Source organism: Lepidochelys kempii, chromosome 5 (genome assembly GCF_965140265.1).
Source record: "Lepidochelys kempii isolate rLepKem1 chromosome 5, rLepKem1.hap2, whole genome shotgun sequence".
In the NCBI taxonomy this organism is placed as follows: Eukaryota; Metazoa; Chordata; order Testudines; family Cheloniidae; genus Lepidochelys; species Lepidochelys kempii.
The window spans coordinates 55,660,768-55,732,856 of NC_133260.1; the positions used below are offsets into that span (position 1 = coordinate 55,660,768).

Sequence of the window (72,089 nt, forward strand, 5' to 3'; positions counted from 1 at the left end):
AAATGGACCATTGTTCTAACTCAGTTTGGCCATTCTTATGTTCTTAGGCTTTACATTAATAAGGTCTCCTCCCGAGACCTGCATACAACACTACATAAACATTTGCATTTGCAATACAATGAACTCCTAAAATACTTAAGTTTAATTAAGTAAATTTTGCATAAGACATTGCAGGCTATTGCCATATTGTCACAATTATAAACAAGATCAGAATTAAGATGTAATTTTATTGTCTAAGTAAATATAAATAGTAGTAATGAGACAGAAAACATACATTTAGAGTTTGGGGAATCAGGGCTAGAGTTTCGTTTCAAGATTCCATAATATTGAGATTAACTGGTTTCATGAAATTTTAACCTCCAAAATAGCACAGTTCCTCAAAGTTGTTCTCACGAGATTACAAACACATTGCTTGGGCTGGAATATTATGAGAATAGTTCACATACATTTTCAGTCATAGTCAAAATAGAAGTGGAAAATAGATGACTTCTAGTTTAGAGACCACCTAGAAACAAAACCATAAAACCATATACACATTAACACCAACATCAACCTCTTAGATTGTTTCTTGTTCTGATTATAGTCCCTTTCTCTATAATTCAAGATGGAACTTCTCAAGTATATTTGAGACACTGACAGACCAGGTGAAGCTCATGCCAAGGTTCACTCAATTGATCACGGACAAACATACATCCAGAATCAGTCTGCTTACCTGTGTGTTAGTATTATTAAAACAGGTATTAAAATAATAAGAATGTGCTCAATGTTTAGACTTCGAGTGTTTGAGAGTTGCTGCATGCATTAATCTTGCTTAATACATTTGTTTCCCACATTGCAAGGTAATATTTCAGCAGCTGTACTGGGAACCTGACTGTAAATCCACAGACAGGAGAGAGAAATTAATTCGCGTGAAGGTCTGATCTTCCACAGAAGATGTTACACCCTTCCCAATAGGAAAGGTCCATCAATGCCAGATGGATTATTGTGGGAAATGGCAACTGGAATTTCCCTATATATCATCACGAGGATAAAAGACTTTCTTTGTTCTGCTCTCCCCTCTGTGAATATGAGTCATGGAAGTAAACTCCTCCCATCAGCTGATTTTGCAACTCAGATCACATGGCAGGAGGGGGATAAAAATATGAAACAAAAGGAATTTGCTGTCTCTATGCTGCATTAACTTGGGTGGGAGGAAAGGGTTTCTAGGCATAAGTGAGAGATTCATAGCTGCTTAGGCTGGGTTAGCCCTAAAGGACATATAAAGCTTGCTGGTCATAGAAGGTTTAATTATAATTGAAATATACAAATAAGTTACACACACATATCTATGTTTGCACGCTTTAATCTTGCCAATAACTCTGGTTTTCTATTTCTATTTAATAAATCTTTATATAGTGTATTATAGGATTGGCTACAAGCATTGTCTTTGGTGTGAGATGTAATGTGCAACTGACCTGGGGTAAGTGGCTGGTCCTTGGGACTGGAAGTAACTTAAATATTGCTTTGATTCTTGATGTAAGGAAACATTGATCACAAAGGTATGCTCACCTGGGTGGTGAGATAGATGGTTACTTTGGGCTACTCCAATCTGTGACTCCATGTTAATGTTGTTATAGTTCCTGAAGAAGTTAAATTCACCAACCAACCATGAAGTGTAACTATGGAACTCACAACAAATTTGGGTTTTGTGCCCTGGTTCCCAAAAGTCCTGAGTCACTGTAGGCAACATTACAGTATTCTGTTATGGACTCCCCATCTTGGCTAAACCTGGCATTACAATCTTGCCATCTCACTCTCTTCCACAGCACTCCTCTGGTCTGCGGTAACACAGCTCCTTAATCCAAGTTCAAAACCAGAACCAAAACCAAAGAATCTTCAACCCAGCTGAACTTAGCCTTTAGCCACCTTCCTTGCAGGCAGGTCCAACAGCAGCAGCCTGTCTTACTGACTAATTGCTGGCTCCTGGGCTCAAATAAATTGGACAATCCAGGCCAGGTATGCCCTCCAACCAAGGGCCTCTAGTAGGCTATAGACTTCAGACAGTTCCTAGCCCGAGCCAAGCTTCTTCCCCCACATATGAGCAGATCATCAGCTCTCCTTCTCAGACAATTCCAAATTGCTGGGCTTTCTTCCTCTTAAGTCCAACAGACTTTGTGGGGTAGAACTGAATGAATGGGGCTGGCAATCCTGGTGGCCTTTAAGCACATCCTTTATTCAATATTATTGACCAAGTCATTTCCATGAATAATTTAGCCTGTAGCTGTTTTTGTTTAAAAACGTGGGTTATATACTCTTTCAAGATTGGTGACAATAAATCTTAAAATTGAATTTGTGGTGCAAATACTTGTGTTTATAAATTCAAAATTCACTTGTAGAAACTTTCTGCAATAGTTGCTTAACATTTTCTCTTTTAGTGAGCATTCCTCATAACTGTTTTATTAGGTTAATTGCAAAAGTGAGCATAAAAGAGGCAAAAATCAGTTGAAGTAAATGTATTTACAGTAATGTACATTCACATTATAGCCTGATCTTGCAATCTGACCAATATGGGCTGACCCTTGCACTTACTCATCCAGAGCCACATTGAATTCAGTGGGACTCTGTACATGGAAGGGATGTCTCACATAGACCAGACAGAGTGGGATGGAAGTATTGCACGGGACAGCAGATTCTTGTAACAGACCAAATAATTTCAAAAAATTAACAAGAAAAATATGTGATATCACAGTTCATTTAAGTCTGATGCTCAATAAGGAAAATATTTCTAGAATTAATTGTCCTGAATTACACAGCTGTAAAGATTTTAGTAGAAAAACTGATTTTTTTAAGGATTTCTCCACAATAAGTCTCAGAATATTGTGTTTCACCCATTTTAATAAAGACTTTGCTATTGCCTTTGTGTTTGTGTGCTTTCTAAGTCTCTGAATGAAATTAAAAATGTAGCTCATTTGTGTTTCCAAATATGAAGCAAATCTAAATAAATAAATCTAATTACTATTGTAAAATCCTTGTAGTAGGAATCTGTCTTTCTGAATTATTGGTAAAGCACCAATGAATACCTTTGGACTATTTAAAATTAATACTAAACCTTTTCTAGAATAAAGTATATTGTGCCTGTGTTCAGTGAGCATCAGGATTATCCTCAGATCAGCAGCTGCTCATAGCCCCAAAAACTAAGTGGTCCCAATCTCTAATGTCCCAACCTTTGGCTCATCTCACTAATGCATCCCTTAAGAGTGCTTAAACAGTTTAGTTTAATTCTCTTCTACTTGTAGTGGAGGAGGAAAGAAGTTGCACTAGTTCCTCTTCTTCCATTGGTGAGTGTGTCACACAGGATGGGGAAAAATGGACAGAGCAGAAATATGTGATAGATGTGAAGCTAATGGAACAAAACAGAGCTTGTTCACATGTAGCCTACAACTAGATGCAAGAACAAAGACACAAATTAAATCATATCAGAACCAGTTATACCACAACAGTGGCTATGGCAGTTAGAACCCATTTCCCCCTCTAATTCAACACATTAATAGTATAATTTATGGCTATTTTTAACAAAAGAACTACGGTCCAAAATATTGTTACTGTTGATGACGGTGAACTCTAGTGTAAGCTGGAAATGAATGAAAATGTTTTGGTGAATAGTATTTTTGTTTCAGAGTAACAGCCGTGTTAGTCTGTATTCGCAAAAAGAAAAGGAGGACTTGTGGCACCTTAGAGTCTAACAAATTTATTTGAGTATAAGCTTTCGTGATCCGATGAAGTGAGCTGTAGCTTACGAAAGCTTATGCTCAAATAAATTGGTTAGTCTCTAAGGTGCCACAAGTACTCCTTTTCTTTTTGAGTATTTTTGTTGAAAACAATATCTTTCAGAACTCAAATTATTCTTGAATTTAGGTCAAATTAAAATAGGTTTAGCCCCCCCCCCATCAAAACATTTCATTTCAACTAGTTTGAAATATCTTATTTTGACTTTTCATTTCAAAAGATTTTATTTTTTAAACTGTGAAACACTTATTTTGAAATGACATTATGTTTTGAGTTTGGCCAATGTAAAAAAAAACTCCTGGTGCACCACTGATAGCAACTTTATGTTGGATAGTTGACAGCATTGTTGAATAATTGTCAAGATGAATGGTGAAATGCAAACAAGATGACTGTTTTGTAGATAATTCAAAGCAGCAGTTATTTAACAAGTTGAATAAAAAACTAATTTTTTGAGGTAGAAGAAGTGTAGTATGGAATGGTTCTACACATAGGCACTGACTCTTGAATGAGCTGGAGGATGCTCCCTCTGGCTCTACCCCAGGTCCTGCCCCACTCCACTCCTTCTCCCATGGCCCCATGGGGACCCTTTCCTGTCCCCAAGCACAGCCCACCCTTGCTCCTCTCCCCAAGCGCCTCCTGTACGCTGAAGAATAGCTGATTGCAGCAGCTGCGAGGTGCTGTGGGGTGGAGGGGATGAGGAGGGGGAGGTGCTGATTGGCAGGGCTGCCAGCAGTCATTAATAGGGAGCTGCCGGTGGATGCTAAGCACCTACCATTTTTTCCCTATGGGTGCTCTAGCCCTGGAGCACCCATGGAGTCAGCATCTTTGTTTCTACATCTTAATGCAAGTACTAAGTTAATGATGTCATAGTGGACCATGTGTCCATTAACAGTGCACCAGTTAGTGAGTGAACTAAACCTGTACAGACAATAGAAAGATATCAGTTTTAAAGGGACCCCTTAATATGCTTTGCAAAAGTTTCCTAACAATAACCATGCTATGTTCCCACCAACACAAACGTAAAGTTCAGTTCTATTGTAAAAATGACATTGTGGGATTCTGTGTTTATTTTTTCTTACTGACTTTATATCAGATTTCCTCCATTTAGATGTAACAAGATGAAGGCCTACATTTTCTGGTAGCATAATCCCATCATCTCCCCTGGAGTTACACCATCAGAAAATATGCCCAGGTTTCCTACCTACCTGTCCTGAAAATTCAACTTAAATTCTGAAAATCCTGTTGGGATCTTTCCATTTCACCTCTGACCAATAATTAGAGCTAGTTAAAAACAAGGAAAAAGTCTGCAAAAAACGCCAGCATGTTCCATCAAATCTCAATACTGTTTACATTTTCTTATCGGCTGTGAGCCTGGTCTAGAGATTACTGTCAGGAGCCAACCAGAATCAAGCCAAGTTGGAATTCCAGGCGATCACAACTGAGAGACAAACCAGAGCACAGGGACAAAGAGTCAGTTGCTAAGAACCAGGCCAAGTCAAAATATCAGGATCAGAAGTCAGGAACAGGTAAACACCAGAGCAGCAGTCCATGGCAGAGTGAAACCTCATTATAAAGATAGTTTCCTGTTTCCTCCTCTAGTTTAAATAGGATCTGTGGCCCAATCAAGATCCTTGGAGCTTTCCCAATCAGAGCTTAGGGGTAGGGCTTGTACCTCAGTTGAGCTTCATGGACCACAGTCCCAGCTGCTGCCTATGAACTTCGGGATGCAGGAGTGGAGTATAAGAATCTCCATGACGATGGGTTTGAGACCCACAGGGCATGACATCAGCTCATTAATAATGTAGATGTGGTAGGCCAAATTAGGCCTTTAATTCAACCTGTACAACTTCCATCATCTTCAAATTATGCCCTCAGTTACACTTGGGCAATCTCCTGACAGTTCAAAAGGGTTGCAGAATCATTATTATTGGTGATGTATGAGAAAGAAGGAACCCAGCCTGTGGTTCAAAGCCCACATTAAGTTTGCAGGGATAACGATTAGAAAAAACAACATTTTTAACTTGACACTGTGCAACTTTGATACCTAATCAGTGAAATAATAAATGTGGAACATTATGATACCATTTTTATAGTCATTTGCATAGCAGAAACCATTAATCTTTTAAGTGCTGTACAGGATATAAATAGTGTAGAGAGCTATGAAAGTATAGCATATGACTGGTAAAGCTGTGAAGGTTAGTTCCTTGGAAATTTGTAAAGAACTAAAAAAGAATATAACAATCATAGGGGCTTTGCTCTACTGTGCTCCACTGGCAGGAACTTTGCAAATATTCTGTCACATTGCTCAAAACACCACCAGGAGCAAGCAGATTGCATGCCAGACTAATCAGTTGTACATCAAATCTTTTCCCTATAATAGTTACTGAAAGAACTCGTCAGGTTCCACATCATAGCATAGTTCTGCTTCATTAATTGTAAACCTTTCTTTGATTCTGCTGACCATGACAGTTTCTAGAGGATCATTGAAATGATTGAATATCCTGATCAAAATGTTTTAACTGCTTTACAGTAAAAAAGAAAGCCATGAATCCATCAATCATGTGTATATATATATATATATATATATATATATATATATATATACACACACACACACACACACACACACATACACACACACACACACACACACTTACTATTCAGAATGGTCTTCAGTGCGTATCAGGCTGTGTAGTAATTCTGGAACCTTCCACCATGGAACTGCATTATCTGCAGGACGCATATTCAGCTCATCATTTATGATAGTAAGTTCTTGAAAGCAGAAATATTTTATTGTACCAGCATCAATCTGTCCTTATTTCAAGAGCAGCTAATAAGAAACTCACAGTGCTGAGAGTCTGGAGGTTTCTGTTGGAGTGGGACTACTAATTAATTGGCACTACATAAAGGTTGTTAAGATAATACTAGAAGCAGGGAAAATCAACTACATATGTGGAGTACATTTTATTTGCAAATGTCATCTGTTGTCAAATGTGATAGTGGCTAGAAGCTTTTAATTGGAAAGACTCACTTAAGCGATTGTTCTGCTATGATGCATCTTCTAGGTTTATATATAGACTACAAGCTACAGCTCAGTCACCTTGTGGAGCAATATAAGTGTACATAATATTAATGACATCTCATGTCTGCTACTTTGTATGAGTTCAGTTCTGAAATCCTTTCTCAGACAAAATCCCCATTGAAGTAAATATTTTTTTCTGCCTAAGGACTGAGGGCTCAATCTGCAGAAGTAGCTAGAATGTGGCTCAAGTTAAGTAGCTTCCAAGTACGCTGAGCACACATCTAACAAGCTAGAGTAAAAATAATCCAGTTTACTCCATAATTATGCAGATCTCTAACTTTTGGTAGCTCCATAAAGTTGCAGAAAGCCTAACTCATAAGAACATAAGAACGGCCCTACTTAGTCAGACCAAAGGTCCATCTAGCCCAGTAACCTGTCTTCAAACAGTGGCCAGTGCCAGGTGCCCCAGAGGGAATGAACAGAACAGGTAATCATCAAGTGATCCATTCCCTGTCATTCATTCCCAGCTTCTGGCAAACAGAGGCTAGGGACACCATCCCTGCCCATCCTGGCTAATAGCCTTTAATGGACCCATCCTCCATGAATTTATCTAGTTCTTTCTTGAACCCTGTTATGGTCTTGGCCTTCACAACTCAAGGGAACTTGTGACCTCTGTGTCACCTACAAATTACTACAAGATTTTATTAGACAGAAATACTGCTCCTCATTGTTCTACCTTTCACAGAGTGTGGTCAAAATTTTCAAAGATTCAAAATGTTGATTTGCATTTTTTACTTGTATTCTGTCCCACTTTTAGGTTTTAGTTATTAGTTTAGATAAACTTCCTTTTTCCATTTCATGTTTTCTGTCCCTTTCCCCCATTTCTGAATGCATAAGGCAAATTGTACTGTTTTGAATTTAGATCTCAGTAAATTTATGAAACTAATGATAAAAGACAGACCCCCAAGGTCAGTTTTTAAAAATAAGTAATCTTTTTCTAGCCCAGTCCCATTATTTCTATTGTTCTATTCCCTGAAACTTGATGAGAAAAACTACTGAATAGATACTGTGAAAAAGCTGTCCATTTTTTTTTATTTTGAATTTCTTAACAATGTTTTGTCACAAGACATTACTTTGGAATCATGATTAAAATCAGTATATTTTATTCTTCTAATTCCATATTATGCAGCAGGTGTCTGTGATGGAGAGAAACATGAACAGGCATGATATGTCCTATGAAATGTGCTGTGATATTTTGCACATTTATGAAATTAATTGACATGATTTCCCACAAGAATATGTAACCCAATTTAGGCAAATATTTTAATGGTATTTGTTTACCACTTTGGCACAGATGTTATGCACAAATCAGTACAGGTGTGTGGGGTTGAGTCTTTATTTTTCTACTTTAGGCAACCAACCTACATCTGCTGTTTGTTTAACAGTATTTTAGAAACTGATCGCCATTGTGCATCAAACAGCATATTAGGTAAAAACTGGGCAGCAGAACAGGTTTGACAACTGATTCAGCCTTGAAGCAGAAACTGCTTATGATCAGTTCCAATCATTAACTCTCTGACATTTCTAACATAAGTTATCTGGGGATGACATCCAGCAACATCAAAGTAGCATCTAAAATATAGCAAACAATGTAGCTGTACTTCAGAGAGAAGTAGAAGGCAGAGGGTAAACTTAACTGGTGCCAAAAAGCCATAGTAAAACCATTTGCTATAGGTCCCTGTGTATCTGGAGAAAATAGATTATGTTTGTTACACAACACTAACATTATCAACAGAGGCAAGCAATTATCCCCACACTGCAAAAAAGCAGAAGAAGGAGGAGGAGGAAGAGACAGAGCTACATGCTTCTGTGAATCAGAATTTCAGATTCACTGACAAAGAGGGCTCTTGGAAACCATTGGACTGCACTGAGTTGCAAAACAAAGAAGATGTGCCAGACCAGTTGTGATGGTCATTGAGGCCAGGTGGCAGCAGACCAGTTGTGATGGTCATTGAGGCCAGGTGGCAGCAGGTAATTATGGAGCATGCTATTTTTTCCCTTAAGAACTTCAATTCTTATTAAACCTAATTGTCCCCAGAGAAATGAGAGCTGAATCCAGTAAATCCAGTAAAGGATCCTGTGATCACTAACTCTAGAAAAAAAATATCAGAAAGTTGAGAGTGGAGGCAAGGGCTCTTTCTGCATTTGAGATTTACCTGATTCATTTAAGTGGGATTAATGTTCTGAATGGTGACAGGCTATCTTCCTGTAAGAGGTCACTTTTCAAGGACAAGTAAGATTAATGAATAATGGTTTATTGCCTTTATTCTCAGACCAACTGAGTGCACTGGGAGATAAAGTCTTCATGTCTAAAAATATACATGACCTTGAAATAGTTTACATATTGTCTATATAATGGTCTCTCTGTTTGTATTGTACGTGGTCTAGGCTTTGACTATAATCATTGTTCCATATGAGTACATCTGTGTAAACCCATCCCAGCAAAATGAGGCTTTTCCTGGGTTTAAAAGAATGAAAATGCTGCTTCTCCACTAGTGCAGTTCAGCTTGTTTTCACCATATCAGAAACACAATTTCTCAGCAGCTAATTAATGTTTTACAATTAATAATATTTTGTGTTGATCTATTATGGACAATATAGAATGACAAAAAAAAACAACAGTGAGTAATGCTGGACTTTATGTTAACCTAGACTTCACCCAAAGGAAGTTTCATTAACCTTTTTCAAGTTGTTTCGTACATTCAAGTCTCAAAGGGTAAGTTATTATTAACAATATTGCCAGACAACTAGTACTGATGCATGGACAGAGCCACTGTAAACATGTCAGACTTCAGAGGAAGTATATAGACAGTATCATATTATTATGTTGACCCACATTTCATCTTTAAATGCTAAAGGTGAGATGCAGCAATAGAATGATAAATGATTGATAATTTACAAGCATTATGTCAACATATTATTCAGCAATGAGTTTTATCACAGGTCTTTATGCTAGGAGGATACCAGAAAAAGAACTGACAAATATGTAGTTAGGGATAGGAATGGTTGCTTGGGCTAGAAAGTGGTCCTTTTTCTGCTATGTAGAAAACAAATCCAGGAGCATCTAAGTTCAAGATAAAGTTTTGAACAAGTATTGCTTAAGTGGGTTGCAAATGAAGCAACTTGAAGTTTTCTCATCTCCAGTTGGATAATCACCTAAAGATTGAATGATTATTCAAACTGAAACCCACAACTATTAAACTTCACAGATTCTTAGCAAAATGAAGTTGTCGGCATGTTGTTCCTCATATATAAATTTCCCTATTCTAATGACTTAAAGAGTGCTGAGGATTGTTTGATCTTCCAGAGAATTCATAGGGTTTTTTACAGGTATTGTCTCAAAATCATCATGGCAGAACTTTCTTTGATTAATTATGTTTTAAACTTTCTCTTATAAATAATTGTAAAATAATCAATAAAAGCAGAAATATTTTGATGAGTAATGCTAGATCAATCCATGTGAATAATGCACTGTGATACAGCAGACCACAGTGGTTGGTATTTAAGTGATGTGGAACACTGACACTTCAGTATAGCTGAATAAAGTACATGAAACTACACTACAGGTCTAAGTTTGATCACTGCATTTGGTACATTAGGCGTCAGTGAAACAGTTCCTGTTTCCTATATGAAAATGTAACATGGTAGCTAAATTGCAACCCAATCTAGTATCTCGCTCACACAGAGGATAAATGCTTACTGATTTGACCAACTAATGGATTTAATTCTTTAGCTCAAGTTCAGGGTGTTGCAGAGAGATCTGAACTTCTGTGGACCTCTAAAACCTAGAACTACATCATATATAAATATGATGACAAAGTCTATGGTTCCCCTCTAGTGGCAAGTCCATCTAGAGGATAAGAGCCTATTACTTCTGCCACTGAGCAGAGTTTGGATACAGGTTTATGCTTTGGTACTGAACAACTTGAGTTCATGTCTGCAGAGGACATGCTGAGGAAATGTTATAAAAACAAATGGTTAATGACAGCATTAGTTCTAAAGGCTTTTACAAGCAACTGTGTCCTTTTGGGACTTTACAGCTTTAAAAATGCTTTAGTTACAATTTAAAATAAATAATCTTTCATTAGGAAAGAAATTATAACAAGCGCCCGTCCCTTGTCCTGAGTGATTTTCACAATGACGGAAAATGCACAGTATCAGAAAAACATGCAGCTATAAATTTCCTGTGCTTTAGTGGTAGCTGGCTCAGATGTTCTGTTTTGGCCCATTTCTATTCAGACTACAGCAAATCTGATAGCTGCATATAGTGGGCCAGTTTCTCTACTGGGTCCATGAACTAAAGCCAGAACTAATCTGGGCTGAAGACCCCAGGCAGAAGAAAACCCACCTGAAAGGGGCTGTGACAATGCAAGAGGCCCTCAACCTAGACTCTTTTGAGTCAGTCACAGCCAACCAGTTCTGACCGGTGATGGCTAGAAATAGGCCTGGCCATGACCGCCCAAGTGTATACTCAATTCTGTGCATCATCTTTGCAGGCACTGTCAGAACTACTCTTATGGTGGTCTCCAGCTAAAGCAGCCATCAAAAGAAGTGTCCAGAAAGGATGATCAGAGAAACACCATCCAAATCTTGCTAGAGCAGAGAGGTGTATTTAGCATCTGGAATAAACACTAGTGAATCTTATGCCATGCATTTAAGCGTGTGGATAGATAGATAGATATAGATAATATCGATGATAGTGTGATTGGGCAAGGCCAGATGGCTATAGAAAAGTAGTGGGAGATAGATATATTAGCTCCAGGCTAAAGAAATCCCTGGTACCAGGATAAGTTAAATGGCAGCTGCTCCAGGTCAGTTAAGACACCTGAGGCCAATTAAGAACTTTCCAGAAGGCAGGGATAACGCTAGGTTGATTGGGACACCTGAAGCCAATCAGGGACTGGCTGAAACTAGTTGAAAGCCTCCCAGTTAGTCAGGTGGGTGTAGATGTCAGGAGCTATGGGAGGAAGTTGTGCTGTTGGAGAGACTGAGCAGGACACACCATATCAGGCACAAGGAAGGGGGCCCTGAGGTAAGGGTAAAGTGGAACTTGAGGAAGTGGGGGCTGCTGTGGGGAAGTGGCCCAGGGAATTGTATGTGTCATGTTTCTAAAAGGTCAGCTACCATAGCTGATACTATTAGGGTCCCTGGGCTGGAGCCTGGAGTAGAGGGTGGGCCCTGGCTCTCCCCTTTTGCCCCCTCCGATTAATCACTGAGACTGGGAGACAACAGAGACTGTGCAAGGGAGGATAGCTTCTCCTCACCTCTCTTGCTGGCTTATGATGAAAATGGCTCAGTAGACTGTGACCCTTGTCTCTAGAGGGTCACAGTGAGCATCTGAGGCTAGTGAAATCTGCCAGGAAACGTGCGACCCACAGAGACAAGGATAGAGCTTTGTCACAATAGATAGATAGTTAATTCTATATCTATCTATCTAAGTGCGCTTAAAAAAATATAAACCTTGTAAAACCAGGTTAACAGTACAGGAAAAATCTTAGTCTCAGCTTGACCTGTGAAAGCCAATTAACTACAATAGAATATAATCTGTTATAATATGAAATTATTACATCAGCATGTTAGTAATTACTTAAAATGCCTTTCATTTTTTATTACTTTTTGTAAATCTAAGGTTCTGAAATAATTTAGTGTTCCATCTTGCAATAACAATTGTCTCACACACTGTAGTAATTAGAGAAATACAATAGATTTCCAAACAGAACCATATGATTGAAAGCGGTACAACAGCACTGAACCTATAATGTAACTGTAGAACTGCAATATTAGTAAAAGGGTCTAATAGTAGCTTTGGACCAGATGGTGCTGTGATGGGTTTGGCCACAGAGACCCCCTTAGGACTGTCACCTGATGTGCTAAGATTGCCTCTGGGCCCGTTTTCCCTGACAGTTTGGGATTCCAGAACCCTGCCTTGTGGAGCCAGACAAGCTAGGCTGCTGAAACACAGATGCAGGTCTGGTCCATGCCCCCAAAACTGCAGACTTTAACCAAAAACTGCTCAGCAGGTCACCTATTTCCAACACCCAGACATCCAGCTCCCAATGGGATCTAAACCCCAAATGGGTCTGTTTTACTCTATATCAAGCTTACACAGTGTAAACTCATAAATTGTCTGCCCTCTATAACACTGATCGAGAAATATGCACAGCTGTTTAGTCCCCCAGGTATTAATCACTTACTCTGGGTTTACTAATAAACAGAAGTATAAAAAGTAGGATTTAAGTGGTTTCAAGTAATAACATACAGAACAAAGTAAGTCACCAAGCAAAATAAAACAAAACACGCAAGTCTAAACCTAATACATTAAGAAACTGTTTGCAGGCAAGTCTCACCGTCAGAGATGTTCCAATAAGCTTCTTTCACAGACTAGACTCCTTTCTAGTCTGGGCCCAATCCTTTACCCTGGTAAAAGTCCTTGTTAGTTCCAGCTCAGGTGGTAACTAGGGGATTTCTCATGAATGTCAACCTCCTTTGTTCTCTCCAACCCCCTTTTATAGCTTTGGCACAAGGCGGGAATCTTTTGTCTCTCTGGATCTTCACCCCTCCTTTTAAATGGAAAAGCACCAGGTTTAAGATGGATTCCACCATTATTCCTGGGCTGGCTTACACAAACACAAGAAGGCTTGCAAGTAAACAAACCCATTCACAGTTCATTGATTCTGAAGCACCCTTCCAAAGCACCCTTCCACTTAATGTATTTACATCAGTAATACAAGTTTATAATCTTATTTTCCGAACTCCAGACATAGAAATAATACATGGAAACAAATAGGATGAACACACTCATTAGATTATAACCTTTGTAATGGTACCTTACAAGAGACCTTTTGCATAAAGCACATTATATTCACACTGAAAGCATATTTTCATAAGATGTTATGGAGTGCAACATCACAGGCTCCATGAAGGCACAGGTCCATGTTGTGGTGGTGCAGAACAAGGGGGAAAACAGTAGAAAAAATTGTTCTGGGCTATAAAATGATGGAGGAGAAGAGCTTCCTAAAGGAGATGCAGAAGACATTAGATAGGCTGCTGAAGGGACACTGCGAAGGTCCGAAAGTTCTTCTACAGTAACCTTGAACAGTTTAGTGACATGAGGCATCCAGGTTCAAGATATTTGTTTAACAAGACAAAAATACTACTCTGTTGTTTAGAGAGAGAGATAAGAAAATAATAGCTGTTCAAAGACCGACAACAATTTGTGCTTTGCACTTGTCCCAGCATTTAGAGTGCTTGTGAATTCATAGATTCATAGATATTTAGGTCAGAAGGGACCATTATGATAGTCTTGTCTGACCTCCTGCACAACGCAGGCCACAGAATTTCATCCACCACTCCTACAAAAAAAACCTCACACCTATATCTGTGCTATTGAAGTCCTCAAATCGTAGTTTAAAGACTTCAAGGAGCAAAGAATCCTCCAGCAAGTGACCCATGCCCCATGCTACAGAGGAAGGCGAAAAACCTCCAGTGCCTCTTCCAATCTGCCCTGGAGGAAAATTCCTTCCCGACCCCAAATATGGCGATCAGCTAAACCCTGAGCATATGGGCAAGATTCATCAGCCAGATACTACAAAAAATTCTTTCCTGGGTAACTCGGATCTCACCCCATCTAATAGCCCATCACAGGCCATTGGGCCTATTTACCATGAATATTTAATTACCAAAACCATGTTATCCCATCATACCATCTCCTCCATAAACTTATTGAGTTTAATCTTAACAGACCCCCTTCCCAGAATTGTGTTGAGATCATTAAAAATAGTCAGTGACACTGATGAAAACAAGGAAAAAAACCAAAAAGCAATGTGGAGAATAGAAATCAATGTTCAGAAGAGGAAAAGAACAAAGTTGTCAAGGAAAGTCGTCTTTTTTCTTTTCTTAGCAGTTATTGAACATGGAAAATAAACAAATCCTATAAAAAAGTAAATTTATAATGAACATGGTTTGTCAGAGAGAAAGCAAGAATTGAAGACTCTGTACGAAGTTTTAGTTATAGTTTTATTTTTATTGACGTTCTTGAAGAATAAAAATAGGTGATAGAAATACATTGGGAAAAAATCCTCTGGGTCTAGCAGTTATTGTTACATACACTTATTTAATTCCAAGTAAAACAGTCTCCCACTGAGTCATACAATGGTAAAGATCTAATTTTATTACAATACTCCCTGTCATCCCAATTCTACAAGGAGCTCGTGTGGAGTTTATTGCAAGATGAGGAATTAGGCCACAATGGTCACTGGCAAATGCAAAGTCAAACAACATAGTTCCATACATTTTCTACTGCTCTTCTAACATATTTTCAGTGTGTCATACATCAGTATATTTTGGGTAGGTTGGAAATGTGGTTATTTAAAGGGAGAAAGTACATTCTGTGTTTGGTCTTTTATGTGGCACTGCTTTTATGTGATTTGATACTTTTCAATTTATCTTCTCATTGCTCACTTTTTTTTTAATTTCACTCTCTCCCACTATCCCTTCATCCTGTGGCAAGGTCTACACTAGAAAATTAGGTCAGTTTAACTACACCACTCAGGGGTGTGAAAAATCCTCGTAGTGGCATACTTAAAGTGACTTAAGTCCCCAGTGTAGACAGTGCTAGCTTGACAGAAGTATTCTTGCATCAACCTAGCTACTGCCTCTCAGGGAAGTGGATGACCTACCATGAAGGAAGAAGCACTCCCAGCAGGGTAGGAAGTGTCTACAAAAATTGAAGCAACTGTGCTGCTGTAGCGTTTCAAGTGTAGACAAGCTGTAAATGGTGATAAGACATAGTATCATCCAAGCACTGAGGTTTGGATAATAAGTTTTAGACGTGCCAGTGTTATACTAATGAGCATCCCAGGTGAGAGACAAAACTAAAGAAAATGTTTTGGTACTCGCAATCAATAGAGTATTTTATTTTTATTCTATTTCTTCCATGAGAAAATATTATGGACTTGGTTTTTAAAGAAGATGGATACATGCAACTCCCAGTGACTTCATCTGGAGTTGAGGTACTGCTCAGCATCTCTGAAAATCAACCCCTACCTGGCATGTGTTTTGATTTCATAGTCCCTAATTCTGTATTTCTTACTCTGCATGTTACCGTGTATAAATGATATACCTGCCAGCAAAAGGCAGAAGTACTTCTGACCTGGATTATATGCTAATTACAATTTATGTGATGCTTTTTGTTGCTATGAACGGCAGAGATATTGCCTAGCATTAGCTTTGATGTAGGCCCTGATTCATCCATCTGATAATCAGGCTTAAAAGAAGGTTCAGTTTTAGGTAGCAGTTATTATTTATATCACACTATTTATTTCATGGGAAGCATGAACTGTAGAGACTACAAGCCTTACAATTTCCTGGCTGAAATAGGTTACATCTGTATAATGTAGTAATGACAATTACTAGATAAACATGTTCTGTTGTTATAATAATTATTTCACTTAGAAATATACCCACATAATTAAAACTTGCTTTCTGTATGGAATGTAACTGTGATGGCTTTAGCATAGCTGGCAGTGGTGAATAAATAGCCAATTATCATTATTGTCATACTTTTTATAAGAAAGTTCTGGGTTCACTGAAAGGCTTCTATGACACTCCTTATTTATTACTGATGAATAGCATCCATGCTTATTTTAAGGTTTCTTCTTTCTATTTATAAGCTACTTATATTTTTTCTTCTCGGCAAGGACATTTCCCCCCTCTATTATCTTAAACTGGTAAAGAAATATATAGGACTTGACTAACATATTCACACTAAGGACACAAACAGAAATGTACTGCTAATGATAAGATTTCCATTGCTGAGAAAAGAAATTTACTGAATGCTAATTGTTAGTGGAATAAAGATACTTTGTAAGACAAAATATAGTAAATTGGCATTATTGTGTTAATTTCTGAGCTAAAAGTGGTCCTATGGGCTCTCTTGAGGTTAATGATAGGAGTTATAATTAATTCAGCCAGTTAGAAATATACTAGTTTGACTCTAGAATATTTTTATACAGCCTTTCAATGTGAATGCCTATTAATTTTTCATAGATTTGCCTTGATGGCTTTCTAGTTCCCCTCATTTTTGTGACATAGTTAAATGACAATTTAATTAAATAAAGCATTAAACCAGACTCCATACTCCCTAGCTAAATCTATTAATTTGCCTAGCTAAATCAGACTCTTTAGGCTAGCTATTGTTATTGATGTTACCTGGTTTGTATTTTTATTATTTTTTTAAATACAGAATTATGTGGTTCTTTTACCTGTTTTATTAGACACTTTTATGGCCCCAGTGCAAATTTTCTGGAGAGAAGAGAGGAGCAAATGCCTAACAAATCCAATTCAACAGTTATTCCAATAAAGGGCCAGGCTTTCACCTGAAATGGGATTTTCAACGAGGTTTAAAAGGGGTAGGTACCCAACCTTCAATGGAAATCAGTGGAAGTTGGTCACATAATTCCTTTAGAATCCCTTGACAATTTCAGCTCCACCCTATGAAAGTGAGATCCCTTGGCATGTCAAGACAGCCAAACAATGAGACATTCAAAAACCTCTGGCCACTTTTGAAAATGTCCTCCTTAATGAATTCCAAGGATCATACTCTGTCAACTCATGTGCAAAATTTCCAAGGAAGGCAATGGAAGTTTTGCATACATTTCAATGGCAGGATATTTCCCTAAAGGCAAAATAAATTATGTTTTTGGGGAAGGGATTACACTATAGGAAAAACCCAAATCCTGAATTGGATATTGAAGGGAAAGAGTGGAGTGATGTAGTTTCATTTCACTCCAGAGTAGATCTAGAAATCCATCTTGAAAGAAAACTAGTTTGTTTGTTTCCTGCAGTCCAGAAATGATGATGGTGATGTTGGTGTTTTGTTTTAAATTATTGTCAATGTGGGTTTTGGGTTGTTTTTGTTTGTTTGTTTGTATGTTTTGCAGAGCTATAATGTTGCTTTGATATGTAGCTTTTTAATTGAGCTGATTTAAATGCTTTTAGTTTTATTTCTTGTGGTAAATCAAATCCAATAAGTTATTTTTAACAACAATAGGCAGCACCTAAAAATATCAGATTTAGTTAAAAGTTTCATCCACAGGGAAAAGTCAACATCTTGCTCTAAATTGTGACTAAGGCATGGAAAAATCATTTGATGCAGAGGAGCACATAAAAACATTAAAGATTTTGAATTGAATCATCTGTAGGTGTTCTCCATGAAGGTTTATTAAATGCAGTCACATTAGATTAGATCTCTTATCGCATATTAAGAACTGGCATTATAGATCAATAATAAAATAGGATGTTTGTGACAACCAGAGAAGGACAAACCAGTTTGGATGAAAAGCAGTAAAGACAATGTTCTCCACAGGTTGGAATCTAATCTGAACTGAATTGTAGAAGTTAGGAAAAAATTAGATCGTTTCACCTCTTTTTAAAGACCTTGCCTCTTCATACTTGATTTTGGCCTGGGTGGGAAGTACCAAAATACTACCAGTGTAAGCGCTCCTAAGAGAGATGCTGTTAAGTATTACCATGTGTGCTTATGCTGCAAGATGCTGCCGCAAGAATTTCAAGATACCATTAGAGATGTGGCTTATACACACATCTTTGGAGAATCAGCTCCTCTCTTTCAAAGCTGCAACTCCTTTTTGCTCCCTACTTCTGCCCATTTGATGGGCTCCGTTGGCAGCAATCTGTCCCTTTCTTCTTCCTTACTCCTATTTTCTTCACACATGATTAGGGTTCTGAGGGATACACAGACAAATAAAGAGCAGACATTAGCCCTGATTATGCATGGTCTTCCACCTGGGTGGACCACTGCATTGAAGTCAGTGGGGCTCAATATTCAGGGGTCCAGCACTGTAAAGGGCAGCTCAGGATTGAGGCTTAAGAGGCCAGATGTGGAACCCTTACACTGGTGAGCACTTACTTGTATGAAGCCAGTAGAACTAACTTGAATGAGTAAGGTTTGTACAATTTGGTACTTATCCTTTAGCTCTCATTCAGGATTCCAACAGAAGAACAGTACTTTTGCATATGTGCATTGTTAAGTCATGTAAATTAAATCTCCAAAACAAGCTGCAGGAGAACAGTAAGTTAATTAAATTTCATATTTTCCCAAATTACAACAGTCTCTCAAAATAAAGGGTTGCATGTAATGTTTAATTCATAAGACTACAGAAATGTATTTTGTATTATCTCAACTAAACTTTGATCTTAAACCAGTTTTATATCTTCTTATCTCAAGTAAACTTCAATTCCTAAAGCTCCTATTCCTAAGCATGTGAGAATTATATATCTGTACATCAATATTTTCTAATCTTCTTTCTTTTACATGTTTGTATTAGTCCTTGTCCTGGAACTTACTTTTAAGTAAGCTTCACAATGTATTATTTATGATGTGTTCCAATACCAAATATTCTCGTGACCATTTCTACCACAGCAGATACTGCAAAGGCACTTTCAAATTGGTAGAAATCTTCTGTGGTGTCTATATGTATAGTCCTTTTATATATATTTCACAAACACCCATATAATGTCAATAGTTTATCAATGGCACCAGGATATCACCCCCAGATATTAAAATTAGTGGAAATTGGACAGGTTTAGAAATCTCAGCCTACATTATCTACTATAAATTAGGTGTTTAGCAAACAAATTTAATGAAAAAAGAACAGGAGTACTTGTGGCACCTTAGACTAACAAATTTATTAGAGCATAAGCTTTCGTGGGCTACAACCCATTTCATCGGATGCATAGAATGGAACATGTAGTGAGAAGACATATATACACATACAGAGAAGGTGGAAGTTGCCATGCAAACTGTAAGAGACTAATTAATTAAGATGAGCTATTATCAGCAGGAGGAAAAAAAACTTTTTTAGTGATAATCAAGATGGGCCATTTAGACAGTTGACAAGAAGGTGTGAGGACATGGGGGGGGGGATTCAATATGTGTCATGACCCAGCCACTCCCAGTCTCTATTCAAACCCAAGTTAATGGTATCTAGTTTGCATATTAATTCAAGCTCAGCAGTTTCTCATTGGAATCTGTTTTTGAAGCTTTTCTGTTGCAAAATTGCCACCCTTACCAATAGATTTCTTAAATTCTATACCTAGTAACATATTTACCATGTTTCCTAGAGAGTAGTGCATCTTCCTACCTTTGGCATGTTACCACATAGGAGCCTTGAATCAGATGGTATTTTAGGACTATCCAGTTTTCTCTCTCTTTTTAGATAATGAATTGTTTGATGGGACATTAGTGGAATGGACTAGCTGAATACCTGTGTCTATATGGGTAGCCCTGTGGACATATTTAAAACAATAAGGATGAAGTCTTGGCCCCGTTGAAGTCAATAGGAGTTTTGCCATTGAGTTCAGTGAAGTCAGGATTTCGCCATAAGTTGTAGCTTAACTGGACAATGCTTAATTCAGTTATTTCCCAACAAAACATTAGTAGAACATTATCCAGGACAGCACAATTAACTCCTAGAAGTTCTGGTACCACATTTTTTTCAACTGTATATGTTTTCACTCAGCCTATTACAGTCCATGCTTTAACTTGATTATACTTTCCTATCCGTGCTGCAGCATATACACTTAAAATAATCACGACAGTACTTTTCCGAATACAGAATTACCTTTTTGTTTCCTTAAAAAGAATACAAGAGCCATTTCCCCTTATGTCTCTCATTTCACTCTGGCACTCATCCCTGCAAATAATCATATACTATTTCCTTTTGCATAAGTTAGGGATAGGTGAAGTGATAAGAAATGTTAGTTTTGCTAAATTCATTGTAACATGTAAAAGTAGAGATACTTACAAATGATTCTTTTGATTGTTTTATATAAAAGTAAGAAAACATTTAGCGATAGAAATGGTACAAAGTTAGAACCTCATACATGTACACTGTTGAATTTAGGGCAGAGAGAATTTAGATTCAGATCTCCAGTCCAGCCCATCCCTATGGCTGAGGTCCAGGATTGGATCCTAAACCAGAAAGAGTATTTGCTAGTTCCAGTTTGGATGATATCAACATCTATGATGCCAATGGGATTTTATGGGTATAACTGAGGGTAAATCAGGAGGTTAGTGATTAGCCCTAACACAAACCAAAACATCCTTAAAGAAAAAGATACATACTTCTACTTTCAATTCCTTCCCCTTCTTGAGCTAAACTTTTTTCAGTTTCATACTACGGATTGCTGTGGAATTTCACACAACGATGGGATTATTTTAGCTCCAAGAGCAGCCTACCTTTTTCATAGTCACGTTCAGTTATTACCATCTCGACTCTGAAATCTTCTTGTCTTCCCAGTTCCTACCTCCCACTCTTTCAACGAAAAGTTCAGCTTTCATTGCCTTGAAGTCAGTTTAGGATTGGCATATACATTAACTAATCTAAAAAGAAGTACTATTGATACAGTATTCTTTATATAAATTATTGGTTAACAGAATCTGTTGCTTTTTTTGGTCCATAAAGTCTTGTGAAAAATAACAAGCAGTTAATTAAAATTTAAGTCATAACTGAATGTAACAAAATGTAAGGCTTTGTTGAAAAACTCAAGTGACCAGTGCAATGTTTACACCTACCTTTATAGCTATGTTTTCAAAAGAAGATACATCAGGTACACCTGCAAAAAGGGAAATAAACTCCACTCCACTCACACTTGTGTGTACAAATACTAACGCATCTTAAATATGTGATTGTAAACACCCAGACACTACTTTGGAGCTACACAATGTGCATGTACAATACCTGTTTTGTCTCACACTGTAGGTTTCTGAAGGCACAACAAAGACCAAATACATTGTTTAAGTTTACTAGTCTCCATTTTTGATCACTTATTACCCTTCAGCACAGTCGTGGTCACAATTTCATAGTCATGTGTGCACAGGCTGCAAGGAGTGGGATCACATTTATTTAATAGGGTTTTTGAAGAAGGCTGAGGGTAAGTTGCTGAAGATGAGCAGGAGCTTTTTTCAGGGGGCGGAGCGGTAGCTGGTTTACTGACTGGTTGAATTAATTGGTCCATACTCAATTCTTGTTTTTTGAATGCTGTTGAGTATATTATATATTGTAAGGTTAAAGAAGAATCTTTGCACCTTGAACTCTCTGTAGAGGTGACTTCTTTTTCACTATTCTTCAAATCTAAATACATATAGTAAGATGTAGAGTGCAATTGTTAAAAACATAATATATGTGCAATCATATTTGTGTACAATGCATTTGCACTGTGCACATTGTGGTGTGTATAAAATCCAACCTTGGATGTGCAAACCTCTTGAAAATGTAGCCCTTTATTTTAGTCTAACTTAATATCTACTCTATCTCCCATTTTATAAGTGGTATTGTTTAAAAATTAACCAAAGAGTTATCTTAAAAAGCAAACCATGAGCTTAAGTGCAGCTTATATTTTCAGTCTATTTCTTTTCTCCTTTACAGTTACGCATTCTAAACATACTGTTTTTCCATCTATAATTGTGTCCTAGAAGAAAGGAACAAATTATAAACTTTGTCTGGCAAAGAATGGGTGAAATTTAGTGCCCCAGAAATCAATGATAAATTCCTGTTGCATTCCACAGGGCCAGGATTTCACCCAGTGTTTTGGCTAATAAACATAGCTATATGTGCACTGAATGCCTACAGGTCATTTATCCTTTATGAATATGCCATTTCTGTTCATCTGCAGTGTTCTAAGGATACAGTATCAGGTAAATTATTTCCTATAAATGAATAATCATACTAGTTATTTTGTATTAACATAAAAATAATCAATGCACATGATGATTATTCTCCCCCACCTCTCCCCACCCCCCCAAAAAAACCTTGATAAGATATTTAGTGGGAACAATAGTAGAAGCTATGCCACAATGTACCACGGGAAAAAAATTAAATAAAAACAGTGAATAGGTCTCAGCATTGTCAGATCTATTAATAATTACAAATGGTAGGTCAAAGAAAAATCTCAGACTGTTTATCATAAATTCCTGCTATGCATATTTTAGTAAACATTGAAGATGACTTTTTTTCTTCAGGCTATGTTAGCCATATAATACCCTCAACATATTTTTACTTCTGGAGAAAATTAAATGTAGATATATTATTATTACTCCTTAAAACAATGTATTTAAGACATATATACTGACTAAGATCACCGAGCAGCACATATTTCACAATGTATAATATGGCTTTATTAAAAGCAAGCATTCAGATCACCTTTAAGTCCCAATAGGTACCTGCTACTAGTAGAAGCAATTATGAATAGTTTGTCATACACTTGTCTGCAAGCCCCTGCTTAACACTCCCCATAGCATTATAGAAATAGTTCTCTTGGCCAACAGAGGTGTGAATGGTTCTCTCCAGAGTCCATTTCTGTTCCATAACTGACTAAAGGAATGACTGCTTAAACACAAAACTCCCATTAGCATCAAGAGGAATTATGGTCTTGAATCAGGGGACAACATGGCAATTTGTGTTTATTTACAAAGAAACCTTTGAAACTTACTTTCAACTTTTTCATTTAGTTAGATTTCAGTACAGAGGTACTACCCAGAACAGAGACTAAATGTACTCATTTCAATAGTCATATCCTGTGGCTATGGATCCTCTGTGATTGAATTATACATGAACATAGCCAAGTATATTAGAAATATTTGTGTTACTAGCATTTGGGTAAATCATCATGTGGTACTGATGAATTTATAGTGAGAAAAGTAAAATATCTGGCATGTTTCAGATTATACTAAGGTCTATTCAAATGCCATCTTGTTTTCTTAATATAAAAAGCTAAAGGGGATAAATATTGCTTGTGAAAACAAATGAGAAAAAAAAAAGATCTGTCTTATCATTAATGTTTATTTAGAAAAGGCACATTTAGCAGTCCAATTTACATTTGTTTCAATGCAAAGATAAGCCCAATATATTTAGGGGGGGAAAGAATTGTTGATTCATGTTGATCTCTCAAGGTCCCTTCCAGTCCTACAATTCTATGTTTGTACCATGGTTTCTTTACCCCATTCTGGCAGAGTAAAAGGGCCCCTAAAGTGAGTAATGAAATGTATACTGTGATGTAAAAGAGAACAGGTTATATTATCATCCCTCTATCATTTCCCCCTCTATTCTGTCACACCCAAGCTGCTATATTTTTTCTCCTCTTGCTTTTTCATAATTGGAGTTAATTACTGTAGGTGACTTGAAGCTATGGTGTTATTCCCAATATAATCATAGGAATTTGAACTTTTAAGTTCATGGTAGGATGGATTATGGTTCTGTGAGGCCCTGGGCCAGAGCAAGTCCCCCTTGCAGTCCCCCCTCCAACCCCTACCCCAACACTCCTGCTGGGGAGCGGAGTCAAGGCACGGGGGCTTGCCCCGCTCCACCTGGTGCTCCTGCCGATGAGCAGGGTAAGCCCCCGTGCCTTGTCCCTGCTCCCCAGTAGAAGCGCTGGGCAGGTGGAGTGGGTTGAGGCATGGGGGCACCCATTTTTCCAGGGCCTCCCCAACTGGCTGGGGCCCCCGGGCATGCGTCCTGTTGGCCCAGTGCCTAATCCACCAGTGGATTTAGCTTAGAAGGCAAAACTGATTATGGGGACAATTGCGCTCTCCTACATAAAGACAGGTGAAGCTACCTAGACTGTAAACTCTCTAGGGCAAAGACCATCTTTACTGAACAGCACCTCGCACAATGGGGTCCTATGTGCTCCAAGATTACTAAAAAAAATGGACCCATATTGAGATGTGGATTATTAGAAATAGTCATCCTATTACCAACAGAGTACTTACTCCTATTTCCCACCATTACTGTATGAACCAATGACTGACATCAGCATCAAACTTCAGTTTGGGGTGTGCTAAGTGAAATTATGATCACTAAGTCAGATAGTTATGGACGTGGGGAAAATATAAAACTTTTATTAAATATTTATTCACTCTAGGTGCCATAAATATAAAGGGAAGGATAACAACCTTTATGTATGCAGTAACATAAAATCCCTCCTGGACAGAGGTACAGAATCACTTTACCTGTAAGGGGTTAAAAAGCTCAAATAACCTGGCTGGCACCTGACCAAAAGGACCAATAAGGAAAGAAGATACTTTCAAATATGGGGAGGAGGAGTGAGGTTTTTGTTTTGGCTCTCTGTTTGTTCTCTCTCTGGATAGAGAGAGAGAGAGAGACACGAAGCAGGTAAACCATCTCTTGAAAAGATACCTGAAATGATACATCTAAAATTAAAGAAATTGTAAGTAGAGGCAAGGAAATGTGTTAGATTATCTTTTGTTTTAGCTTGTGAATTTTCCCTATGCTAAGAGGGAGTTTTATTCCTGTTTTTTGTAACTTTGAAGCTAAGCCTAGAGGGGAATCCTCTGTGTTTTAAATCTTTTTATTTACCCTGTAAAGTTACCTTTCATCCTGATTTCGCAGGTGTGATTCTTTTACTTTTTTTTTTAAATAAAATTCTTCTTTTAAGAACCTGACTGATTTTCAGTGTCCTAAAAACCCAGGGGTTTGGTCTGTGCTCACTTTGTAACCAACTGGTTAGTATATTATTCTCAGTCCTCCCCAGGAAAGGGGGTGAAGGGGCTTGGGGAAATATTTTGGGGGAAACAGGGACTCAAAGTGGCCCTTTTTCCTGGATTTTTTGTCAAAATCACTTGGTGGTGACAGCAATAACATCCAAGGACAAGGAAAGGATTTGTGCCTTGGGGAAGTTTTAATCTAAGCTGCTAGAAATAAGCTTAGGGGGTCTTTCATGTGGGTCCCCATATCTGTACCCCAGAGTTCAGAGTGGGGGGGGGGGAACCCTGACACTAGGTCCGTCTATTCCAGGATGCAAAGCAAAGTGGTCACCTTCAGTCTTTCTAGGAGTCCCATCTTTTTCATCACTGGCCTTCCTCTATTAATCTAAAATTAGCTTAGTCCATCAACTTAACCTAAAACCTTTGTCTCTGCCAGTTTCTTAGAGTCTGCCTGGCATGGAGTTGTTGCACCTTCACTATCCCAGGCCTTTCTACCTCCTCCCATCTCTGTTCTTCTTACTTTATAGCTGGGCTTCTTTTCCTTATTGGTCTCAAGATGATTATAATTTTTCACTAGTTAATCTATGACCTGTTAGTCTATGACAGGTTGGGCTCTCTCCTGCATACAACCAAATTTACTTCAATTGGTATTTATCCACAAGAACTATTTCCAGGATACTTAAACACACAGAACTCCAGATCATTGGTCTCATTAGTACTGTGCGACTGGATTGGCCTCCACTGGACTCATCCATGGCCCATCAGGGCACTACTCACACTGCCTCAGAGTCTCCAGTGGTCAGCTACCACCACTCACAAAGTGCTTTAGTCCTTCACCTAAAACACTCTTCAGTCTCACCACTTCAAGAGTATTAAAAGTATAAAACTATGAGAAAACAAAGAACTCAAAATAGGGTCATCCAACAAGTCTTCAGTAGGACCCCACACATCTAGTCAGGGCTGTCTTCAAACAACCCGCCCTTTGATAAGTCTCTAAGGGCCCAGGCATCTCATCCACTAGGAAACTCCTCCAACTGGCAAGCCTTCTCAGCCAGATTCCTCTCAGAGATGGAAAAGCAGAGCTCTACTTTACTTCCCAGCTAGCTCCTAACTATCCTATGTCTTTTCACTTTAATTCCCTTCTCCACACCTGATTTCTGCTACAGGTATAGGAGTGTGGGGCTGATTGCATCTGCAGGCCCTTGTGAACCCCTCTTTACCAGTGTGAGACCAGTAAAACCCCTCACATAGTACAATAGTTGGTCAAATATTTAGGGCCACATTCTACCCTGATTTATACTTATACAACCCTATTGACTTCAATTTGAGCCATAGGGCCAGAGCCTCAGCAGCTGTACATTGGAATGGCTCCATTGAATGTTTTAATTGTACTTAAAAAATAACAGGAAAAGTACCTGCCCAATGTTCACTATGTTAATTGCCTTTATACAATAGTCACAGCTGGTTAGTGTAATATAGTGCTGATGACTTTGCAGTATGAGAAGCTGTTTTGCTGGAAAAAAAACATTTTCAAATGTCAGCATGAACATGGTTTGAAAAACATCAGCTGCTGTAGTTTTAGCTTCAATTTATGGCTTTATTACGTCCCCCCAAAATACCCTGAGGACAGATTCAATAAAAACTCCCTTTGTTTCAGGGGTGACATCCCTCTTCCCTCAAGGGAGCAAAAAACGTGTGAGGTTTGCTTGGGCTTCTGTAGCATGAAAGCTGGACACCGCTTTTATTGGAGAAAATAAAGCGATTTCTAGTTCTAGCCAGGGAGTATTTAGGAATAATGTTATATCAGGGCTCTGTAAGCATACCAGCGATGTGGACTAGGGGAACATGAGCTACCTTGGCTAGTGGCAGTAGAGCATACTTCTGAGCTGTTATGCTAATATGACTAGATGACCAGTCTTGTTGTTGGTTAGAGGTTCCTGGCACAGGAAGATTGTTCAGCTGTGTTGCATTGTAATCTTCTGCTATTTGGTGCACAGGCTGCCAAGGCTCCACTGTCCTACATGGGGAACACACCATTTTTGCAGCATAATCATGGTTTAATGGGTTTTTCAGCATTTAGTACTGGATTTGAGGAGCTGTGGCCTTCCACTTCCTTCCTCTCTCATACCAAGACTTAACCCCTGCATCCTGAAAATGACTATGGCACCTACCTAGCTTTGGGGAGCTGTGCCTATATGATGAAAGTAACTAGGGTCCAAAACCTGCCCTTAGATAAACATGTAACCTCTATTTATAGAGCTTACAAATTTGACCCACATTCTCCTTATGTCAATGAGCTCTACTGATCATGTTCAGGGAAAGTAGATGATATGCAGTGGGGAAGCACATCTGGTGGCCTGAGTAGGAAAATTAAAAAAAAAAAAAAAAATCTTGAAGAGCAGAGACCTGGTACACTTTTTTAAAAAAAAGAGATTTAGAGTTTGCACAGCTCGGAAGCAGGCAGGGACATTTTATTTAATGTTATCATGTTTAGTGTCAATCCATTTAGTAATAAGATGATGTTTTTCCCTGGTACTTTTTCCTTCTGTCCCTCATTTTCCCTATCTGGATAATGATACTTACCTTCACATTGAGATCTGCTGATGAAAAATGCTATAGAAGAGCTAAGTGTTTTTATTTACTAAAGATGGGTCAAAAAGGTACAGCTAAGTGCAATTACAGTGTTAAATACAACTGGAGGGACTTTGGTGCTTATAAAGAAGAGGAACTAACATAATAATAGAGAGCTTTGTAGAATAACATAGTACAGATGCTGTGTGTCATAAATATAAAGGTAAGGGTAACCACCTTTCTGTATACAGAACTATAAAATCCCTCCTGGCCAGAGGCAAAACCCCTTCACCTGTGAAGCGTTAAGAAGCTAAGATAACCTCGTTGGCACCTGACCAAACTGACCAATGAGGAGACAAGATACTTTCAAAGCTGGAGGGGTGGGGGGAAACAAAGGGTCTGTCTGTCTGTGTGATGCTTTTGCTGGTAACAGATCAGGAATGGAGTATTAGGACTTGTTAGTAAGTAATCTAGCTAGAAATGCGTTAGATTTCCTTTTGTTTAAATGGCTGGTAAATAAGCTGTGCTGAATGGAATGTATATTCCTGGTTTTGTGTCTTTTTGTAACTTAAGGTTTTGCCAAGAGGGATTCTCTGTGTTTTGAATCTGATTACCCTGTAAGGTATTTACCATCCTGATTTTACAGAGGTGATTCTTTTACTTTTTCTTTAATTAAAATTCTTCTTTTAAGATCCTGACTGCATTTTCATTGTTCTTAAGATCCAAGGGTTTGGGTCTGTGTTCACCTATGCAAATTGGTGAGGATTTTTATCAAGCCTTCCCAAGGAAAGGGGGTGTAGGGCTTGGGGGGAAGACGTCTCCAAGTGGGCTCTTTCCCTGTTCTTTATTTAACATGCTTGGTGGTGCCAGCATAGGGTTCAAGGACAAGGCAAAGTTTGTACCTTGAGGAAGTTTTTAACCTAAGCTGGTAAGAATAAGCTTAGAGGGTCTTTCATGCAGGTCCCCACATCTGTACCCTAGAGTTCAGAGTGGGGAAGGAACCTTGACACTGTGCTATGTAAATTTCAAGTCACTCTCAATGTACAATACACAGTATAAAATATATTCATCACTAAACTAGGTATTATGCCATTGAAAGTGTTGCAGGTCTCTCAGTGGCATAATATCTATTCTAGACGTAAATATATTGTACACTGTCTATATGAGAGGTTTGATGAGCCACATATTATTAGAAAACCCCTACTAAGGCACAAGCCACTGAATACTTTATGTATCTGTTTATCCTTGATAATGCAGCTATACATACGGCACAGTCAACCTTCTAAAAAAAAAGTCAGGAATCATCTATCACAGCTTTGGGCTGAAGACACTGACTTTTATTTGCTAAAATCTTTTCTTCCTGAACACTATGACAGTTGGGCTCAGAGTGCCTGTGCTGCTGAGCTGAACTCTGCCACTGCAACTATTCTCACCTACTACAGGACAGGCCCAACGAAGAAAATAACAGAACGCCACGAGCCATCACCTTCAGCCCCCAACTAAAACCTCTCCAAGGCATTATCAAGGATCTACAACCTATCCTGAAGGATGACCCATCACTCTCACCTATCTTTGGAGACAGGCCAGTCCTTGCTTACAAACAGCCCCCCAACTTGAAGCAAATACTCACCAGCAGCCACACACCACACAACAGAACCACTAACCCAGGAACGTATCCTTGCAACAAAGCCCATTGCCAACTGTGTCCACATATCTATTCAGGGGACTCCATCATAGGGCCTAATCACATCAGCCGCACTATCAGAGGCTCGTTCACCTGCACATCTACCAGTGTGATCTATGCCATCATGTGCCAGCAATGCCCCTCTGCCATGTACATTGGTTAAACTGGACAGTCTCTACGTAAAAGAATAAATGGACACAAATCAGATGTCAAGAATTATAACATTCATAAACCAGTCGGAGAACACTTCAATCTCTCTGGTCACACGATTACAGACATGAAAGTTGCGATATTACACAGAAAAACTTCAGAAACAAACAGATTCCAATGAGAGACTGCTGAATTGGAATGAATTTGCAAATTGGATACAATTAATTTAGGCTTGAATAGAGACTGGGACAGGTTGAGTCTTCATAAAAAGTAACCTATTTCCCCTTGTTTATTCCACCCCCCCCACACACACTGTTCCTCAGACGTTCTTGTTAAACCCTGGATTTGTGCTGCAAATGGCCCAACTTGATTATCATACACATTGTAAGGAGAGTGATCGCTTTAAATAAGCTATTACTAGCAGGAGAGTGGGGTGGGGGGAGAGAAAGCCTTTTGTAGTGATAAACACCCATTTTTTCACGGTCTGTGTGTATAAAAACATCCTCACTGTATTTTCCACTTTATGCATCCGATGAAGTGAGCTGTAACTCACGAAAGCTTATGCTCAAATAAATTGGTTAGTCTCTAAGGTGCCACAAGTACTCCTTTTCTTTTTCCGAATACAGACTAACATGGCTGTTACTCTGAAAACTGACAAGTTGTTGGGTTAGTTTTGTGATCATCAGAAGAATTACCAACTCCCATTTTACCATACTTTTAATAAAATTTTATACTGATAAAACAGAAGGGTGCAAGTATCAAGATTTATTTAATTACATTTCCACCCACACAAATCTGTGATAAAGCATAGTTTGCAGTGTGATTGAGGAAATTACATAGGAACTGCCTGAACACAATAGCCTGTAAATGGTGATAATGAAAGATTCAATCTGCTTTGAAGGTAGTGGGTAGCACACAGACATCTGCTCTTACATCTCTTTTTACTGTTAACACAGAAAACACAAAGAAACCAGAATCCTGAAAATTTCCAGTGTGTTTAATATATATGGTAAACAGTATTAAGAAACTGCCCTAGAGTATAATGATACTTTCTCTGTCACCAGTTCAAGGTCTTTTTCAGTTGTATTTATAAAGAAGTTGAAATTGAGGTAATATGAGTACTATGATGCCACATGATAAATAAGAAAGCAAACAATATAAAGGAAAAGCTGATGTAATTTGAGGAATTTCCCTTCCTCAGCAACTGTGTGTCTAGGAGTGAATTCCATCCTTCATAACCTTTTAAAAATCTCTAGGCACAGTTCTATGTTTGTTAGAGTTGATTTTTTGTTTAACAATTTTGACTTTTTTTGATGAATTTTGTGGCAAATTTTCAAACTTTGACCAAAAAGTAGTCTGACATTTTTGCAGGTGGTTGTTGTTTTTGAAAAATGTAACCTCAGGCTTTTGACCAGCTATAGAATTGCTTGACATTTTTTAAACATGAATGAGAAAAGAAAGCTTTTTCTTGCATGATAATTGGGAGAGCTGACTGAAAAATGGAAATTGTGTGGGTAAAAATTTTCATGAAAATTTGCCCCCTTTTTTCCATCAGCTCTCCATTTAGTGAGCAAGAAAAATACAGTACATTTAATGGAGTACTAGTGGCACCTTAGAGACTAACCAATTTATTTGAGTATAAGCTTTCAGGAGCTACAGCTCACTTCATCGGATGCATAGCTGTAGCTCACGAAAGCTTATGCTCAAATAAATTGGCTAGTCTCTAAGGTGCCACTAGTACTCCTTTTCTTTTTGCGAATACAGACTAACACGGCTGCTACTCTGAAACAGAAAATTTAATATAACCACTGACTGTAGTGTATCTAATACTATGCCTTGATAAGTAATAGAGAATTCTACGTTATTTTCAGTGTTTTTTCAGTTCTTTTATTGAGTAACATGGGGCAGAAAATCTAGGTGCACAAAATAAAGTATACAGATTATTTGCTGTACAGAAAAAGGAAAACAAATATAATATAAAAATCATACTGGAGTGACAAATTATTCCAGTCTCCCCTCCGCCCATTATATAATGTTCAAAAAACAAGGTTATTTTACCCATGTGCTTTGTACATTTATTAGTTAACTAACTGTGATGCTGGCAGACCAGGTCATGCCAGAGTGTAATCAGGCCAATTCACTTGTGTATTATAGATCAAAGTGATTGTTGAAGGTAGAAGAGTGCATTTGGTGTTTAGACTTCATAAAAGGAATGGGACGTTAACTTGCATTGTTTTCACTTATCTGTATCCTGTTATAATGCAACAGCAAACATTTATATTGTTTATACCCCTCTGACTAAATAACCCATCAAAGAAGCCTTGTGGAATGCCAATGAAGGACTTTAACCAAAAAAACCCTGCTAATTTCAAAGCAAGTGGCTATTGTTTGGGATGACCAGAGGTTAAAGACTTAAAGTGCATTCCTCACTCACTGTCATCAAAGGAAAAGCCCATGTGGGTAGAGACACAGTCAGCTTGTTTTTTGTCAGAAGAAGCTATAAATATGGTTTCAAAGAAAGATCCTTCATCTCCAGAGATTTTGGACTCTTACAGGGAAGTGTATCAGATACAAACAGAGAATCTTTTCCCCTGAAAAGACATGGGGAAACTGGCAGTTTATTACGTCACTGCCACCATTTGGAACTTCAAACTCTGACACACCAGTACATATATTTTACCTGCTTTAACCTCTCAATAACTCTCATTTTCTCTTTTTAGCTAATAAACCTTTAGTGAGTTTACTATAGAATTGGCTACCAGTATTGTCTTTGGTGTAAAATCTGGAGTACCAATTGATCTGGGGTAAGTGACTGGTGTCAGATAACCTGATTTGGTGTTATTTTTGGCTGAAGTGATCTTTTATCACAAAATTCAGTTTGTCTGGGTGGAAAGATAGACTGGAGAGTTTAAGGGGACTGTCTGACTCCATGATAAGACTGGTAGAGATTTCCAGGAGTTCACATTTGTTTCTGGTTTGGTGAAATCTAATTATGGAACACACCACCAATTTGGGGTGTCTGTCCTGTTTTGAGACAGTCTGCCTTGAGGTGGGTATTCACATGTCTGAGCCACTCCAGACAGTGTGACAGTAACTATTTTTGTTTCAGTTTAAAAAAAAAAAAAAACACCATTTTTCAGGGTTGGTTTTTTTTTTTAAAAGCATTAACCTAGAGGTGAATGGAAAGTTTTAGCAATTAGTTACATATTGATTTAATTTCAGCACACAAGCGTAATTAACAGAGTTATGTAAAATTGGTAATGAAATAGTGCTACTGAACAGAAAAATAAATAAATTAGAAAAATCCTATTTTGGATGGAAAGTGTTTATGGTTTAACCTCTGAAGAAAATATAGTGCTTAATACCCAAGGGGTATGTGATGTATAATGTTTCTCTGGAACACCAACATGTTTCCTCTCACCGTATTTTCCCATCAATGTGGATTTTTACCAGTCAAGGTTTAAAATAAATCTGACTCTACACAGAGGGAACTTCAGGGCTACTACATCTCCCCAAAAAGAAAAGGAGTACTTGTGGCACCTTAGAGACTAACCAATTTATTTGAGCATAAGCTTTCATGAGCTACAGCTCACTTCATTGGATGCATACTGTGGAAAGTGTAGAAGATCTTTTATACACACAAAGCATGAAAAAATACCTCCCCACACCCCACTCTCCTGCTGGCAATAGCTTATCTAAAGTGACCACTCTCCTTACAATGTGTATGATAATCAAGGTGGGCCATTTCCAGCACAAATACAGGGTTTAACAAGAACGGCTGGTGGGGGGGGCGCGGGGGTTAGGAAAAAACAAGGAGAAATAGGTTACCTTGCATAATGACTTAGCCACTCCCAGTCTTTATTCAAGCCTAATTTAATTGTATCCAATTTGCAAATGAATTCCAATTCAACAGTTTCTGGCTGGAGTCTGGATTTGAAGATTTTTGTTGAAGAATTGCAACTTTCATGTCTGTAATTGCGTGACCAGAGAGATTGAAGTGTTCTCTGACTGGTTTATGAATGTTATAATTCTTGACATCTGATTTGTGTCCATTTATTCTTTTACGTAGAGACTGTCCAGTTTGACCAATGTACATGGCATCATGTGCCAGCAATGCCCCTCTGCCATGATTACAGACATGAAAGTTGCAATTCTTCAACAAAAAAACTTCAAATCCAGACTCCAGCGAGAAACTGTTGAATTGGAATTCATTTGCAAATTGGATACAATTAAATTAGGCTTGAATAAAGACTGGGAGTGGCTAAGTCATTATGCAAGGTAACCTATTTCTCCTAACCCCTCCCCCCCCCAGCCGTTCTTGTTAAACCCTGGATTTGTGCTGGAAATGGCCCACCTTGATTATCATACACATTGTAAGGAGTGTGGTCACTTTAGATAAGCTATTGCCAGAAGGAGAGTGGGGTGGGGGGAGGTATTTTTTCATGCTGTGTGTGTATAAATGATCTTCTACGCTTTCCACAGTATGCATCCGATGAAGTGAGCTGTAGCTCACGAAAGCTTATGCTCAAATAAATTGGTTAGTCTCTAAGGTGCCACAAGTACTCCTTTTCTTTTTGCGAATACAGACTAACACGGCTGTTACTCTGAAATACATCTCCCCAGTCAATCTCACATCTCCGTAGGGACTACTAAATATTTTAAATGGAAATTAATGATTTTCTTGCCACATTTGCAAACAGCAGTTCAGTGAACCATACTCTCTGCTTCACTGACCCTCTCTGCCCTGTATTTCAGTTCCCATTTGAGACATGATTTTAATTTTTGATGAGGCTTTAGTGTTTGGATCTCAGCAACACTGACCTCGCAGCAGATGAGAGACTGGCTTACAGTCTGAAATGAGTCATCCTGCATTGCTGAAACTACTTGCAAATGTTTCAATAAGAATAGGTTAAGGTATGGGGGCCACAAGGTGGTTTGTGTTTGGAACATAATTCAATTTATTTTTTACTGGATTTTTTTATTCAATCACAAAATGATTTAATGAAAGAGATGGAAGAAAGATTATATTTTACCAAGTTGGATAAAGAAAGAAAGAGAAGAGAAAATGATATACAGAAATAAAGTGAGGTGTTGTTGTTAACCTATTTCCATAAATTTGCATTATGCTTTAAAAAATACAGTACACACAATCAATATCCTGAAAATGTTACAATCTGTATTTGGAAAAAAAAACCTAAATCTAACATTTAAAAGTAATACAAATATAAACAAATATTATTTTAACCTAGTTACAATGACCTGGGGTGCAGGTTGAAGGAAGCAATAATGAAGGGAATGAAAAGTGAAAAGTATTTAGTGTCAGACTTAACCTACGGCTATCAGGTGAAATAAGAGGAAATCAAGTGGCAAGGTGGCTTCAAAGGAATGAAGAAATTTCTTATAATGAGGCAGAGCAAGGGAAACAAATCTCTCACTATGAAACCTCAAAATAGGCAGGGAGGAATGGGTAAATAGGAAGGTGGAACAGGTGAATAATAATAGGTCAGTGAGGTGGGGGAAGGAGGTGGTATATGCAGAGTTTTGAAAACCAGGACAGTAATTTTGGCTTGGATATGGCTCCAAAGCCAGTGAACTGGGGAAGATATCTTACTTCCTGTAGTAAAATGTCATGTGGGCATAGCATTTTTGGACCTCCTCAGTAGAATTTTAAAAGACCATAAATGTAAGAAGAATTACAATAATGTATTTGTTTCTTTATTCCACTATGTCACAGGATATGTCACCCCTCAAGAAGAGGTCTAACAAAGGGTGGATATTCATCATGAGACCCAGACCTGCTCCCATTGTAGTCAGTGGGAGCTCTGCTATGCTATGAACTGGAATGGGATCAGACCCTATAAGGGCTATCTTTTGTGCTGAACATACTAGAAGTTTTCGCAAAGAGAAAAGGAGTACTTGTGGCACCTTAGAGACTAACCAATTTATTTGAACATAAGCTTTCGTGAGCTACAGCTCATCAGTGTGCATCTGATGAAGTGAGCTGTAGCTCATGAAAGCTTATGTTCAAATAAATTGGTTAGTCTCTAAGGTGCCACAAGTACTCCTTTTCTTTTTACGAATACAGACTATCATGGCTGTTACTCTGAAACTAGAAGTTTTGTCGCTATTATCCTAGCATGTTTTCCTTTTGATCCAAAAAGGAGTGAAACCTAATTTTCTGGAGACAAAAAATAAATAAAAATAGTGCACTGAAAAAAAAAAAAAAGCTAAACCACCTATCTTTCAGAGAGTAGTTTTAATCAAGCTAATTAAAGATAATGCAAACATGGAAATGTGATTCAGATTTTATTTTAAAGTGATTTGTCACCAGGCAGTGGTTTTTCTCCTCCCCATGCTTTCACAACTCTAATATGACTTTTTTCTTTTTCCTTTGCTAGGGCTGAGTACTATGACAGGCAGCAGGATTAATGATACAACGCAAAGGTCCTGTTATTTAATAGATAACTATATCATAACAAACTGTGTGTAAAACAATAAATGTTTCCTGCAGTGCTGTTAAAGAGCTAGTCTGTGGGCCATAGCATTAATGTTCTATGGAAAGCATTTGTAAGGCTTACACGCTTCTCCCTGGCCCATTTGTGATGCTGCTATGATACTGGAGATGTAACATTTCATTCTGTTCCAACCATTGCTATTACACATGTTCCCTATGGGTCACCAAGGGCAAATGTGTTGATTGGCGTGTGTTGAAGAAGTTAATAAGGGGGCAGCCAAACTCCAGCTAGAATTGCCACCTGTCAGATTTTTACACAGATAGGTTTCTGAAAGCTGTGTTGGGAGTTAGGCCACAGACAAGCAATACTGTTTGATATTTTGTTAGCAACTTCCAGGGTCAACTATAAAGTATGCATTTTAAAATTCCTCCCTGTTAAAATGGATGGATACTTGCACTGCACTCCTATGGTGCAGGCTATTGGTATTAAAATGAACAATCTACTGGCTTTGTGGAAACCATAATTGAGCACAGTGGTCTCATATTGATTTCAAACATCCTTCCTAATTAATTCTGCTGTCGATAAGCCAGCCCATCAGATGTCTTTCAACCAATGGATCAAACCTAATATACGCTAAACTGTAAAGATGTCTTTCAACCAATGGATCAAACCTAATATACGCTAAACTGTAACCCTGAATATGTTGACTTTGTTAACCTAGTTACCATATTCAAAGGCAGAAAAAATTGTGTAGGCTTATTCCTTTAAAAGTAAAGTACTAAATATTATATTCTAACATGTTTGTCTTGCTTTTGTCTTTCCAGAATGAATTTTCACTGGTCATTTCCCAATTACTGTGCAAGTGAATCATTTTAAAATGACACTATTAGTTTTCAATAAATGGCAAAATCCTTCTAAGTGTGTCTTGTACTTAGTAATGATTTGTGTTGAGCAGAAATGCTGGAGCAGTGTTGTTGGCCTTTGGCTTTCCAGTACAAGTGTAGTACACATTAATGGCTCTGTAAGTGTGTGTCCCCTTCAGAGATGAATTTGAGTAGAAATTCTATTTCAGATGCGTTCAAGGGCAAAGCAAGCTGTTTAGAAAGTGGAGATGGTGAGAAATTGGCTTGTCAGACGCTCTCATTGTAGGCTTCTTGAACAGAGTCTCCCTCGTTACTGACACATGCTGCTGTTATGGGTAGGAGGACTCCCTCCCCCCACCATAAGTGCCAGTAATCCATCCAGTGGGAGCTCGAGGTTGAAAAAATGCTAAAAGGTGGGCTTTTGTCAGTGAATGAAAACAGACTAGTTTATCGTAATTTGGGCTTCAATGCATCCTCCCAGGGCATTGTATTAAGGGATTAGAAGTGATCCTGTCATCTGTCAAAATGCACTGTCCCTTTTTACCCTTAGCATTAGTCAGTCTCTGTCTGAAGTCATGATTTTGCAATATTATGCCCAGATCCTTTCCTGAAATGCAGGAGCTCTTAGCCTAACTGAGGAAAAGGGTGCAAAGGCTCTTTAAACCAGGCTAATCTTGTGATGCAGTTTGCTATAACAGCCCCAATAGGCTGCTTGACACTTACAATCAGTGGGGAGCAGTGCCATCCCCCTTTTCGTTCTAGCTACACCCCCTAAGATGTCAGGCAGGAGAGGGGTGGCATAGGAGTCACTAAAGTGGCTCTATAGCCCTGACAAGCCCTTGTGCTGTGATCTCAGTGTAGAGTATTCCTCAGGTGATATAGAGCCACTTTACAACTCCTATACTATCTCCTTTCCTCCACCATTCCTTCCAGGAGTCAGATCCAGGACTGCTTTCTCCCCAGGGAGAGATACAAGACGGCTATAGTATTTATCACTGTGTTCTTACCATAGCCAGAATAAAGAGGCTGGCCAGACAAATTGTCCGTGTGAATTTTTTGTTCAAAACCTTTAAGGAATAACTACATAAGACTTTTTTTTCCCATTTGTTCATTTTTTCAGAATGTTTCCTAAGACAATGATTATAGCTCTTTTACCCCGTTTAAAAAAAAATGATTAAACAATCTTTTCCACTCAAAGCGCAGAACAAGTACCTTGAATCTCCTGTTTGCTGCAGCAGATTGCTACAGTAACAACCAAAGAGAAGACTCAATTAGCTTGTGAATAATCAGAAAATTCACAAAAGTTGGTGGGAAAAAAAAAGAACAGGAAATGTTGTAAAACAACAAACCAGCACCTCTTTGTTTGTTAAGGGTTATATACTTCCCATAATGTTTTCCTTTCATAGCACTCTGTGGGGGTTTTCTCCTCATTATTTATGTATTTATTTTAAAATAATAAAGATTATGTGGTAATCTCTAATTTGTGAAACAGATTAAATGTTATTCCTCTCAAATTGTCAGCAATCTGTATATATTCTCTGTATATATTTCACTAATGAAACACTGGCTTTTTGCCAAGACAGAATAAAGTCACTAACATGGTTATAGTAAACCTTGTAACAAAAGCAACCCAGTTTTTATTACAGATGAAATATATGTGTGAACATGAAAAAGTTCATGTAAGTGTCTATGTTATGGACAGGCTTAAATTTCATGAGGATGGGGTAAGCAGACAAGAAATGCAGAACAAAAACCAGGAGTGAGGAATAAAGGAAATAAAGACAGAACAAACAGATTGGGATTCTAGAGCTATCCTCAGCAGGGATTTACAGCTCTCAAATTAACATTACAGTACCTCAGCAGGCATGCAGTACATCGCTTTTATAATCTTCCAGTTCAATCTCTTGCATCAAGCAGCTCTCTGCTTTTATAGCAAAAGCTCCCTGTTCCTTACAGACTCAGGCTGAAAGTCCAAGATGATAAGAATGGGTTGGTAATATAAACTTTGGAAATAGAAAGGTTCAAGGTGATGGGCTAAAATCAGTTCTGGGGCAACTGAGAGCACCTATTTTGAAGTTGGACACAGTGAGGAGCAGTAGAGTTGCATCTACGTACAACAGGTCTAAATTTCAGTGGGCTGAAACAGCTTCAGCTGTTTAAGGGCCTGGTACTGTGAGTTCTGATTGCTTCCTGTGAGGTGCTTGACTCCTGGTGACTTCAATAGAAGTAGAAGGGTTTTGTTATGAGAGGGACATGCCAGTCATTAAATTTATGCCAAACAAGAAGGAACTGATTTCTGGGGAAAGTTTTGCTGTTGAAAAATGAGTTCTACATATTTTAATATGCAAGGTTTCATTTAAAGCTGTGTAACCCTGAAGCTTCTAGATTAACTATATAAGCAAGGTGACATTTTCTGAGCATATATAGTGTAATGTTTAGTCACCGTTCAGGATTATGGCTGATTTTGAGAGAAGGTGCAATACAGATATTAACAGCACAAGAAACCATCTAAATCTGACTCTGCTGTCTGCTCTAGCTTCTGGAAACAATCCCTTTACTCTGGTAATGCTGAAAGACTTAAAACAAGCATTAGCAGAGTCATTACATACTAAAAATAGGGTTGATTGGGAATTTAAGGAATTGATAGGAGAGAGTCTGTCTAGGAGCTTGAAGATATTGGACCATTACTCTGTTAGAATAAACTGATGTAATTTCATTAAAATCAACAGTATATATAGACAGTGATTATACATAAGGATAGCTGTAGTTACAAATTACTGGAATAGAAGTTAGTATGCAAATCAGATAATGTAGTTACATTAATTTCAGTTTTTTCCTATTTCATCTATCTTATGCTCTAAGCACATATAAACACAATATAAAGTGTCAATAGAGCATAAAAAACAGATCTTCCTGTGAGGAAAATGGGCCAAATTATCTGCTGGTGTAAACTGGCCACTTTCCAACAAAGTTAATAAATTTGGCTCCCTTGGCAGCATCTTTGCCAAATTATTACTATGCATCAAATTATCCACAAAGCTCTCTAGTGACAGCAAATAGCCATTGTCTGAATCTGGAAGAAATTCATGTTCAGAAATCCTCTGCCCAATATTTGGGGAAGTCCTAGTATTCAAGATACATTTGGATTTATAAATAAGAACATCATATACTGATCCCCAGGACTCTATCCTTCCAATAAGTCCCAGGACAAGAGCTGGTTGACAGAACCATATTCCTTTGGAATATGTAGTTCCATCAAAATGATTCACAAAATGAAGCTGATTACATCATAATTTTGTTTCAGAAGAAAACTGGAGGAAAGAAAGTTCCAACAATATCAAAATGTCTCAGTGTAACCTTTTGGGAACCAAACATTTCAGTTTTTCTTTTTAAAACAGCTTCACTTCATATTTTTTTTAAATTTTGAGTTATATGATATAATTTTACAAATAGTCATTTGTACAAAATTTTAAAGTCAAAATTAAGTGTTAAAATCAAAATTAAAGAAAACACATTTTAATTTTGTCTAAACATAACATTTCAATCAACTGCAACATTTTTTTCCAGAAATTTCCTTTAGATAATTTTGAAATTTTTAGTCTCAGTTTCAATTTGGAACAAAGCCAAATTTCAAAATCCTTTCTGAAACAGAACTCCTATCCTCCCCCGTCTATCCGAGAGGGGGAACTGTGCCTTTCAATCCTTTTCCCTTCTTAGGTTGGGGAGGTAGATGGAGAAGTGAAACAACTACTAAAACTTTCACGGGATGGTTGGCACACTTGCCCCTTTCATCCTGAGTCTTTTGAGGGAATTAACAAGATAGATCTGGTCACCACTCCGAATCCTCCTGTTAGATGTCTTCTGGGCAACAGTAGGATTAGAAACAGTCCTGCTCCACCGGCCCTTAACTGTAGCTCTGTGAAATGCCACAGAATGCACTGGGCCTAAGGAAAATCCCTTATCCTGATGTTCAAACAATATTTGCCTTGCTAAGAATGGTGTTGCTACAGTATATATCCTGTTCAGCAAATTTAATATTCAGTTTGCCCATCCCTAAAGTTATCCTGAGGGAAAGTTCAGCACAGCGGTAACATGACTGTTTCAACCCACCTACTGTCACTATTGAGATCATCAGGCCTCTCTAGAGAATATCTATACTATTTTAATCTTTACTGTATTACAGTATTAAATGACTTAAACAGTACCATTTGATTTTAATGGTCATTAAATTACTGCTGAATTATAGTGGGATTCTTATAGAAGTCAGCATGACATCCACATTAATTCCAAATGAATTAATTATGCTTAGTGCAATTACACTGAATATCAATGAGTTAAGAAGGACATGACACTTAAAAATTCTTACCATTAAAACAAACATTTACTGTACTAGATTTGTAAGCTATTTTCTACTTTACTGTAGCTTTAGCGAGGGCTACAAAATCCACATCACTGAGATACATGAATATTTTAAGCAGCACACAATCCTTACCATCCACAAATGCTTCATAATGGAATAGACAGCCATTTTAACTTACTCAGACAAGTGTTTGATGGTAGCTTTCTATAGTGGTCTTTCCCATTAAACTTGTTAAGTACAGAGATTGGCTTGGACATTAAAATCAGGTAACCTCATCATAAGGTATCCCATGAGACTTGTCAGATTAGAGAGCACTGCTGTATTAGGATGCCGCTGTCTGAAGTACTGTGATGCAGAAAACTGTACTGTTAGGAATGAAATGACAGTGGGCTTCCTCACTGCACCTTTTGCCATGTAAAACATAGGAAACTTCCACTCCAAGTTGCCCCTCACAGAACTGGCAGGGGTTTTTGCCTCCTCAACGTGCAGATGTCCCAAGATCTACATGGATCTTGAAAAGCCTACATTGGGGTAGGAGCATTTAAACTCAGGTTCGGGGCTACATGTGTCTCCATGGTCTTCTCCTCTGCTATGTCAGGATGGCTTCTGCAGGGTGTGCCAAACCCCTGCTTGGGCCGATTTGCACCCATGTAGGTGTAACTGCTTCAGGTTTGACCTTAGAAGAGAAGGCCATAAATAGTATCTTTTCCCTAGTTCTTCCTCAACTGAACCTTGCCTCCTCAGAATCACAACCCCCCAATCACATGGCTCACTATCTATAATGTTTGGAAGGAAAGGGAATAAAACAGTGGAGCTGCTGCTCCACCCCTCCCCTTTCTTTATTCATAATTTGCCACATTTTGCTACCCCTTTCATTACTTAAGTGGAGGATAGCATGTACTTCAGAGTTAACAACCAATCAGTGCTTCTCCATAATGATGTAATTCCCTTCAGCCTCACTTTTAGCAGCAGTTCTATTAAGAATGCAGGTATCCCAAACAGAATGATGCCCGTCACATGGAGGCCAAGCAAGCTAATGTAAAATACCAAACTAAATATCATTCTCACCCATACTCCCATACAGATATGCATTGACCTGCAGATTGGTTTAGTCCATCCCTGAATATGGAGAGCACAGAAAATGCACCTGAACAAATTTTTGATGACCAAAAATCAAGGAAGTCTATATTCCAGGCAACAATAAAATTGTCTAGCTGAAGATGGTTGTTTAGTTTGCTGTCATTTTTCCTATTTTCTACTATTTACTATTTGGCACCCTTTAAAATTAAACTGACTATATCCTTGATATGCGAGTCCCTGCCCTGAATTGCAATATCTGTATAATTCTTCACATCTCAAACTATTTATTTGACAGCCTTAAAATTAATTGGGCCACAGACCTTGAAAGTTGCTAATCAGCAACAATACCCCTAAGCCACAATATTAGATCCATCACAGCTTGGAATAATTTGCTACCTAGGAAGAGGGATTTTTTTGCCTTTGTACCTGTCCCTAGAGAGAGCTTCATTATTCTGGAGAGACGTTTTGAAAGAAAGTGTTAGACTGTTAAATAGGTTTCTTTGTTCTAGACTCAAACAGCCTCATTTATCTCTCCATCTGGTCTTCATTCTCAGTTGTAAAAGGCAGTCATATTAACACCTCTCCATTTTCATTGGCTGTCCAATTCATGTTTTCATGCAGAACTGCTAATATGTCATAGCCAAAACATATGATTGGTACAGTTATACTGTGACACTAACCCTACAGACTTTCTAAGGGTCCAGTCCTGCAAGTGGTTGACTGCCTCTTGTGAAGTACTGTGCTTCCAATGGGGCTAATTTCTGCTCCTACTAAGGTCAACTGGCAAAATTCTAACTTCACTCCTTTAAAGTGAGGAAGGTCGGGCACAAGGCCCCAAAGGTAGCTATGGATATTATATACATTGTGAGAGCTGTCCAGCATTTTGCAGAACCAGGCCCTATCATCTTAGTTTCTAAATGTTCAGACTCTTGAGACAGTTAAAACACAAATTAAAAATAAAATGGTTTTAGATGCAATTGTAGAATCCTCAAATAAGAAAGGGAGGAGGGGCCTTCAGGACATAAATTAATCAAACCCTGAATTTTCCCATTTCCAGTTGAATGCACCTTCATCATTAGGATATAACATGGCAGCTGCAATACGTGTATACGTAAACACCCTCAGGTGGAGGAGATAAATTGCTTATTTTCTTTGCCAAATACATATAAAAATTAAATATAATTTTACAAGGTTGATCTCACCAGAGCAGTGCTCAGCACTTGTGGAGGTAGGGATGGAATTTGTCACTTTCTGAGATTCTGAAGATCTGGATCTATGCTTTTGCCATAATACAATAATATAATAATAAATATAATAAGATGCAGAATTCTGTCATTCTAAGTGCAGAATGGTACTGGTGATACTGATCCAGCTGACATCAAAGGTATGCCTCCCACAGCTATTATAACTTATCTAGTAGTCCTTATTAAGGTAGGGGCTGCTTGAGAGGGACCTTATGTTTCTGCATCAATCTCCTCAGCAGTTTCAATTTTATTCTTCCTAACTTCCAGTACCTAAACGGTAACCATCCTAACTTCCTGTGCTAAATGTCATGTAGTATGGCTATGCAGTGTGCACAGATGTCATCCTTTATTCAAGAGGTGGATGAAGTCAGCTCTTTGTATATCACTTTAAGTTTCTGAAGTACTTAGGGATGAACCGTGCTAATGCAAGGTATTATTTGTATACTATCTGCTGCTACATTTACAAGTAAAGTGTTTCAATATCCACATATCTTCAACTCAGATCTTTAACAAAGAGGGCTTCTTAATTCAGACATTGGGTATGCAGCATGTATGGTAATTCATTCAACAAAAATAGACTTGTTCTCCCTTATCACCCAGTACAACAAACACTCACACATTCAAACATTAGTTAGGAACATTTACATTAGCAGTAAAGAAAAAAACTGGAGCTATCCAGGGCAGTTTTCTATGCTTGGAATTTTTTTTTTAAAATAGAATTCATACAGTGCCTTAAAAACAGTTTTATAGGATCAATCTATTTTATAACCTCAGTATAAAAGACAGACTGAGAAAGATGGATGTATGAAAGCATATCAAATAATTCTGATTCTTTGTATTGATTTATTTTTTTGAGACTGTGCTTTAAGTATTAGACACTCGCATAGACTGAAATTCCCAGCTAGTACCGGAAAAAGATAAAGAGAGCCCTTGTTTTAGCTCATGATGCGGAAGATTTGCCAGCATTGTCCTACCACTTCTCAAAGCCACCTAGCATTCGTTGCCTTTTTAATGGTCTCTTCCTAGCCATCTCCAAAGCTAAAAAAAACCTAGGCATGTCCAAACATATAAAAGCTGAATAAGTGTGCCTTGGAATTGGTATTATAGCCCGGATATTTTATTCTGTTGTTCTCTTTGGTAGAACTAATGAAAGCAGTGAAAAATTAAATGTGGAATTTTGCACAAAAATGTTCATTGTTTACTTTAGAGTGATTTCACATCCCTTCAAATATTGGCCTTCCACAAAAATCTAACAAAATTCACCAAAAAAGTGATTTATTTTTTTAAAATTTCAAAGCTACGATTTGCTCAGAATGATCTAATTTTTACTTCAGACATTGGTTCTTTTCACAGGGAAATGGGACTGTTTTAAAGAAAATAGTTGTGAAACATGACATTTTGGAAACATTAGGCCTATTTTTGAGTTTGTTCTGAAATACAACCCAACCAAATCCAATCCAGTCCCAACCCCCAAATGGTTGGATTTTGTGTATCTTCACCTCTTTTTTTTTTTTTGTAAATATGTTGTTCATCACCAGAGTAAACTCTTTGGCAGATAAAGTGTATGTAAATAGCAATAACTTTTACGCCAAACAAGCTACACTATTGGTTAATCTTTTTAAATATATTAATATGTTGCAACGACTTATTTTAGGATGAAATTTCCAAAGGGAGACAATGAGAGATGGATGAAAACCACAGCACTAGGGCTGGTGATTTTAAGTCACCCCAACCACTGTAACGTCCTGGTATGACAGATTCCCCTCTATACTGAGCTTCAAAGGATATGCTTCAGCCCCAGCTTCCAAGCCTCGGCTCTTGAATTGGAGCTGTAGCAGTTTATGCTTTTACTCTAGCGGTACTGGTCCAATTCCATGTAGCAGCCAATTGTTAATTGTGAGGTCTATGTCTATCAACACACAAAACATAGATTTTCAGTCTCACCATTTTCGTTGTATATTATATATATTGAAAGTGAAACAATGGAACCTTTTAAAACAAGATGTAATCTGTTATCATTAGCATCAATTTCATATATGCCGTAACGTTTAGATAATGGAGCCATTTAATTATTCTGTTTTTAAATCACAGATGTTCATAATTTTTCAAAGAGAACATTTCACTGTATTCCACTCACACTATTCAGAACTATAAACATGCATAAACTCTGAATATTCATAAATAATTCACTTGACTGAGCATGTTTGTGTTCTTTCCTTTATATATGTTATGACTATTGCTTTATCTGATTTTGCATTTTCCATTCAATTATTGGTGAGTCGTGGTCTGCTTTCAACTCAATGTCAGGAACAGACTGTTTTCTTTATTTATAGGGCTGCATTTGATTGAAGTTGAATAACTGCATGGGCCACTTTTGTTATTGAATGTTTTCCTGGAGTTCATTTGAAGTCCATTTGCATTTTTGTGCTGATAGATTTAGAATCCTGAAATGTCAGCAGCATGTATGTCTCATTGATAAATATTGTTACATTAGATAAGGCAGAATGAATTTTTAATAGCATGGGACATTTTATGGCTGTAATTAGATTTCTGCATGTGTGTGAGAATTTGATTTTTATGTTGCCTTGTTGGATCAGAGTTTCATTCCTTGTATAACTTGTTTTGATTAACTATCCATTTTGAATTATGTCCTTCATTTGCCTTTAAAATGAAATTAAAAATTATGGTCAGCTTAGCTTTCTCTGCCTAGCACTACTGAAAACCATTAAATACTATAAAGCAATTCTGAGTTTTGAAAGATCATGTTGCTTAATTCTGGTATATGTTCAACATACTATTGTAACGATACAGTCAAAGATAGTATAGAGTTATACCCAATGCTATTTTTGTATCTGCTGGCTAGGTTAAAATAGTGAACAATGGATGACAAATTCTCCCATAATAAACCCATATACTTTGGGCAAAGATGAGATGTCAAAACTAAGTTCCGCATTTATTTCTTCTTGATCTGAAATCTTGTTATATAAGACAATCATGTCAGATCCATGCATAGCATAGGAAGGATTTTAAACAGATATTTTAACTATGTAGACCTCTCTAAAAAGTTGTTTTAAAGCTGCACTACTCAACAATCATAGCTGTCAATAGAACTCAACTTTTGGGGCAGGGTTGTTATTGTTTTCTGTAAAAATATTTTCTATAGAATACCTTATCTTAAGAGTGAACCAAAGTTTGGGCCTGAACCAAAATCCAAAATTTGCATATCCCTGAACCTTTGAAGGATTAAAAAAAATCTGACCCAGATTTCACAGATGGCCATTAAATAGTCTAAAATGCTTGGAACAAAAACTTGTGGATTCAAACACCACAGAACTTTATGGATGAAAACCTAAATATTAATTTTATGGCTTAAGCCAATCACCACTTATAACCAACATTTTCCTTTTTTGTTACTATTAACTGAATGTTAAAAGGACGTGTGGAAACATATGAAGTATGTCAAGAAAGCCTCAGCACAGCAGATCAAAATGAGATGTCAAGGCAAAGTTTTCAGAGAAGCCTCCAGTTCTTTTTATAATTGATATGAAAGGTCAAAACATCCATATTACAAAAAAAAAAAAAGCAACTTTATGTAATGCATTGGTTGTTTTATGATTCTTGGCAATTATGGTGACATCACACATCATTCCGGCTTCATTCCCAGTTTTACTACGTCAAGAGTAAATTCCTGTGGGATTACAACTTGTTCTTTATCGTTATTTTACTTGTTGATTCTCTTGATTCAAGTTATGGTCAGAACCTTTAGGTGTGAATATGATGTTTAGTATGATGGATACTGTAGGCATATATATTACTTTATCTTAAAAGTTCTCTTTAAGGGCCAACTCTTGATTGCATAAAAGTTTATGACAAAATTCCCAATTACTTCATTGGAACTGGGATTTAGTTAAGTTAAATATATAGGACCTGGATATTGGCATAAAAAGCACTAGTGCCCTGATGTAGCATAATAAGCCTTTTGTGACACTGGTGTGCTTTAGTTTCTGAAGACTCAGTGAAATAGCAAATACTCTCCTAACTCAGTGTACAGCACTAGGATTTCAAGAACACCAGAATATTCAGTGCTGACATACTTGGTGAAGAAGAAGTTTAAAGTTAAGGGGAGGATCTGTATTTATAAATGTACCATAGACTAGATTAGACATTAAAACAAGATCCTGTCTGCTAATCCCAGGTGTCTGTTCAGGAGAAAAATGCATAATTTGAGACTTTTTGCAAAGGAGAGTTAACCTCCATACCCACCATATGTTTTAAAGCAAGTGCTAACATCTGTTTAATATTCAGAGCTGGTGTTCGTGTGGCGTTTGTTTAAATAAATGGTTTCCTTCTTATTCTGTGTGCAAGCATTTTGGATCTATTTTCCATATCTTTGTGGTTGGCTATGGTATGTTAGATTTGCCATAGATTATTATTCTTCCTTAACTGATCCCACATCTGTGGAGTTCATTTGATTATTTGTCTTGTCTCATAACAAAAGGACAAACATTTCTTACACTTTATTAGGTTCATCCCCAGCTGGGAATATTTTACTAGTCATGGTTTGAATATTAATATATAAATCTGTTGAAGCTTTGCCATAGGCTATTTTTATTCCATTCTCTCTCTCCTTTCCATTTAGGATATGTGATTAGAATATAGAAGCTACTTTACCATATGAAGTGATTTGTGTTGCAAAAAAAAAAAAAAAGTAAGATTTAGAAATCTAACTGCCTTCTACATGAGGACCCCATTATAACATTGCTCTACTAGTGGAGTTTAGAGTCACATACATCAGGAGGACAACAGAGGACATATGAGAAAAGTGCTTTCCTAACTCTTATGTAATTAGAAAAAAAGATTTGGGAAGATTTATTTTGTTTTGGGGAACTACCTGAGGTTGTGAATTCAAAACACTCCATAAAGATAATTGAATATAAACAAGATGAGCAATTCCCACACCAGCCAATAAACCATTTTATCACCAGCTGATCATAGAGCTCTGTCAACAATCCTGTTCTTTGTAACAAAGAAATAATTTAGTTAAGCCATTATGTTTGTTAGTTCCCAATTTGGTGACTAGCAGAACCCTTTCACTTTGTTTCAGCCCTTATTCCTACCCCCTCCCCATTGCTACTGGATAGACTTGTCAAGCCATGCAGAACCTAAAAAGGCCTGAGAAGTAAAAGGGATATAACCAGCAGAGAGGGAGCTGAGAATGTAGCTTGGACAAAAGGTGAGTGGAGTTCTGATGCTCCTCAGCAAGTGGGAAAGCTAGGGAGAGGAGCTGGGAATCCCTGGCTGATTTCTTCCATCTCCCTCATTTAAGGTCTAATCCAGCACCCACTACAGTCATTCTGACTGAAAAGAGGCTGAATCAAGTGCGGAGAGCCACCACGCTCCAGGAAGAGTCACACTGCATTTGTGTCTCCTATGTTTGGGGAAGAGTGTTTATTTCTTTTTATATATACCATATAAGGTGCCCCTGGTTACTGTGTTGATGAAAATCTTATAAATTCAATTAATGATGACAAATAAAAATCAGTAATAACAATGGGAAAAGGACACTGAAGATGTGAATAGTAGTATATACAGAAAGTGGGGGCTGGCCAGAGGAGTCAGCAGTGTGTGTGCAGATTGGGGTGAGACTCTACCTACCTCCCTAACCCTGAGGATCAATCTCTATTATACTACATGCAGCCAAAAGGGCGGACCTAACTCATGCTCTGTAGGTATAATCTAATTATCTAGGACACAGATTATCAAAGGAGCATTACTGCAGTTCCCTCGTGTATCAGTTGCTGGGGTTTTGACATTTTTGATATTAAAATGTAAGAATTGTTTACCAATGTTTGTTTGAAAGTTCACTTGAAGGGACCCTACAATTACTGCCAGCATGAGAGGAAAACTGTGTAGCTCTCTTTTAGAAAACACTTCTTTTTCCCTTTGAAATGCATTCACTTAAAGGCAGGGAGAATCAATTTACATCAGCCTTTAGTCACCTTTTAGCTCAGTACTTCTCTAATATGCACAGTGGAAATCTGGGAACATGAACACAGTAATTTTTGTCTTTTGGAAGTATAAAAACAAGACTGCTCCTGGCCCTGTTAATGATTTATACAAGGAAACAGGATATGTTCCCTTAGTACAGAATAACAGATATACAAACCTTTTCCCAGGTACTTTGAGGGGCAAATGTATCTCCTTTACCTGCTAAGGAGAATATATTTTATATACTTACACAAACTAAGGGTTTTCTCTTCACATCTTTAGCTGCATTTCTCCACAATCTCAGGGGTGGCAGGGAGATATTTATTCCCCAACACTATTCTGTTGAGCTATCAACCAGACATTACCGCTTGCTGCTGTCAGGAATGAGGGCTTACAGCTGTGCCTGCCCAGTCATCAGGCAGCCGGGCCACAGTAGACCCACCTGATGGCTAAAGCAGTCAGATTGCTTGTTCTTAAACCCAGGAATTGCAGAAGATCAGCACCTGCTTAGTACACATGACCCACAGGTTCTCTGTCTCACCTCACTCCAAGCCCTCTCTTTTCTTGCTCCTTCATGGCTCCAGTCTAGACACTGTTCTACAGCCAGCCCCCCTGCAGCCTAGACCTTACCCAGCATCTGACTTTGTTCCAGTCTTGTCCCAGCCTTGCTCCTGCCTTAGAATCAGCCCTCCTCCTGCCTTCCCTAAATCCAGGTAATCCGATTCTGATCCTAGTTCTGGCTCTCAATCCTTGGCTCTGGCATTCAAACTCCAAGCACTAGGCCCAACTCCTGCTGTGACCACTAGCCCTTACTGTCTGTTACCTGGTGTCCTGACAGTTGCTTCCAGCTTTTGGAATCAAAGTAGGTCAAGAAGTGTTTACTGACAAAGACTATGCTAACGACTTGCTTGTATAGATAGCAAAGAATTTTAGTTCCATGCTGGTCTCCAAGATATCACCCACACTATGGAATTTAACATCTCATGGGAGAAGACCAAGACCAGAACCTTGGAGTTGGACCACCAGAACCCCAGTACAGTAGGGGGTCAAGTACCTTGGGCAGCATTGATAATTTAATCTACCTAGGCTGAGAGTAGACTTCAAATGGTTGCAAGAAATTAGACCTTCTTTGACTATTAGGTCTTCCTGCTTCCTGTATGAAGTCCATGCCTCACTTCTGGATGCAAAAACATCTTGTACTGAGACAAAGTTCAAGATCTATCCAATGCTACCTGTACTATCAGTATTGCTATACAAATCAGAAACCTGGACCCTCTTACAGACAGGATCGTGGCTAGATGTAGTTTCCACGGTATGCATCTGAGGAAGTGAGCTGTAGCTCACGAAAGCTTATGCTCTAATAAATTGGTTAGTCTCTAAGGTGCCACAAGTCCTCCTTTTCTTTTTCCATATGCACTGTCAGTGCCAAATCCCGAGCATTGATTGTGTGCAAAATATCACAGTCTTGCAAACATCTGGCCTACTTTCAAAAGCAACATTGCATGATCTTCAGCCATGGACATAAATACTCCAGCACACAGTGGTTTCAAACTCTCCATCAACCCTCAAAGGGGTGTACTCCCAGACCTTAACTGGCTCTGCCTGCAGGGCAGCCCCAAAAAGTCAAATTGAGTCAAATCTGGAACTTTGGGATCCAATGCATGGTGCAATGTCATCGGCCATGGTCACTCTGGCTCATGGAATAATCCTTAGTAGACTATGCATGTTTGATTATGCTAAGGAATATATTCAGCCATATTTTGGGAAAATAACCAAGTATTATATACAGTACTTTCCAATGTGTGTGTTAGGAAGCTTTGAACAACTAAATCATCTTTTGTTGCTATATAACTAATTAGCAACAAGCTTGAGGGATGTTTTTAAAAATCAGAGTGGTCCTTATGTCATTTCTCACAAGCAAATATGCAAGTCATGCTTATAAATATTTTCAGCTCTATTTAGATATTATTGAGGTGTATGGAATTTACTGGAGTTATGCCTGATCTCCTGGAATATTATTTTTCTGCTTTTCACAGTCCTTGAACTACATATTCTCAGCAATTGTCTTCAGGCCTTTTGTGAGTTATTCTCACACAACACAATTCATCCAAATGGCAACAGAATGAGTGAGTAAGCAACTCATAGCCAAACTTGCACACAAGGACATTAAAAACCTTTGTGTTGTCTCACACACACAGAGATCTCCCCTAAACTCTTAAAAATTAATAAAGAAAAGGATTTGTTTAGCTTTTTGTTAGTTTGACATTTCATAATGGGTTAGCAGTGGTTCCCAAACTTTTTCTGCCGCTTCTGCAGGGAAAGCTCCGGCGGGCCAGGCCAGTTTATTTACCTGCTGCATCCGCAGGTTTGGCCGATCGCGGCTCCCAGTGGCCACGGTTCGCTGCTCCAGGCCAATGGGAGCTGCTAGAGCAGCGAACCATGGCCACTGGGAGCCGCGATCGGCCAAACCTATGGACGCAGCAGGTAAACAAACCGGCCTGGCCCGCCAGGGGCTTTCCCTGCACAAGCGGCGGAACAAGTTTGGGAACCACTGGGTTAGAGCAAAACCTGAGTGCTGAATGGACTTAGTTCCAAATCCTGCCTCCAGCCCAGTGCATATCCCATACAACTGAGCTATATGCTGGAGAGAATCCTTTTCCTGAGCTGTGGAGTACCAGTGGAGCCTCTCCACAGTTACTATCTCAGTTTACAAGCTGGAGTAGCTTCTGCACTCCTCTATGGGGAGAATGGCTAGTGTATATAGCCAATGGACGTTCCATTGACCCCCCTCCCCCAGCTCACCTATGCTTCACCACAAAATCCCTGTTGTGCAGCACCATGCTAGGTATCCCCATGGAGCTGGACTACAGGATAAACAGGGGATTCTCTCCACAGCAAAATTATAGTGGCTGTCAGAGTTGCTGAGTGGCTGCCTGAGACAAGAGCAGATGCAGCCTGAGGTAGGGGCTGGCTAGCAGGGAAAGAGACATGGCTGGAGCAGGAGCAAGGGGAGTCTGTTGAAACTACTGGCAATAGGAATGCTTCCAATCAGATTATGACATTGAGCTGAATGGAGAGACTGCATCCCATAGGAGCTGATATATTTACTTTGGGATCACCGAGGTCAGTCCTTACCTGTGGATTGGCTGAACCCTGGTTGAATGCCATGGAACCTATCACAAGATCGGCAGGCAATTGCATCTCATGACTCTTCATACTCTGGCTCGGGGTGACTCATCAGGCTTAAGCAGGCTCTGGCTCAGAGGTAACTCATATTTAAGCAGGCTCAGAAGTTTCACACTGGTTGGGGGCGGGGAGGAGGGGGAGCACTGACACCTGCACAAGAGCATGTAGGATTAGTACTGTGTTTGCACAGTCAGGATAGTATTACACTGAACTTGGCACTAAGCCTCACTTGGAATTCCATGGGCCTGACTTGCAGCTCCCATTCATTTTGATTTGAGTTCCGAATATGCAGCATCTCCAAAACTCAGGCCCATTACTTCATTTCAGGGGGAAGTTTACTGATGAAAAGATTCCAGGTTCAGCTCCCAGGTTAAAAGGCATTTTAAAAGATGTACTCTACTATAGCAAACAAGTATATTCATCGAGAGAGTCTCTGCCCAGCTCCCTCCAATGGCAGTTGTGTACTTTGCAAAAGTAGTATATTAGTAAATAGGAGCCTAAGATCCCAACAAATTGTGTTTGAATTTGATAAACACTACCTACGAACTTTAGATCCCGTTATGGACACTGATTGTTCAGTGCCAGTCTAATTAGTCAGCATTTTTTGATCATGCTACAGCAGCAGTGCACAACTGTAACCACATGACTGAAACACACAGAAATTTCTGTACACATTGTATGGGGAGGTGACATTTATTAAGGTGAAGGAAGGGAAAAGATAATGAGGCACACTGTATAAAAAGGAAGAAAATGCAAGTTTTAAACTACAGCCTTTTGCCAAATTACCAGACTTCCATTGTGGCCCTCTGAACCACTTGTAACTCACTCTCTGTTTTAAAACCTAAACTGACAATCGTTAAATATGGCTAGTCAAAACTTTTCCATCAAAACTATTATTCAGTGGGGTGGGGGGATAGGGTTTTAATGAAACAATTTTTCACAAAAGGAAATTTTCTAGGGAATTTTTTATTTTTTTCTTGAAAAACTAAACAACTGAAAATTTATCAGATTTTGGTAGAAAACCAAAATATTTCACCTGAAAATTGGAATTTGGAATATTTCAGCCAACAACTAGATATGATGTTGTGGTACCTCACAGCAGTTGCAGTTCCAGGGCTTTGAGTCCCCATTCTCCTTTATGGATCAGCCTCCCCAGCCAGACTTTATCTGGTACAGTCATCTTACATGCTCATGAGCTTTTACCACGGCAAATAGTTTCATGAGTAGCTAGAATTTTTCTTCTTCTCCAGACTGAATTATATTTTATAATATAAAATATATAATACTTTCCAGCTAGATCAGTTGTTTTCAATCTCTGCATACTAGACATGCCCTAGTTCAACCACAAGTTGTTGGACCAGATGCAGGAATCACTGGGTGAAATGGTGTTGTGCAGGTCAGACTAGATTACAGTCCCTTCTGGCCTTAAAAATCTATGAACCATAGTGCAAGTGATTACACTTGGGGGGCCACTTACTTTCCCAATCACCCTCCATCCTCACCACATTTTCTTTTTTTCTTTTGTTTTGTCAGGTTAAGACCCCACAAGCAATATCTTTGTGGACGGCTGATTGGTTGCGGACCAAGGTCTGTTTAAATGATTCAACGCAGTGGTTGTCAAAGGAGTTTATATTGCAGTAATAAAGGAAGCATATCCTAGAACTGTAGGACTGGGAGGGACCATGATAGGTCATCTAGTCCACTCCCCAGCACTGATGAATGTTGTACGTTGAAACCTAAAAGCATTTTTGTGACTTTTTTTTAGGAAGTATAAAATAACAAGTAATGGAGCAGATGAGAGCAAAAAGAAATATCTGAGATGTTAGATGTGCATGGTCTGCTTAACCTTTCACTCCTCGTTTTTCTTTAAAACTGCAGTGTGAGCATTTATGAAATGTTGCCCAACCACACCTTTTGAAAATGATTCTCCATAATTAGGCTTGGAAGGATTTTACTTATGGGTAAAGGTCGGTAAATGTCAATTGCACCATACACTCACAGGCCAACAAAAAATATTGCTATAGATAATCAAAATGTACAGATGAGGCAAAGTAAGAAAAATGCTGCTTGAGAACTTAGAGTTTGGTTTAAGGGTATTTACTTTGTATATTTTGACACGCAATGTGGACAATTTGTGTTTTAACAGCTATAAAGCTTTAATGTTTTTGAATGTCAGTGTGTACTGTCATTAAATAATTATTCTCTGACCCACTCCATAATTTCATGCAACTGAAAATTTAAATAGATTAAAAATAAACATCAAGATTATTCATCAAGATTATAAAATTAAAAGATAAAATTTTACCAAGCCTTCCCCTAATGGGCACTGTTTATGTATTATTCTGCATAGCAAATTACAAAACCAATCAGAGAAACAAAATCCTTTCAAACTCAGATTATTTTACCCGTCTCCAAGGACAGAAAGCATTTGTTCAGCATACAACTCTATATGGAACTGGGACATTTGTCAGAAGGTTCTATGAATGTGTCTGCCAATTTGCGGACAGACAACAGAGTGGACTGAGCCCACAAGTGGAGTCTCCCACCTTGTGGCTGGAGCCACAGGAGGTATAAAGGCACTGAAAGGGCGGAAGGTAACCTTCGGGGGGGGTTAAGAAACACATACAACAACATCTTAAATACTCTTTTTGCTTTTCCTGCTAAAACCCTACCCTTCTACCACCCCCTTGAGGTGTGCATAATACATCTACACTGACTTGTGACTAACACAACCATTTATATCAACGCTGCATTCATTACTAGACCCATTAAGTGTGCATTGTGTCCATTGTGAGAGCCAAAGCTCAAACCAGCTTTGTGATCCATAAGCAGCTGCACTACCAAGTGAGTCAGAATCTGAGCTGCCGGGGGGGGGGGTGAGGGGGGAAGGGACAAAAAGGGTAGCTTGAGGGCCCCCAAACAGAGTAGCATTGTGACCAGGTGCATGGGGTCACAGTATCACTTCATTTTGGTCCAGTTGCCCTTCATGGAGCGACACCCAAGCCAAACCTAAGTGGCTCTGCGACTCCGTGTGCCAGGTCTCAATACCTGGAGAGGGGACGCAGGCCCAGCCTTGCAGGAAAGAAACCAACTCTGCTGGGGGGGGGGGGGGCTCACTCTCCAAGCCTGCCTCCCCTCAGTGTTAATCTTTTGAAGGGTGGGGGATAGCTTCAGATTTTGAGTGACCCTGCTCAGAAGGGAGTCTCTAGGTCATACTTGTCTTCACTAGATGTTAGTCTATATATCATAATATCCACTTCTAAAGAGCCAACATGTTGTTCTCAAACAGTTGGTATCAGAATTTGTGTAAGACATGATTGTAATTAATGAAAACCTTTGCTACGGAACTTTTACTCAGCGGGAATTAAATGTTTTTTTTCAAATGGAAATGAAATGTAGGATGGCAACTTGTGGAAATAAAGTGTGGATTTTCATCAGCAAGACAGCAGGGTACATAATGAAACAGTGTTCAGAAAAATCACCTACTGTAACATAGTTCTCAATATGAATTGGTAATTTCATATTAACTTATATATATATATGGAATGGCACCCTTTCCTACACAAAACACTGGGGTTTCTCATGCCCAGACTATTATTAAACACTTATATCTCATGTATATTAGCAAGTTATTTTGTGCACCAAGGAACTGAATTATCTGAGTGTTAGGCAGCTGTTGGATTCTGTGAATGGTAGCAATGAGTTTTTTTTTCTATCCTAAACTTTACTTCTCGCATTAGAAAGGTAAGAGCTTGCATCTGTTCCATTTGTACAGTCAGAGAGGTATTTGATGTTGATTCCAAACAAGAATCACTTGCAGGTAATCTTAATTTTTACAATGAAAAGAGATCCCCTTGCACAGAATTTTGGGAAATATGCATATGTTGCGGTTCAATGACAAGACAGCACAAAGCTTTAAGCAAGCAAGCAAGCTGGTTTGCCAACGGACTTCTGCCTGTCAGCTTTCCACCCTCTCCTTTATTCTTTCTCTCTCCCCCTGCGCATTACATTCTCCAACAGATAAAAGGAATACACTGGCTTTGTTTAACATTCTTATTTACCAATTTCTATCTACCGCATTCCTTGCTCTCGGGCCTTGAGCCCAGTCCTGGGAGGCTTCCCACGGTTCATGTCATCTGGGCGAGATTCCAAGGTTCATGCCCTTGAGAGGAGCTGTGTGTGCACAGCTCCTATACAACACTCCGGGTGTGCCCTGAATGTTGCCAAGCGCATGAACCTTATATGAATCCTACAATGCATAGTATACTAAAAGCAAAATACAATCCATTTAAATATATCCTTTTCATTTGTTACTGTGTTTAAGACAAAATAAGCTTTCAAGAAGTGGTAGTCTATTACAAACTCTCCAGACATCTCTAAACTTTTTGTGTGTCAATAGCAAGAAAGATAAATGTCAGTATATCAGTGCATAACAGCAACATTATTGTAAAAAAGGCAATAAATAAGACTCAAGAGGCTGTTTAAAATTACAAAGCAGCAACTTGAACATAAAGATGGTTTAAATACTGCTTTCCTTTCCCCTACACCTAGCAGAGAAAATGAAGAAATGCAGTAATATGGTATGGGTATAAAAACCGAGATGTGACTTGTTTGCTAAAGTAATTTACAAAACAATTACAGTAGGTATCAATCTATGCATCCTGAAAGATAAATAAAAGGAGAACAAAATTAAAATAAGTCATAGATCTCAATGTGTATTTTGTTTTTGGCTTGTTGTTAAAGTTTATGGAATTCATTTTCTGCCATTCTTGGGTGCAGTATGAAACAAAGCTTTTAACACCATGAAGCGTGGGTGAACAGGCTGATATTCAAATGTAGATCATATTGAAGATCTTAATAGTTGGGAAACATTCAGATACTCCTTCCCATATAAATATTAATCTATTTTCATCAAATCCCTGTACCTTGATAAATGCTTACTCACCTCTAGTTCTAATTCTCAAAAATGTCATCAAAGTGCATCAGGAAAGAGCAAGGGTTATCCTCATAGCCCTGTTCTGGGGTAGGCAAATGCAGTAATCGAACCTTCTCCACCTCTCTGTTACTTGCCTCTCTGCCTTCCTCTCAGGAACAATCTCCTGTCACAGACCTCTGGGACCCTGATCCATCCCAAATCCTCCTCCTTAAACCTGAAAGCATGGTTCCTAGGTGGTTCTCGAGCATGGAGCTAACCTGCTCAGATAAGGTCCAGTCAGTTTGCCTATCTAGCAGGAAATCCCGTACCCACAAAGCTTACCTTCAAAAGTGGAAACACTTCCATTCCTGGTGTTCTTCTCACTCTTGAGCATTAGAGGTTCCACTTTCCAAGATCCTAGACTATTTATTTTATTTTAAGTCACAAGATCTATCAATGAGATAACTCAGAATACATTTGGTTGCTGTGACAGCCTTCCACTCGTCCAATGAGCACATCTCACTTTTTGCCCACCCCACTATGGCCAGATTCTTCAAGGACTTACACAATTTATTTCCCTGTACGGACCTCCAGACAGATCTTAAATTGGTTCTCTGTGCCCTGAGGAAACCCTCCTTCGAACAAAGGCTACCTGTTCTCTCCTCTCCCTGTCCCTCAAGACTTTCTTCCTTATAGCTATTAGTTCAGGTAGATGAATAGGAGAGCTTTGGGCTCTTAAGGTTACAATTCATCCCCATCCTTGCTTCCTTCCTGCGGTCTCTTCAGTATACCATATCAATCAAGAGATCCGCATGCCAGTGTTCTACCAGAAGCCTCATGCCTCCAGACTCCCAAATATAATCTGCACATGATTTTATCCCCTAATCTAAATATCACTCCATTTCAAATACTAAGGTTTTGTGAATCCAGAGACAGCACTAAAAATCTTACAAGAAAGCATGTTGTACTAGTGAGATTTCCAGACCGTAGCAGTTCAGCTGTATTCATAAAAATCTATCTAAACAAAACCTCCAAACATTTACTGTTTATCACCATCCATCACTTTTAGTACACTTTCAGCAATTTCAAGTACGGCATCTTGCTGAGAACAACAGCCTGGATCATAAATAAACATTTTTCCCATTGTATTGTTTATTTTAGAACAAAGCCTGAATTGATGTTCCAAGATCCAGCAGGACTTTACATATGTACACTCTTCCCCTTTGTAATTCTGATTAAAACCTTGCTAAATTACAGAAAAAAAAATGTGAAGATTGTTATTTTTTACACTTTTTAATCCTTACAGTGAATGTTAACAGGCTGTAAATGATAAATGACACATTTGATGATATGATAAACAAGTTTTGGATTGGCAGTTCATGGGTTCAATACTTCCTACAACCAGAAAATATTAAAAGTTAATTTGGTTTCTAGAGAGCCCAAATGGACTTTATGGTGGTCACAAAGCACCAGAGAATGCACTCAATTAAGAAGTTAAAATCATCAGTTCCCCATGACTTGCATCTTGTACTGCTTCTTGGTTCATATGCTGCTTTGAGTATGGTTAACAGAAATTGTGATATCCACATTATTGTGTCTCACGATCTTGGAATTCTCCGTTACTTGCAAGTTACCATTGTAGGGTTAAATTTACCCATAGTATGCAGGACCCTAATCACAATGAGCACCAACTTGGGATATTTAGGTGGACAGTACAAACAGACATTCGTGTGTATGCCTTGTGCATTGCAGAAGGGGTTTCCATGCCAAACTACATAGACACACCAAGGAAAAATTCAGTGGGACTGGGCCAGGCAAAGGGCAATGGCTTTACATGTAACTAGGACAGAGTAGCTCTGAGCCTTATGTCAGCAAATAAATAGGCAAAGTAGTAGCTTTGAGGGCTATAGCCTTGTGCCCTTACCTGAACCCTGATTTAATATCAACCTATCTGCATAGAGCCCAATTACTGCAGGAGAAGTGACTGACATCTTTTAAATCAAAACCCTCTATATTACAGTATAAAATGGCACAGCATGAGGAGCAGTAATGTTATACCACAAAGCTGAGTAAAATATTCATAGAGAAAAGTTTACTTGGCTTATTTAATGGCATTTTCCCAGGTTTCAATTAGCTTACAGTTCTGCAAAATTGAAGTAATTTTACAAAAAGTTGAATTTTTTTGATGAAGGGGTTGAAATTTCATGTGCAATATTTTACAGTGCCCTCATATATATTTTTGGAAACAGAACATGATATTTTTCTCTTCAAAGTTCACACTTTAGAATTTTGAAAAAGCTGCTAGTAGAGACATCCCCCCAAAAGATGGCGTGTCTCTCTTCCAATTCTAACTTTTCCTTGGTGATAGCAATAGTATAGGATGGTATTGCCCAATAAAGCAAAATAAACTCTCTATGCTGGTGAAGGTGGAATATGTTATGATGGTATTAGAATAACTTTAGCCTGCATAAAGTGAGACATTTTGCTTCTCTAATGCCTCTTCCTAGCAAAACAGTATTTCACTTTCTGTAAAAGAGTTCCCCAGAGAAGCATTATAGAGAAGCAAAGATAAAGAACTGTTTGGGAGGGTCCAGATTGGTCAAATCATGCTGCTCTGAATGTATATCTCTAAGTGTAATGTCCAATAAATTTCTATGTGTGTAAGTCCATATAACCGAACACTCCTGAGAATGAAAAGGGTAAAGGAGGTCTTTTCAGCACAGGACACTATATTGTTTGTCTTGCCTGCACCAGATTATGAATGTTTAGGCAATAATTTCAGAATAGAGGCCCCAATTCAGCAAGACATTGACACAGATTCTTAAATTCTATTGACTTCAATGTGGATTTTTTTTAAATAAGATTGTGATTATCATGTGCCTGAGGTGAGTGCTTAAATATTTTGCTGAATTTGGGCCAGAATGAAGAAAGTTATGACTGATGAAAAAACATCTGAATACTAGTGACTTCATATTTTGGATCTGGATCCAAATCTGAACATCCTTAACATTTGGAGTTGTTTGGATTGAGGATTTTGGTTTGGCATATTACAGAAAAAGGGGCCAGAAGTTTGAATCAAGATCTGAATTTTCCCTTTGTGTTTCTGGCTCTGTGGTTTTGATTTGAACCTATCTCTACTTGAAATATATAAACAGAAGTTTCATACTAGACTTGTATATTGTTAAAAATACAGTGGTGACAAGTTATTTACTGGATTAGCACAAAATAACTGTAGTAATACCAGGAATGAATATTAATATAAATATATTAATATATATATATATATATATATATATATTAATTCCTGGTATATATATATATATCTCCTTGTTTCTAATGGATCAGCCTGAGTAATACAACAAAGAAATAATCTATAATATTGTGTGGTATTTTGCAGTAACTTACAGCACTGTACTAAGGAAGGGTTGTTTATAAATTCATGTACAGCATGGGAGAATATTCTTCATGACCAGAATAATTTTGCAAAGAAAATTTTGGCATTAATGGCTTCATTGAAATGCGAGCTTTGCAAAAAGATTTACAACAATAAATTTATGGGTTTATCAATTTGATAAAGTATAATAATAATAATAATAATAATTAAAAATATGTACCTGCACAGTTATAAACAAAGCCCTATAATATTTGTTACATTCCTCTTCTTCTAGGTTTTGTTTGTATATTCTAAACAGAAATAAATAATGTCACTCCTTTGTAACTTGATTCCATCATGAATGTCTTCATCTCATGTAGAATTGCTTAAGGGTTCCAGTGTTATCAAATCCTTATAACTGACCTTCCATCAATTATTTTAAGTTTCAGTGCTGGTTTTCAGTTGGAATTATTTGTACTGTTCTTATCTTTTATCAATATTTGGTACATATTTGCAATCACTTATCCCTTTTACTCATTGTTTTTGTCAGTGGTAAATATATTTTTTTCACTACTCATGAAATTTCCTATAAGCATCTCATGTTTTATTGAATACTTCATGCCTTTAACATGCCCTGTTTTGTTTTTTGACCTCTAGGTATTAAATAAGAGCTTGATGTCAAGAACAGTGAACTGTTTTGTAGTTTGGTTAAATCAGGCAGCACTTACTAGGTTAAGATATTCAATCTTTTTTTTTTTTTTTTTTGGTGGTGGTGGTGGGAGGAGAGCTATCTGCCAAACTTGTCGAGACCGGAATGTTCACAGAATCACCTACATGAATGTTATTGGCTGCAGCATATTTTCAGGAAGCCTTTAAAAGATCCATTATTGAACATGTTGCTTGAATTCAGAGTTAAAAACAAATCAAAACCCTTTTACAATAAACACTTACTTACTTCTCTTGGATTATGTGCTTCATTCTCTATTATCCTTCAGAAGATGATTATTTTAGCTCATCTCAGGCTTATCCTACACTAATTCAGAAATCTTGGTTTCAGGGCCAGAATCTTCCCCTGCAATATAGTGTTCACACCATTCTGAAGGTAATAACTAGACCTCCCTTTCTATGGTTATTACATCTCAGAATACTAGTAGTACTCGGAGTCTGAACTATGGAGGTAATAGGTAGATATGTAGACAAATAATTCAGCCTCCTTCAATTCTGTGTTACTAAAGATTGATCTTACTGAGTGATGGTTGCAGTATTTAGCAATCAGTAGCCCAAAGACAATAAATAGTTTGAAATCCCTTTTCACATTTGTTTTTTCCTCCCCCCTACAATGAAGTAAAGTTTGGGAGTAAATTGATCTATTGACTACAATCTGTTTATACCAGAGCAGAATGTGATGCTTAATCTATTCAATACTAATGGATCAGATGATCCTTCCCCACATGAGAGGACTAGGGAGGTAGAAACTGTCATCAGATGCTTGGCAGCTTATGTGTGTTCTTTCTGCGTGCTACACTGGCTCTGGCCAAATAGCCCATACAGCAGGCTCTGACTGAACTGACCAATAAGACTACAAGACTTGGTTTAGTATTGGAGGCACCCATCCAGGTTTATTGCCAACGAAGCACAGTGCTAATGGCCCAGCTCAATGGTTATAGGTACAGTAACACATGTCTGCCCATGACAATGGACCACCTCAGTGGCAGGTCTTTCTACTGCACCCTAGGCCAGATGACATATCCCAACATTTATAGACTGAGATAAACAACTTATCACCTTATGCGTTTCATGACATGTTTGTTACCTCCCCTTGTACTTTCCTCCTGATGTTTAAGACCAAACATTCCTATTCACCACCTGTCTTTGTACTTTTACTCCTGATGTTTCACACAAAATATCTCTATTCATCGCTTTTGTCAAAGCATTTTATAGTGTGCTAAGTTAGGGTTACCTTGGGCTGGTCCGCTGGTATGTATTTACCTATTTGGTGTGTTTTAGAAATGCTAGCAACACTGGTGCCGAGTTCGTGTACCAGTCACTCACTTGCAGATAAGCAGCTGCTTTTGACAGGGCTTGATTGTTGCTCATAGAATAACTTTTGCTGACTTTGGTTCAGGCCTCAGACCTTATACCAGGTCCATGTTTCAGCCTCTCTATTTCTACTACAGAAAGGATATTCAAGGTTCCCATTTCTTGGCATTTTTCTTGGCCATCTCTTCTGGGGAAAATGGGAAAAGGAGACTCAGGTTCATTACGGAAGCTTAAGTGGTGCGTAAAAATTTGTGAGAGGTCTTTACACAATGGTAACTATCACCCTCAGCATGCATAGAACTCTCATGAGAGTTCTACACTTGCACTATGGGTAAAACTCAGAATTCCAAAGAATTTTCCCATCAGAAGCCCAATGTTGTTTCCTTTGAAATCAATGGGAAAATTCCCATTGGCTTCAGTAGGTACAAGACTGGGCTTTACAATAAGACAATTTTAAGGCAGGTTAAAGTTTGGACCTACAAATCATTATGGTCAACCTTTTTTCCAATTGCCCTTTTGGATGATGCCATAAGTGTCAGTAAAAAGACAATATTTTTCAACTGGATTGACACTAGATTGCCATCTGAATAATTTCTTAGGAGAATGTATGTGTAGGTGAAGTCAGTCTGGAAAATGCCACCATCCTAAAAGCTAATTAATCAATAAGACATGACAAACCATGCTGCAGTACAAATTAATACATATCTCAGGTGCACAAGAGGTGATGCACAGAGCTTCTGGTGCACCCAAACCATGTTTATTAAAATGACCTTATGGTGGATGAAGTAGTAATTTAACATGTCTATCTGCACTTTTTTAAAGTTGTAATTAGTAAGGTTTGAGGAAGTTGTGGACAACTGAAATAGAAGGCTTTAAAAGTTTATTACCTTCTTCAATAATATTCCTTACTTTTAAAGCGGGGAATTCCACTAGAACTAAAATGAACGAGTGCTAGCATGAGCATTTGGGTAAAATCCTGAGATGAGATGAGCAATGTAAGCTCCCATTGTCATGTTTTCAGGTATGGTTACTATGAAAAGACCAGTCTATTTCCTTATTCCAGACTGTTTATAAACAAAAATATTTCTGACAAATGCAATTTATTGTAAACATCGATCACTTAAAAGTTTAGACACAACTACAATATTAACTCTCTTTTTCTAACTATTGAATTTAATTCCAATACAGGAAATATACAGATCATAACTTTTCCATTTCAAATGACATTGAATGAGATTTTGTTTTCAATTATGTATTCAATTATGATCACAGTCCACCTCCTAAGGTTTCATGTTAAGATAAAAACATGTCACAGTCAGAAAGTCTGCCTCATCAGAAACCCTGTTGTGAAGTTGTTACCATGAAACCTTGCCAGATCGAATTATTCTGAATGATCTCAATTTGTTTATAGCTAATTTAAACTGATTCTCTGTGGTAAGTAAATTTTATATCATTATACCACAAAGAATTAACATATATTAAATCTCTCTTTAAATTCCAGAACAGTTGAGCTGCTGTTTGCCCATCAGTGTATCAATGTGGAGAAAGGAATTAAGCATTTGAAATGTGCACAAATGAAAGGGAAAAAAGCAAACATACTGTCTTTGGAAAGATGATCACATAGTTGAGGCACTGGACTAGGACTCAGGAAAGCTGGGTTCAACCTTGGTTCTGCCAGAGATTTCTTGTTTGACCTTGGGAAAAACACTTGATCACTTTCTGCCTCAGTTGCCAATCTGTGAACAGGGGGTAATACCTCCTTTCTCATACTTTTTCTTTTATATTTACCATGTAAGCTGCTCAGGGAGGGGAAGGGACTGGTTCTAACTTTTGTACAGTGTTTGTACAGCACTTCCACAGTGACACTATCATATCAGAAGGAAGTCCAATATATTTTATTACAAGCAAATATTAATGTGTGCTTAAAATACTCTTATTTGTAGGTGTTCATTTTTTACATATAGCTCATAGTGGGTGAAATCCTGACCCTACTAAAGTCAAAGGCAAAACTCACACTGAATTCAGAGGGGTGAGGGTCCAGCATCTTTAAAACTGTAGGCATGCTGATTTGAGTGTCATTATAAACCTAAAATCTGTCCCATATCCATGAATCTTTCTGGAGAACATAGGCTGAATTTTAGGTAAAAATTCTATAGAACTGTGGCTGTCCCATGATTTTGACATCAAATGTTCACTTAATTTCGTGGTACAATTCCCTTATCATTTTTAGTTCTTGCCAACCTAAAAACTCAAACCAAATCCATGTAAATTTAAATAAATACCTGTAAAGGGAGAGCGGGGCTGAGATCCCGTGAAGTTTCACATTCTTCTGTTCATAGATTCTTCACAGGCTCCCATATCTTGAAGTCATTCTTGCTTATTGTTCAAAGCAGCACTCAGCCAGCCCAACACAGTATCTCTGGTGCTTATATGGTCTTCATTACCATAGTATATGAGCACAGTCTCTAACTGACTTACCCCAACACCACCTTTCTGAAATAGGGAAGTAATATTTCCCCCCATCCAAATTATTCCCCTATTTTTCCCAGTATATAAAATCTCCATTTTAAAAATAGGGAACTAAAGCACAGAGGGTGAAATCTTGGCTGCACTGAAGTCAATATTACAGACAATGGTGTGCATCCACAAAGGGGCTTTAGCACTCCAATTCTGAGCATTGTAATGCTTAACTTTTAGGCAACTAGAAAATAATTGAATCAACAATGGGATCCACAGAGCCTGTGTTAGACACGTAGGCTCCCTGTACAATGCCTGGGGAGAGGGATTTGTGCCTAAGAACACAATCCACAAAAGCCAGCAAGCTAGGCAGGGAGCCATCTAAATTAGCTAATGGGAGCTGAACAATGAGGGGTGTCTACTAAGTCCTGCCCCCCTCATGGAATTTGATGCCTAAGTGTGGTTGCAGGGAGACACCTCTCTCTGCTTAGTAATCCATAGCTGGGAATCCCTTTCCTGGAATCAGGTGGCTTAGGTGCCTAAGTTATTTCCTTCAAGGAATGTCAGTAATGGTGGTAGCGGCAGCCTTATAACTTTTAGCCCAGTTGATTAGAGCACTCACTCAGGATGTGGAAGACCTGGGTTCAATTCCCCCACTGCCTGATGAGGAGAAAGCATTTGAATGGAAGTCTCACATGGCTCAGGATAGTGCTCTAACCACTGGACTACAGAATAGCCTGACATTAATCCCCCCCTTGAAGCTGTTTCACTTTGTATAAATACTTGAATAATCATTGGGTCCAAGAGAGAGAATGACTCTAGCCTGATGGATAAGGCACCCACTTGGGATGAGGGACACCCAGGGTCCACTCCCCCTACTTCAATGACTCATTATCTATATATATAGCGGAGCAGCTTCAACTGAACAAGATCCACATCAGGCCCCAGTGGTTAGAGCGTGTGTGTGAGAGACTCTTGTTCAACTCCTTTCTCCCCATCAAGTAGAGGGGGGAACTAAACTCTGTTGTACCACCTCCTCATGTAGCTGGATTTTGAATGAGTCCCAGTATGTGGAGGAATGCCTATATATTCCTGGTTTGTAGATTTCACTGGAGCTTAGGTGAGAATCAGGTACAGGAAAAATGTAAGCACCTACAGGATTGGGTACAAACCAAGAGGGTGTTTTGTATATTGCCATGGTGCCAGAACTGGAATGTAGGCAGCTAAATCTGGGGTTTAAAGGCCTATGTACCTTTGCAGATCTGGGCCTGAGTGAACTCACCCAAGATCAAATAGGAAGTCTTCTGTGGAACAGAAAAATGAACCCAGAGCTTCAGAGCCGCAAGCTAGTGCCTTAACCCATTGTCCATCCTTTTCTCTGGAAAAGGAATAAATATATGACATTTAATAAATTCAGGATGATACCAAACTGGGAACAAAGACATTTGAGAACTGAGAGATTATGAAAGATCTAGATAATTTACAAAAATGGGATGTGAAAAGTCTATGATGAGATTTAGACTTTAGACAAAATTAAGGAGGTGAAAATAATACTAAGTAGATGTAAAAATGGGGGCTGTTCTGGTTGAAAATAGCAAGCAAGGGCTATCCCGGCAGTCTTGTGAGGTAATGGTGTAGTGTGGGAATTCTGAATTCATATCCCAGTGAAAATCCCTTGCTGTTTTGTCTATGTGTGGGGGGACTAGGAACAACGTGAAAGCAAATTGATCAGCTGCTGGAGGTCATGTCTCACACAGCTCTCAAGTGGGCCCATCTCAGGGATGTTCACAGCAACTCTAAAGGATAGAAGCTGCATCCAGTCCTCCTTGATCAGTGACAGTCCTTCATGGCTGCTTGTGTTAAGAAGAAAAGCAATGCTGAAGAGAAAGATCTTGGTAGGATAATTCAGAGCAATCTGCTTAGAATGTGATGCTGTTGCTAAAAAAAAAAGCTAGTTTTATACTGGATTATATTTTCTGCCTGGATGCACAATGTGTACAATTATATCATCAGCATGAGAGTGTATAGAATGTATTTTAGATGGCTCCTATGGGGGGCCTAGAGGGAAATTGTATACCATCTCATTACCAATTAAATTGTCTGCAAACTTTAGCAATTGACATTCTTACCTTATTCTTTGATCAGCTTTTTATTTAGAATAATTAAGTTTTCAGAACCATAGAATAATAGCATACAAGAATTCTGACTGCTGATGCTGCTTAGTTAGGGGAAGAAGGAGGAGGTGATGTGAGAAGGCTGTTGAAGGGAAGTCTGAATCTTCAGAAAAAAAGAGTGAGTTTGAACAGCAGAAAAGTTACATGCTGTGATTCCATGCTAAGCAACGCCTTCTGACAGAAACTAGCAAATGAAGCAGACTTTAGACTGTCTCTTTTCTTGCTTGTTTCCAGGTAGTAATACAACCACCCTAAAACCTTTCAGAAGAAGAAATACTGCAAGACAGTAGAAATAAATCCTGCAAATAGAGGAACCAGGTGGAGAATGTGAAGGAGGCAGTAACACATGCTGTGGGGCTTAGCAATAGGAAAGCCAGAAACATGCTTTGTACTGAGCTGTCTTGACAATTTTGATTTAATCCTTTCTGATTCCTATTAGCATTTGTTTGCTATCTTTGTAAATCTGCATTGAACCACTATTTCCGAGACATTTATCTGCCATTCTAATAGATGTGGCACAATCCTCAGCTCAAGTTTATCAGTTACATTGATTCTCAGTTACATTCTCTTTTTAAGCAAATCCAAATACTAGAAACAGATTGTTTGAGATGTAGCTTTTCCCATCTCTGGAATTATTGTTAGCCTTCATCTTCCACTACAATCCTTGCAGCTATTATCAGCATAAAATATCCCCATGGGCTACCTTTCCCCTGCAGCAATGGGACTATCTATTCTGCTGAATTCAATATAATGTTGATGGCTGCTGAAAACAGTCACAGATACATAACCTACTACAATTTCCCTTTCCATCAACTGTCATTTTATAGTTTCCAGGTTTAGTATATCCCTGTGAAGAGAATAGCCTGTCACCTACTGTTACACATTACTACAATATGTAGTAATGCAGATTATCCTTGATTTCCTTAGGATTTCTCAGATGGTCTGCATCCCTCCCTGCAGGGAAGTGCACTTTTCAACCATCTCTACCACATCTTGCTAGAGATTCTTCAGGTAATTTATGAGACACAGAGCCAGATTCATCTTTCATCCCAGAGGTTCCCAAATGAGCTGATAAATTTCTATACAAAATGCAGCTACTTGTGAGGTAGAATGAGGCAGCATACATCAAAACTATGCTACCATTTATGACAAGAATGGAAGACTATTGTACCCAATTAAAACTGCCACGGGAGTTTGTGTAGATGAATTTATTGTAGAAACAGGAATTATTTTAGTTACAGATGGTAGCATCACCTATAATTAAGGTTGCCCAACATATATTCTTAAATTGAGCTTTCAAAAAAACATTTTGGCATGAATTTTTGGGTACCATTTTTCAGATGCCTTTAAAGGGGCCTTAATTTCAGATGGTGGGTGCTCAGTACTTTTCAAAATCAGGCCCTATTTCTATAGCACACAATTGCTGTGAGAGATTTAATAATATTTTAAATGAGCTTCTCAGACAGAAGATACTATAGAAAATGGTAAATATTATCAAGAGCTTTTCAACAGGAAGCAAAAATTAATTCATATATATATATATATATATATATATATATATATATATATTGCACACAAGAAGCTTTTTACACATGGTCTGTAGATATATTTTGTTAGGATATAGATATTCAGGCCTGTCTGTAAAGGCCTATACTCTAAGAATTTAGGTGCATTCTTATCACTTGGCTAGTTATAGAGGTATAAAAGAAAGAATCAAAATCACTGTCTGCCGGTGTAAGGTCCTTGTCTTACTGTGACAGTCTGAGGCCCTGTTCTTAGGCTAAGGCCTTTGGCTAAGCAGCAGAGGCAGCCATAAGCTGGGAAGCGACTGGTCACATCCTCACATTCCAAACTAGTCACATTGAAATCAGGTGCTATTGGGCTGTTAGGAATACAATCCTGTCCTGATAGTGCCTATAAACTCCAGAGAAAGGGAAGTGCCTAGAAAATGTAAAAGGAAACTTAGTGTGATAGCATCCTGTCTGGCAAGAACTCTCTTATCAATAGCTGGAATGTGAAATCCTCACTTCTGTATTGTTTTGTCATTATAGTTCCCACTTTGCTATTGTTTGTCTGTATAATCTCTGTCTGGTTCAGTGATTATTCCTGTCTGCTGTATAATTAACTTTGCTGGGTGTAAACTAATTAAGGTGGTGGGATATAATTGGTTAAATAATCATGTTACAATATGTTAGGATTGGTTAGTTAAATTTCAGGAAAATGATTGGTTAAGGTATAGCTAAGGAGAACTCAAGTTTTACTATATAGTCTGCAGTCAATCAGGAAGTGGGTGGGTGGGAAATGGGAACAGGGAATGGGGAAATTGGAATCATATTTTGCTAAAAGGGGAAATGGGAACAGGGAATGGGGGTGGGGAAATTGGAATCATGTTTGGCTAAGGGCAGGAATGGGAACAGGGACACAGGTGTAAGGCTCTGTGGTGTCAGAGCTGGGAAGGGGGACACTAAGGAAGAAAACTGGAATCATGCTTGCTGGAAGTTCACCCCAATAAACATCAAATTGTTTGCACCTTTGGACTTCGGGTATTGTTGCTCTCTGTTCATGTGAGGAGGACCAGGGAAGTAAGTGGGTGAAGGAATAAGCCCCCTAACATATTTGAGCTCTAATCATTGCATGGTCAAACATGTAACAAATTTGCATATGCAAGATCATTTTTCGTTTCTTGGTGTAAAGTGTCACACCTCAGGGCAACTGCACCTGTATTTCCTCTCAGTGGTCCACCAAGAGCATCCAATCTCAGGCTTCTGGCTCCCCAGTCATCACCTCACTTGGGTGGAGACACTTGAGGTAAACCTGAATGTTTTTTTTTTCCAGGCTTCATAGTTCCCTGCCTACATTGTGAATTCCCCAGCAAATCAGACTGTCTAAGGTGGCCTGCCTTGTCTTCTCCTCAGAGGCTATAAACAGTGTAATTGCCCATAGGTATAATTTGCCACACAGCCCTTTCTAAGCAAGCACATTTATTCTTAAATTGAAAGCATTACAGAGAAACATATTAAAAACAATAACAGAATCTACACACATGCTAATAAGCTTACCAGAAATGACAGCAACTCCATCAAGATCTCTGGCAGCTAATCAGGACTTCAAACCCCACCAAGGAGTTTTGCTGTGATCACAAGACAATAAACTCTGTTAGTGCAGAACTAGTACCCCCATGAATAAGTCAAGTCCTTCCAACCATTTCCCAGAAAGCACTGGGGCCTCCCTTGGGCAGAAGGTCCTGTCTGCTTGCTGGATTAGAAAGAAAGCTTGAGTCAGTTTAAACTCAGGCAATTTATCCAAAAGACCTTTCTTTGTCTCAGTCTCTGAAGAATGCAGTTTGAACCAGCACATGTGAGACTCTCCAAGTGGTGGTACTTGTCCTGAGACATAACAATCTGAGGGAATTTGCCTAATCATGCTCCACTGTTCTTAATTCTTGGAGGAGCTCTGTTCACCCTCCGCAATGGAATTACATACAATGATACATAAACATAACACAGCAAGGCCTCCCAAATATATTTGAGAATTGCTATACCTGTCACACTGAGTTTTTCTTCAGACTAATACTTTGTACTTTTATAGCACTTCCTCTCTGATAAATTGAGTTCCAACCTTACAGATATAATTAAACACCACCTCACAACCATCCTGCTTATGTCACTTGCGTGTTCTACAACCTTCTGCAAGTCCCCTCCCAATGGAGCTATCCTGCAGGACCTAGGCTCCCCAGGACTTGACTCCTCCAGCCCTTGAACCAGATGAACATGAACCACACACACAAACAGAACAAGTGTGAGCGGACTGGGTCAATCAGCACTTTCAAGCTGACCCCTTTATATGTCCCTGGTATCAATAGGCTGGGCCAAGCAATACTTTCAGCTGTCACCCTTATATGCCACCAGTTTAACATGTCTGTCCCCACTTTCACATCACAATTGTACTGGTAGTAACCCACTTCATGAGCAAACCCCACAGTATTTTGGGCACTGCAGGGATCTTTAGCTTAGGTAAAAGAAGCGTTGCTGCAGAGTAAATGGGGGAAGCTAAAAATACAAAAGAGTAAAGTTTAGAGAGAGAGAGAGAGAGAGAGAGAGAAAAGCAACCAGCTTAACCATAAAAGTTATTTATTGAATAATAGTGATAACTACACAAGGAGAGCCTAAACCAACATAACAG

At 38.4% G+C, this 72,089-nt stretch overlaps 1 long non-coding RNA gene across 1 annotated transcript; it reads left to right on the top strand.

Annotated features, from left to right (window-relative positions):
• Positions 1-8,643: 8,643 nt before the first annotated feature.
• On the top strand, positions 8,644-37,177 carry LOC140912057 (uncharacterized). The gene is made up of 4 exons (XR_012159213.1): positions 8,644-8,818; positions 32,493-32,576; positions 36,171-36,216; positions 37,052-37,177. It is a non-coding gene; the product is annotated as an uncharacterized lncRNA (long non-coding RNA).
• The last annotated feature ends 34,912 nt before the right edge of the window (positions 37,178-72,089 follow it).